Source organism: Mytilus californianus, unplaced genomic scaffold (assembly GCF_021869535.1).
Source record: "Mytilus californianus isolate M0D057914Y unplaced genomic scaffold, xbMytCali1.0.p SCAF_23, whole genome shotgun sequence".
Lineage (NCBI taxonomy): Eukaryota > Metazoa > Mollusca > Bivalvia > Mytilida > Mytilidae > Mytilus > Mytilus californianus.
Genome location: NW_026262672.1, coordinates 2,080,562 through 2,152,650, shown reverse-complemented (window position 1 = coordinate 2,152,650; position 72,089 = coordinate 2,080,562). Strand labels below are relative to the sequence as shown.

Below are 72,089 nucleotides of genomic sequence, written 5' to 3'. Positions count from 1 at the left end.
CAACTTGAATGAGCTTGTAAATATGTTCAAGGGATTAATGGAAAATTGAAAAAATGAACTGCTATGACTTGTCTTATCAATTATATTAAGTTCAGTCTCGTCTTCGAATGCAATTTTTATTACAATTAATTCTTATTCAAATCTTCGCAATTTCCAAAAAATTGATGCATTTATTCCCAAAAAAGGGTAGAGGTAGTTTTGAAAAAAAAGACAACAATATCATTGAGAGCCAAGTGAATTTTATACTTCTGTCATACAAGTGAGAGGTTTAGCTAGCTATAAAACCAGGTTTAAACCACCATTTTCTACATACGAAATTGCCTGTACCAAGTCAGGAATATGGCAGTTATTGTCCATTCGTTTGATTTTGCTATTTTATTAGGGACTCCGTTTTAAATTTTCCACGGAGTGCAGTTTTTTGTGATTTTACTTTTTACATGCCAGAGTCCCGGGAGAAGTACCCCTACTAGTCTTTATAATTCTCAAATTCTTCTAACATGCAGATAACAAACTTTTCAACCTATTCTTTGGAGCTATGGAGCTGAAAATAACACTACATACACGCGTTTGCTCTCGTACTTACAACGACAGAACTATTTTTCCATTTTCGCTGTCATCCCAGGTACAAGAAGAACGTCCATCAGGTACGGTTTAAGATTTGTAAATTATTCATGATGAAATACAAGCAGTCAATGATACACACCTCGCAATCTTTATATCTTAAAGCTTTTAAGAAAACAAAGATTAAAACACACTTGCATCATGGCAATTATTACAAAAGCGGTGACATCCCGTTAGTCCGACAACCATTATTCAGACAGCCCACTACTCCAACATCCCGACAGCTTATTATTCCGACAATTCATCTGTCATAAGTGTATGGATAAATTTTTCTTCACAAAGACCAACTCTGTTCTCAATAACATGTGTGGTTATCCGTTTAGATTCCGATTATTCTTCTCATGCGGGATATTTGTCTCAGTGCCTTGGAGTTGATAAACATGCTCAGTCCTTATCCTTGCCCTCTTTCGTTTTACGGGTCCGGGTATTATAATTGTTTTTATATTTCGGCGTTTGTTTGTACACTGCCATTCTGTGCTGGTTTATTCCCCGGTTGTGTTTTATGTCTTGATTTTCTATTCAGTAGTTCTTCGGTTTTCTCCATTTCGTATCAAGGGTTGGATTATCCTGTCCACCCTCTTTGGTCGTAACACTTCAAATCCCGTGTATGTACAACTGATTTTTATTTAATTATTTCTCGGAAAATAGCGAGTCGGTCAAAAATGAGGAAAGTAAAGAGACAAATACAAACCTAGGGCCCAGAAAATAAGATGACATATTATAGGAAGAATTTTGTGCGCTGAAATAATGAACAACTCCAACTTGTACCAAGAACCCCATCGTGCGATTTGATGAATGTCATGTTCGTGAATATGAATCCACGAAATACGCAGATAGTACCTGGCATTTCCCATAAAGCTCGATCAGACATAGAGATGACACTTTATATATAAGTATGGATACCGAGTTTATATCCCGAGCTTATTTTAAAATGTATTGAAAACATGCTACTTTTAAAATGCAGTTAAGAGGGAGTCGGGACGGGTGAATGATAACAAAACTATTTACGAAAAACAAATATGACAGATATGAACCAACGACAACCACTGAACTACCGGCTACCGACTTGGACTACCATATAAAGAACATTCTGACCGGGCGTGGCTGCAAATTTGTACATCCCGCATAGCCAAACGGACGTCCCACTTTAGCAAGGGTTTTACTGCCGGTCGGAGGAGGACTAATGGTGACCATACTTCTATTCCCCAGTCACCCTTGGGGGTTTCTGTTTTGCTGATTACATAATAGAAAAGACGTTTTGTTTTCATCTGAATAATAGTTTTGACCAAAGATGTCAACACGAATACATTTGCGTACTTCAGACAAATTATTAACATGTACTAAATGCAACATCTCATCTTGTATGTGATCTGCAGACACGGAAAATACTCTCCCAGCTACTCATACGTTTTTTATTCTTCCAACTTCGATTATTCTGGCTCATGCTCAGTAGAAACGAGTTTTGGAATGTGCAGCCATCATACTTTGTTATGTCTTAAGCATTTAATTCCATTTCTTGCTGTTTTGTATGATTGTACTGTTTTGTGATATCACCTGTTCCATGCACAGCCTGCAAAATAGCTGCATTGCAGTCTTCAAATAGAAAGCAGCTCCAAGCCCACAACGGACCCCATTTAGCTACATTGTGAAGATTCAAGGTACAGCACTAGTGTCCATACAAATCTTCAAAGTCACGATAGAAACTGAGATTTTTAGCTCTGTCAATATCAGTGGTTGAAATGTTATCTAAAAGAAGAAAAATGCTTTCTGATAGCTTACAAAGATGCTCTAAGTATAAATCTGGCAAGATTCCTTTCAAGCAAGGAATTAATTAATAAAGCAACCATTGTAGTTCTGTGGCTTTAAAATTAGTACAATGCTTTTCTAAATCTCTAGATAAGCGCTCTATACAGTCTGGTGGTGTCATTTTCTGAACCCTTCTTCATATTTTATCAAGGTGTTTACCAACTAAATACGGGTTTTAGCTATTAGTTGCAGAAAACAATAATTTCATCACATACTTAGTTACTCCCAATAACACCCCATGCATGTAGTCTGGAACCAAGCCTTCTACAATATGAAAGTTGCTGAATGTTGACAATTAAGAAACTCCGCATACACCTTTTATCCTTTTCTGTGGTGTTGTCTGTTGACATGATTCTAGAATATCTATTGCATTCCTGACTGCAGGTCTGTCCTCTGGAGGGTGGTATGGATAGGAACGAACATGATCTTTTCCCTTTTTCACTACTTTCCTATGTTCTTCACATAATGAACAGCCATAATCCCCATTGTGCATGGACATGTTAGCTATGTACGCTTTAGCTTGCAAATCCACTGAAACACATATGATATATAGTTTAATGTTCAGATTATCATATCCTGTAGGAGATATTGAACATCCTTTCTGGTATAAAGTATGTAATGAACTGGCAAATGAGTAAATATATTGGACAACAGGAGGATTACCTTTTCCTTGCCAGATTGCCAGATTATTTCGTGAAAACCTTTGTACTGGTGGCTAAACATATCGGCCAAAACTTCACTTTAGAGGAGTTGTAAAGAGGGATGCCATCTGTATTCATTAGAGCACTAATACTACACTTATCATTTAAAAATCGACCAGCATTACACAGGTTTGTATAACCCATCCTTCATGTCATGGATAGTAATGTTTGTTGTTTTCTGTAGATGATTTTACGGACTTTTTAACTTTTTAGATTAATTCCCAATTATTTGATCTTTCTAGTATATGCTTTAATTGAAAAACAACATCTGCACTTACAAATGAACATCTAGGTTCACGATATTCTTTTTCCATAGCAGCAATATTTCCTTTGTATCTTTTTTCTTGACAATTGAGTGTTTGACATATGCAACTGTTTGGATCATCTGGGAATATGGCTCCACATAAGTCGTAAAAAAGCAGGATTCAAAATAGAAATAAAGACACAAGAAGATATTGTTCATGATTTGTCCACATATAGGGAAACACCTTGTAGGTTGAATTTTCAGGTTAAATTACTTTTGTATTACCTGCTTTCTTTAGCTTTCGGCCAAATGCTTTTAAAAACATAATGATTTCATCCTTCCCGTTTCGTAAAAAGTCAAATTTAACGCATTTCATGTTAGAATTACACAACATTTTTGTAAATATCCATTGAGCCAAAGTCATGTGGTGCAAATCATATGAATAAAGTATTCAATAGTGTATCATGCTTTCGGACGTGATAAAGCAGGTTCAGTTAGCTTATCTCTATATAATGACTTATCAATTGTATCAAAAGATATAGTTGCTCCTGAACCACTTTCTTTAAATTGTATTTTACTTGGTACAAAGTTTTTTTTTTTATATCGTTTACTTGTAAACCGATTTGTCTGAAACTAAATGTTTGAAATCGAATGTGCTTCGTGGAACTTTCTAATTAGCAATCCCTTTATTTATTCGAAGGACATCAGATTGTTTATGATTTCATTGTCTTCTATGGAAGAAAGGACAACCCGTTGCAGTCTTGTCGACGAATATAACCAATTCTCGAGAATTTGGATGAATCATGATTACTTCTCCACTATGACATTCCTCTCTGTCACTAAGTACAGGTATCGGAAACGTTGGCGGAACTGTTGGATCTCCAGCCCTATGCAGCCACAGTTCATGTGCGATATAATCTATGTCCGCTATTAATACAGGAAATTTCCGTCAGGAGTTAAACCAAGAATGTTATTTACTGCACTCCAAACACAGCAATTGTATTATCTTTGCCACTATATAAAGGACCCTGCAACCAAAGTTTCAAACGCCTGACACTACTGACAGTCTTCTCCCCGATGGACATTTTCAAATAACATTTGATTGATTGATTGTTGGTTGCTTAACTTCCAGTGGCAAATATTTCATGCATATTCAGGACGAGAACAAATTAATAATAAATACAAAAGATAGGTTCTGTAATAGGGGCGTCCGGGGTTAAGGTCGGCGAAATTTAGACTACCACGGAAAAATGAGGGTATATTGGATAGGGACAGAAATTTAGCCTTGCAACAGGTCACCTACGGACCCCTCAAAGAGTTGTTGCAAGGGTTCTTAACGTGCAAAGAGCGTGGCACTCTCTTTACACGAGGCATCGAATTTAACGTCCCCATTCTGACCGGACGTGGCTGCAAATTTGTACATCCCGCACAGCCTAACGGACGCCCCACTTTAGCAAGGGTTTTACTGCAGGTCGGAGGAAGACCAATGGTGACCATACTTCTATTCCCCAGTCACCCTTGGGGGTAGATAACATTTGATGCTTAGTCCATGTTAGTACCATAAACTACATATACCTTTTGTAAACCTAGGTCATATCATGCATTAAAACTTGTCCCCATGGGTGACTGGGGAATAGAAGTATGGTCACCATTGGTCTTCCTCCGACCGGCAGTAAAACCCTTGCTAAAGTGGGGCGTCCGTTTGGCTGTGCGGGATGTACAAATTTGCAGCCACGTCCGGTCAGAATGGGGACGTTAAATCCGATGCCTCGTGTAAAGAGAGTGCCACGCTCTTTGCACGTTAAGAACCCTTGCAACAACTCTTTGAGGGGTCCGTAGGTGACCTGTTGCAAGGCTAAATTTCTGTCCCTATCCAATATACCCTCATTTCCTGTGGCAGTCTAAATTTCTCCGACCTTAATACCGGACGCCCCTATTACAGAACCTACCTATTGTATTTATTGTTAATTTGTTCTCGTCCTGAATATGCATGAAATATTTGCCACTGGACGTTAAGCAACCAACAATCAATCAATCAATGCATTAAAACTTCCTAGATGCATCGGTAGATTTTGTGGTGTACATACGGCCATTAATTTATATTTCTTTTGATGAATTTTAATTAAACAATGTTCTAGAAATTGACATAAAAAAGAGATGATTTCAGCTTCCAAATTGTGAACCTTCCATTTCTATGTAACAACATTCAAGCAGCGCCTGGATACGGAGTATATATCTCCCAATTGATACAATTGATAGAGGGTTGCTGCTCACAAGGAAGCTATTAAATCAATAGTTCCAAATGGTGAAGTTGAAATCTTCCCTTCGTTAATTTTACGGACGCCATCACGAGTTGGTTGACTGTTATGGAATATCCGTTTCACAGGTGATATCGGATTTGATTTTGATTTTTGGTCTATTTCGTGGCGGCCAGTTTTTATTGGTGGAAAAAGCCGGAGAAAACCACCGACCTTCGATAGGAAAACTTACAATCCTAGTCAATTAAGATTGGAGTCGAGTGCACCCGCACGAGCGGGGTTCGAACTCACAATCTCAGTGTTGACTGGCTAGTGATTACAGTAGTAACTACTTAGACCACTTGGCCACCGATGCCCCCAGGTGATATCGGATATGTTCCTTATGTCGTAACTACAATCCCGTTCCCTTTTCACGAATGTGACCTACCGAAATAGACTATTCACCGGGTTTGTAATAACATGAGCAACACGACGGGTGCCACATGTGGAGCAGGATCTGCTTACCCTTCCGGAGCACTGGAGATAACCCCTAGTTTTTGTTGGGGTGCGTGTTGTCTAGTTTTTTATGTTGTTTCTTGTGTACTATTATTTGTCTGTTTGTCTCTTTCATTTTTAGCCATGGTGTTGTCAGTTTATTTTCGATCATTATTTGATTAGATCTAAAATCAGTATATGGTATATCACAGTTAAATAATGGGTCATCCAGGGCATTTTTTGCTTTCTGCTTTACAACCAAGTGTCCATGGACATGTATCGGCGAGCGTTATATCCAGTTACGTATGGCAGTAGCTCAGATACCCCTGAAACATGAGAGGTTTTAGACAATGGAGACTACTTACTAATGAAGAGCAGAGAAACAGAGCTTGCGCAAACACCTGAATCACTACCAAAGTCGCATACATCAACATATTAAAAAAAAATATTATAATAATATCTTTGTCCTCTTCCGTCATCATATGTGCCTGCAATAATTTAAATCACAGTTAAGGTAAACAAAATCAGTGAAGCGTTAAGTCATGTAGCACAGATAAAGATCAAGGGACAATTTTATCACCGGTCACACCTGGATCTGTAGAAAATAGTCGGAATTTTTCATTTCCGTCAAACCGTTATCCGGCATATCTATTGTTATGCCCAACTACGTACTGTAGCTTTAACGCATTTCGGTAAAGCATTTGAGCATACAGACTAATTCGAAGGCAACTGACAGAGACAACTTTAGCACTACAATCTTTGAAGTGGCTCAATGTTGCATTGTTCAGATAGCTCTCAATCTCATCTTTTTGAGAAGATTTCAACATGGTTAGATCTTTTCTAATATTTTCCAAAGCTTGGTCATTAGTTTTGTTATACATGTCAATGTCATTCTTAATGTTTTTCAGTTCAATGTTGTATGTTGCGATGGTAACACCTAACAAGGCTATTTCATTCTGGTTCTGAGATTCATTTTGGTTTTCATCAACATCCATGTCCATGTCCTTCTTCTCTATTTCTGTCTTTATTGTGTTAATCTCACTTTGTAATTCTAGTTGATTTCTTTCCAACTCTTTGTTTTTGTACTTCAAGTTCACCATATCCGTTCTTATTTTTTCATTGTCGTTTATTAGCCCTGAAAGGGCGCTTCTGTTTTCCTTGATAATTTCTTCTTTGAATTTGTCAAACTTCCGTTGAACTATCAGTTCTAAGTTTGAAAGTGATATACATTCTAAAAAAAAGAAAGAGGTGACGGATCAATATGAACTATCAGCTGACAAGAGTGTTTTTAATGTTTTGCTTTGTTTTTCTTGAGCATCGAGTATCTGTTCGTAATGGGTGATTAATAACTTTGCAATCATACAATTACTTCGTAAATAGAAAACACGATCTTATCCAAAACCATAGAGTGATCATTTGAGTTTGCCGGATGCGTTTTCTTGAATTATTTGCCTAACCCTGATATCATCACTTAACCTCATCTCTAAACTTATTCTTATCTGCATTTTACCCCCCTGTCCTTATTACCACTTGTCTCTTTATCTTCTCCTTATCCTCAAACGTAACGTTCTCTTAACCTTAAACTAAAATGAAATCTTATCGTATCCTTAGACATGACCTTATATTCAACCTTATCCTTATGGGTTAGGGTTAGGGTTAGATCTAATCTTATTCAAATCTTCACAAACATAACCCTAGCTCTAACCCTTATAATTTACCTCACCCTCATCCTCAGACTTTATAATTAGATTTTAGTTCGCATTTTACAGCTTTACCTTATTAGCACTATAACATTTTATTCAACCTTATCCCTATCATTCTACTTAAACTTAGATATAACCTTCAACCAAACATAATCCCCATCATTACCCTTACCCTAGAAATTAACCTTATATCCTTTGATATATCTTTATACTAACCCGTAATGTAAAACTTATCCTTATTGTTTTCCTTAAACTTAACCTAATCTTTATCCATAGACAACAACTTATACTATTCATTAACCATACCCTTACCCTCGAACTACTTTAACATCAAATTCTATTTCGTACATGTCGTTACTGAACGCCAGTCTAAGCCCAATCTTTTTTGTGATCGTCAATGATCCACCTCAACCTCAAAAGAGGAATGGTCGGTGGCCTATAGATGTTAGAATTGAATCAATAATAATTGAACTGTAGTGAATCACCCGATATGTGCCTTCTTAAGAGACAAATTGAAATAGCGACATAACATCACCCACATTTTTGGTGGGTTTAGTGTTCCTCAATCTTTATGTTGTGTTTGGTGAATTATTTTTTGCTTGTCTTTTTCTTTTTTAGCCATGGCGTTGTCAGTTTATTTTCGACTTATGAGTTTGAATGTCCCTTTGATATCTTTTGCCTCTCTTTTATGAGAACATAAGATTCGTTTTAGTCGTATGAAATTATATGTATCGTTCTCTCTTAGGACGATACAGTACGTCATTTTCCATTATAGGAAAGGAGGAGGAGGTATTCGATATTATGAATGCAATTATTTTTTACAAGACTATTGAAACTCAAACACTTCAGGTTTAGGGTTGAGGTAAAAGCAAAGATTCAACTTTCTGTTCAATATACTTAAAAAGGCAATAAATGTATCTCATGTCTCAATGATATGTTTTGACATTAAAACTTCGATAGCTTACCACTATCTGATTCATCATCAGAACTTTTGTAGTTTTCTGTTGATGGTGTTTCAGTTGGGTTTGCCATGACTCAATCTGAAAAAATAAGAAAAACGTTGGTTTGCCTTGTGATAACTCTTGTTTTGAAAACTCAAACTTTCAATCTACATTGCTTTTAGCCAGCAAGTTACCGCTGTTTAAAACTCTAACTTAAGCGACTAATTCGTCATTTAAAACTAACACGTATCCTTAAACTCTGTCTTCATTCTTAAATTTATCCTGGATCACATCTTGCAGTACAACGTATTCCCAATCATACCATCATTCCTTCCTGTAACATTGCGATGACTCATCTTTACCAATGAAGTTTGTGTTGTTCAATCTCAGTTTTCTATGTAGGCTGTTATTTATTTTTCGGTCGTTCTTCATTTTGCTATTCTGTGATATTATCAGTTCATTTTCGACTAATGAGCTTGACTAGCCAATATTTTCCAATTTTTTATTTACCCCAAGCTCTATTCCTAATTTCAGGATTGACAGTAAGCTCAATGTCCTCACAATAATTATATTAATAAAGGAGATCACTTTTACATGTTTACAAAAAGAAGCTTGTCTCGTCTACTTGAGGCTCATCAGTGACGCTCGTTTCAAAACAGTAAAAACGCAAAATCTACAAACGATACCCTTAACCTAGTGTTTTGTCTGGTGCATAATAATATCCCGGGTTAAGCATTGCTCTTTACGCAATTTTCAGTCAACTTAACTCTACTTCGATTACTCTGACCGGTTTCAACAATTGAGAAAAATGTATTCTCTTAAAAAAAAATGATAGGCACATTTCTATATCTAATCTAGAAAAGGTCTGAACTATGCTCAGTACATAAGTCAATATCCTTAACCTAGTGTTTTGTATTGACTAATCAGTTGATTCTGATAATATAGATATTTAGGCATTTATTAACATTTAGTTAGTCACTACATGTCGATGCTCCGAAAACTAACAATTGAAAACTGAAAGGTTCTATGGTCATATTATACAAATTGACTTAACTGGAGAATATTAATCAAATCAAATCAAACTTTTATTGCCATATAAACCAACTTATACGATTTGTGACAAAAACAACATTAATTTAATGACAAGAAAAAAGCATGTATAATCATATTAAACAAACTAATGAAAATAGTTCAAAATTCAATTATGAGTCCCCTATCCTTAGTGCCAATGACTTTTTGATAAAGGAACCTATGCTTTCTACCTGTTTTTGTGTTGATGGGCAAAGAATATTTATCATTTTTTTTTCATTTTCATTGAGGCTATCAAAATTTTCTATACTTTTAGCCTTTGTTAATTTTTCAATAAAGACTGGTCTAATGGAAGCGTTTTTCCTGCAATACAAAAGAAAATGTTTTTCATCCTCAATTGTATTGCAGGACTGACACAACCTGTTTTCCCTAGGGATTTTTAGGTGTCTCCCTTTCTCTATTAATAAATTATGATCACTTAATCTTAATTTAGTGATATTACGTCTATTTTCAAATATATTAGAGTTCAGATATGTTTCTATTTTATTACTTTGTTTTAATGTTTTATATAATATAAGTTTACTGCTATTATCTATTTTCTCAAATTTATGTTTATATAATTTTTCATAATGATTAAGGAGTTAAACTTTTAATTCAGTTTTAAGTGTTTTTATTTGGTTTAGATTCTTACACTCCTCAATATGTTTAAAATCTACATTTGCTTCCTTTGCAATGTTTTTTATATACGTAAACTATGTGTAACATCCTGCTGAGTCTAGATTCTTTGATAGAGTGAAAGCCTAATATAATAAGGGATTTATACAATTATTTAGAAGTCTTGTTAAATATAGTAAACTTTGGACCTTTATTTTTAATTCTAATGGATAGCGACTTAATTCTTTTCTAACTGCTAAATTTGATGCATTTTTTCGTGTTCCCAAAATATATTTACAAAATGATAAATGAAGTTTTTCAAAACAAGTTTTATCAGTAAAATCAAGAAAGTCAATTTCTTTATGGGATACATTTGCCCTCTGGACAGCTCTATATAATGTTATATATGTATTTATATTCTGAAACATTTATCAAATTTATATCTTTATATTTAACAAAAGATTGTTCTAATTTAATGTTTTTGTTTTGCAAAATCATAGTTTTAGTTTTGTTAACATTTAGTGTAAGTTGCCAGGTGTCACAATATTCTTCTAAATTATTTAAGCTATTTTGCAAACCTTGTTTATTTTCTGAAAGTATACGTAGATCATCTGCAAACATAAGACAATTTACCTCAAAAGAAACTAATTTTAAAGTATAATTATCATTTTTTGAGAGTTCACTTTCAATATCATTTATAAAAAGATTAAACAAAGAGGGGCTTAAAGAATCTCCTGGTTTCACCCCTCTTGATATTTCAAAAAAGTCTGAGTGCTGATTCTGCACTTTGATAGACGATTTAGTGTTAATATATTGTTGTTTAATAATATTATAAATTTTTTTACCAACTCCTAGGTTATAAAGTTTATAAAGGAGGGCTTTTCTCCATACGGAGTCAAAGGCCTTCCTTAGATCTACAAAGCATGCATATATTTTCTTTTTATTTTTATGTAAATATTTATTTATTAATGATTTTAATACAAAGACACTGTCAGAAGTCCTATGATTTTTACGAAAACCAAATTGACTTTTACTGACAGCAGCTTCCATTTTTTTTATAAGTCTTTCATTTAAGATAGCATTAAATAATTTTGGTAGACAATCTATTAAGGAGACACCTCTATAATTATTAGGGTCGCTTTTATCTCCTGCTTTGTGTAACAAAACTACAAATAAGTTTTGCAATGAAGAAGGATAAATACTTTTATTTAATATCAAATTAAAGAGTTTGACAATACTTTTCAGTGTTACATTTTTACTATATTTTATAACTTCATTTATTATATTATCTGGACCTGATGATTTACCCTTTTTTAATCTATGTATTAAATTTTTAACCTCTTTACATGTGATGGGGGCATCAGTTTCTTCTTTAAATTCTATGTTATTCTCAAACTCCTTTAATTTATTAATGATATAAAATCGACTTACCATTTTAGGTCTCATTGTAATCCAGCACAATTCGTACGAAAAAAACAGAAGAAGATTTTGAATACAAAATGTATAAGAAGCATGAAGTTGCGGATACGAATAAAAAAGTAGAATATGAATATCGTTAAAGTATGTGTATTCAAAATGATACCCGAATGTTATGCAAAACGTTTGAACTTGATAATAATGTGAAATTAATTAGTTTTAAATTATTTATATTTAGCCTTTTATGATTTACTGTTAATCTTTAAGTGGTTTTCGGTTTTGCTATGGTTTTGTCAGTTTGTTTAGGACTTATGTGTTTCTGTCTCTTATCTTAACACCAGAAGATATACATATTAACCTTGTTCTTAGTGTGAAGAATATTTCTACTTAGTTGTCGTCGTCAAAAACAAAATAAACAAAATCAAGACTGTGCAATTGGCAGTAAACTATTAAATCATCAAAGCCGACCTCACAAAAAATAGCTATGTATTCTACTCCATTTAACATAAAGTCCAGGGCATCAAGGTCTTCATTTTGACAAAAAAGTGATAGCTTGTGTAAATTTGATATGAGATTCGAATCCAAAGGATAGTTCAAATATTCCATTATTCAGAGCTCCATCATATCCACCTGATCAATTATACATTTTGTGGAAAAAAAAGAAGTTCTGTCTAACCCTTACCCTAACCCTTACCCTCAAATATTCCTACGTCAGCCATATCACAACCATAATATACCCTTCTGTCTAAGTCTACACCCCGATTTTGTCTATAGGCCTAACCCTAACCCTTTGGACTTATCCGATACTATATTATTATCTTACGTTTATCAACAATCATTCCTCAATCATATCTTTATTCTCAATTCTTTTTATGTTTAACCTTACCCTCAGACATAATGTTATACTTAACATTATACCTATCATTACCCTTAACCTTATATCTTTCCTTATCTTCTCCTTTTAGACCTAACATTGTACTTAACCTTATCCTTAAACTAATTATTAAACTTATCCTAATCCTTAGGTGACTTATAATATTGGATTTTATTTCGAACATATCGTTTCTACACTGCAATCTTAACCCACTCAAACGTTTACACAATACAGAAATGCATTGCTTCCATGATAAATGAATATGTATAACAAGTAGAAAGCATCTAATTTTATATGACTTTAATTTAAAAATAATGCAAAGTTTTTGTAAATGGAATACAAGATATTATCCAAAAATGTGGAGTGATCATACATTTCTTTCTGTGATCCTGATCCATTTGTCTGACATACTATTTCAACCGTATACAATGACTTATATTGAACTTTGGACTTCTACTATATTATAATCTTAAGTTTATCAACACTCACTGCTTAATCTTTTCTTTATCCTCAAAAGTAATTTTATACTTCATCTTATCGTCAGACGAGATGTTATAATTATCAATCATTAACCTTAACCTTATAATTATCATAATCTTTGTCCTTAGACGTAATCTTATACTTAACCTTGTCCTCAGACATAATTGTGTACTTAACCTTAAACATCTCATTACCCTTAACTTCATCTTCATCCTTAGACGTAACCTTATCCTTAACCTTATCCTGATCATCAGACTACTTTAATATTGGATTTTGTTATGTACATGATTACATGTTCAACTTGCAGATTTATAATAGATCTGGTGTTCTATTCTCTTTTCACTGAACCCATTAGGATACTTCTATTGATTTGTTTATTCATTCAAACCTTATTTATTCTACCTTCATGGATAATGCCTTTTCAATTATCGTATAATGAAAAACGTTACTTACTAATCTCTCTTGAGGCTACAACCTTGGTACTACTCGCAAAATACTGGAAATTACCTGAAAAAGGGAATAATAAGCGGTATTATATATCAAACAAAGTTTAAATACATTGAGGAGCATGTGTATATAAACAGTACACTAGCCAGAATTTTGGACAAACGTACATTCAGGCACACGAAAAGTGTCAGGCAATTTGTTGAATAGTGTCATCAACAAATCAATAACATAACAACACATGGTTTGCTGTTTAAAATGTTTTGAAAAGGTGGAAATCAAAAGATAGGTCATTGTGTTTAAAACTTGCATAGAATCAAAATTGTTAATCATTGTTTTACGTTTGGAATCGTAAAAAATCACCTTAGGTTAAGGTTAGGGTGAAGGTTAACATAATACTTAACCCTGAATTTAACCGTCGACGTATTTTTTTTTTACTTAACCGTATCGTCATCTTTACCCTTATTTGCATTATTAACCTAATCCGTATTCTGTGACGACTTCTCATATTGTATTTATTTTGTACATATCGTTTCTACACCAAATGCTTAATCCAATCATTTTTTACATCGTTTACACAATACAGAAATGCATTGTTTCCAAGAGAAATGGACTGTATTGCAAGTCAAAACCATTTTATTTTACTTGACTTAAATTTAGCAATAATGCACAGGTTTTGTAAAATGAATACAAGATCTTACCCAAAGGTGAGGAGTAATCAAACTCGTCTCTGAGTGTTCCTTGTCCGTTTGTCTGATCTACTATCTCAACATTACACAATGACTTATAATATATAGACTTATTTGCTATTATATTCTAATCTTAAGTTTATCAACACCCACTGCATAATCCTATTGTTAATCTCAAAAGTAATTTTATTCTTAACCTAACCCTAACCTCGTTTCAACACTGCAATCTAAACCCAATCATGTTTAACCTTATACTTAACCTTATTCTTATCATTACCCTTAACCTTATACGTAACCTAATCCTTAGATGTTACCTTGTACTTAACCTCATCCTTACCGTTAAACTTATCATTAACCTTGACCTTATCATCAGACGACTGTATTATTGTATTTTACTTCGTACATATCGTGTCTACATAGTTATCTCAACCCAATCATTTTTGTCTTCGTTACACAATACAGATATGCATTGCTTCCCAACAAATTGAATATGTTTGGCAAGTAGAAAGCGTCTTATTTTACACGACTATATTTTAAAATAATGCAATGGTTTTGTAAATGGAATATTAAAGAGTTATCATACTCGTCCTTGTGTATTTATGATTTGTTTGTCTGAAATACTATCTTAACCTCATACAATGACTTATACTAATCTATAGACTTATCCGCTACTATATTAATATCTATAATCTAAAGTTTATCAACACTCACTCTTTACACATCTCTTACTCTTCAAAACTAATTTTATACTTATCCTTGTCCTCAGACTAACTTATACTTAACCTTATCTTCATCCTCAGACGCAATCTTATACTTAACCTTATCCTTATCAATTCCCTTAGCCTTATACTAGTACTTAACCTAATCCTTATCGTTACCCTTAATCTTATACTTAACCTTATCCTTATCATTACCCTCAACCTTATACCTAACCTTATCCTTATCATTACCCTTCACCTTATACTTAAACTTATCCTTATCATTACCCTCAACCTTATACTTAACCTTATCCTTATCATTACCCTTAACCTTATACGTAACCTTATCCTTAGACGTTACCTTGTACCTTACCTAATCCTTATCATTACCCTCAACCTTATACCTAACCTTATCCTTATCCTTAACCTTATACTTAAACTTATCCTTATTATTACCCTCAATCTTATACTTAATCTTATACTTAAACTTATCCTTATCATTACCCTTAACCTTATACTTAAACTTATCCTTATCATTACCCTCAACCTTAAACTTATAGTAAGTCTTGTTAAGAGAGCGTTCTGTAACTTTATGAATTTCGAGACTTTCTCGTAGAGTAATGCATTTGTGAAATACTTACGAATTAAAAAAAGAAAATTATTCAAACAAATGCAAATAATGTATCAATAATACTAACCCCAAGATAACCGCTATAATATCAAATTTGACGGTGTCAGAAGTTCAACCTCATGTTTCTTACGGTTATATCACCGAATACAACTTTTAGTAATAATTTAGAATAAATCTGCGCTCGGTTGATAATTACTATTTATACGATTTTAAGCTTGTTTCACAATACATGTAGGAACCGATGATCCTTAAAGAGAACGTGTGTTTGTTTGCTTGTAAGTTGTCATTGATAACGACGTTGTCTGTATTTTTCCCTCAATTGTTTGGCATTAACCGCTTTAGATCATTCTCTTCTTCTTTCTCTGAATAACTAAAAGATATCCAGGTAGATTGATGACATTTTCATATATCAATTTACAGCTCCTTGAAAATTTGACATACTGAAATGCACTGATTGTTCAACAACCATTGAATGGTTTATTGATGTCAAAGACGAGTACCTATCGTATGAGTCTAATCATCGACCTCCAGGTGCAGAAAACCTGCCTGTCAGGACATTCTCTTCTAAAGACGTAGTGGAAGGAGAACATGGACGACGCATGTACACAATTCAAAATCTGCTACCTGAAACATATTATGAATTTAAACTGCGTTCTGTTTATAAAGATGCCAAAAGCCATTATTCGGAGTCTAAAACCAAGCAGACACTGAAACTAGGTACTGAAAGCTTTTATTTTTATTTCCATTTAATTGATCGTTTAACGTAACACAAATTTATATGTATTGACACCATACGGATTATTTTGTTTTTTTACCAGTCTCAAATTTAGATATGTCAGTCGTTCAGCGTACACAATGGTACATGTATATCGGCTTGTAAATTAGGAGATTTTACATTGTACCGTTTAAGGTTTTAATTATTTGTGTTTTCTATGCTCTCAAACGTTTCATATTTTGTACCCACAGATGTAGCATCGAAGAACAACGTTTTTCTTTTTTTTACATTTAAATCACACTACAATAACTGATTGATAACGGAATTAGTAATTGAAAATTCGCTGGAATACAGAAATAGCAATAGAGATTCATGAAATACCTGCATCAAATGAAAACAAACGGCATTTGATTTTGCATATTTTATTAAGCTTCATTCCCGGGGAGCGCTTGGGCATTGCCGGTTCTTGAGAATGTTTTGGGGATAGGTACAAATTGAAAGGAAAGATAATTTGATGAAGAGCACTCATCAACTAACAAAACTGACAGAGATAAAAACTTTTATTAGCAAATGCACTTATCCCAACAAATCTTTAGAAATAAACAACCTTAAAAAGATAAGCATTATAATCTTTTACTATTCTTTCGATGCTGGTGATGCATAACGAGACACACAAGTCAGGTATAAAAGAATCGTATGCAGAATTGGAAGCATTCTCTTTTTAAAGAAAAGTACTGTTTTTCTACCATTTGGGATAGGTTGATACACCGAATCAATTGCTGGATAACATTAAAATTGTATCGAGTCATAGAAACATTAACGTACACGTAAAATCGGTGAAATCGCTCAAAAACACAGTTATTCATTGTCGTGTATGGAGACCAAGATGTTAACAAATGGGTCGATCTACTTACCAGTGCAGCTTAAATTCAGACGCCAAGTCGACTAAATACCACAGACCATTTGTGAAGTTGCCTCCATTTGACCCAAATATAATGGTTAATGAGAAACTTTTAAACTTGTAGGATTCCTTGTACAAAAAGTGATGTAAAATTTTACAATAACTAACCGTGTGGTCTTTTAAATATTTTTACTCAAAATGATTGCAAATAATGTCTTGGCATTTCGAAATCCACATCATGTCGTAAATCTTGCTGAGAGAGCGTTCTGTAACTTTATTAATTTCGAGACGTTTACGTAGAGTAATGCATTTGTCAAGTAGCTACGAATTAAAACAAGAAAATTATTCAAACAAGTGCAACTAATGTATCAATGTTACTAACCCCAAGATAACCGCTATAATATCAAAGTTGACGGTGTCAGAAGTTCGACCTCATGTTTTTACGGTAGTATCACCGAATACAACTTTTAGTAATATTTTAGAATAAACCTGATCAATTCACCAATCTGCGCTCGGTTGATGGTTTATCTCTATTTATACGATGTTAAGCTTGTTTCACGATACATGTAGGAACCGATGATCCTTAAAGAAAATTTGTGTTTGATTGTAATTTGTCATTGATAACGACGTTGTCTGTATTATTCGCTTAATTGTATGGCATTAGCCGCCTTAGATCATTCTCTTCTTTCTCTGAATAACTAAAAGATATCCAGGTAGATTGGTGACATTTTCATTTATTCATTTACAGCTCCTAGAAAATTTGACATAGTTGAATGCACTGATTGTTCAATAACCATTGAATGGTTTATTGATGTCCAAGACGAGTGCCTATCGTATGAGCTTGATGATCGACCTCCAGGTACAGAAAACCTGCCTGTCAGGACATTTTCTTCTAAAGATGTAGTGGAAGGGGAAAATGGACGATGCATGTACACACTTCAAAATCTGCTACCTGACACATATTATGAATTCAAACTGCGTTCTGTTTATAAAGATACCAAAAGCCATTATTCGGAGTCTAAAACCAAGTAGACACTGATACTAGGTAGTGAAAGCTTTATTTTTTTATTTTCAATTAATTGATCGTTTAACGTAACGCAGATCTATCTGTATTGACACTATCCGGATTATTTGGTTTTTTTACCAGTCTCAAATTTAGATATGTCAGTTGTTCACCGTACACAATGGTACATGTATATCGGCTTGTAAATTAAGAGATTTTACATTGTACCGTTTAAAGTTTTAACTAATTTTGTTTTCTATGCTCTCAAACGTTTCATATCTTGTACCCACAGATGTAGCATCGAACAACAGTGTTTTTTTTTTTTATTTAAATCACACTACAATAACTAATTGATAACGGAATTATCAATTGAAAATTCGCTCGAATACAGATATAGAAATTGTGGTAGTAATTAGATAATTAATTGTATTATCTAGCTATGTCGGTGTTTCTTCTGAAGTGATGTAAAATTTTACAATAACTAACCGTGTAGTCTTTTAAATATTTTTACTCAAAATGATTGCAAATAATGTCTTGCTTTTCGAAATCCACATCATGTCGTAAATCTTGCTGAGAGAGCGTTCTGTAACTTTATTAATTTCGAAACGTACATGTAAAGTAATGCATCTGTAAAGAAGCTACGAATTAAAAAAAGAAAATTATTCAAACAAGTGCAACTAATGTATCAATGTTACTAACCCCAAGATAACCGCTATTATATCAAAGTTGACCGTGTCAGAAGTTCGACCTCATGTTTCTTCCGGTAATATCACAGAATACAACTTTTAGTAATATTTTAGAATAAACCTGATAAATTTACCAATCTGCGCTCGGTTGATGATTTATCACTATTTATACGATTTTAAGCTTGTTTCACGATACATGTAGGAACCGATGATCCTCAAGAAGAATGTGTGTTTGTTTGATTGTAATGTGTCATTGAACATGACGTTGTCTGTTTTATTCGCTTAATTGTATGGCATTAACCGCCTTATATCAATTTCCTCTTTCTCTGAATAACTAAAAGATATCCAGGTAGATTGATGACATTTTCATTTATCCATTAACACCTCCTAGAAAATTTGACATAGTTGAATGCACTGATTGTTCAAAAACCATTGAATGGTTTATCGATGTCCCACTAGTTTAGCATGAACCGTTTACCTCCATTAAAAAAACAACGAGTGCCACTAGTTGAACAGGAACCGCTTACCTCCCCTCAGCAAACAACGAGTGTCATTAGTGGAAAAGGAACCGCTTACCTCCCCTCAGCAAACAATGAGTGCAACAAGTGGAGCAGGAACCGCTAACCTCCCCTCATCAAACAAGGAGTGCCACTAGTGCAACATGATCCGCTTACCTCTCCTCAACAAACAACGAGTGCCACTAATGGAGCAGGAACCGCTTACCTTAACTCAGCAAACAACGAGAGCCACTAGTGCAATAGGAACCACTAACCTCCTCTCAGCAAACGAAGAGTGGCATTAGTGGAACAGGAACTGATTACCTCTCGTCAGCAAACCAGGAGTACCACTAGTAAAGCAGGAACCGCTTACCTCCCTTCAGCAAACAACCAGTACCACTAGTAGACCAGGAACCGCTTACCTCCCCTCAGCAAACAATGAGTGCCACTAGTGGAGCAGGAACCGCTAACCTCCCCTCATCAAACAAGGAGATCCACTAGTGGAGCAGGAATCGCTTACCTCCCATCAGCAAGCAGCAACAAGTGGAGCAGAAACCGCTTCCTTTTTTTCAGCTATTAACGAGTGTCACTAGTCGAAGAGGAACCGCTTACCTCCCCTCAGCAAACAAAGAGTGTCACTAGTGGACCAGGAACCGCTTACTTCACTTCAGCAAACAACGAGTGTCAGTAGTGGAGAAGGAACTGATTACCTCTCGTCAGCAAACCAGGAGTACCACTAGTGAATCAGCAACCGCTTATCTCCCCTCGGAAAACAGGAGAGCCACTGGTGGAGCAGGAACCGCTTACCTCCCTTCAGCAAACAAGGAGTGGCACTAGTGGAGCAGGAACCGCTTTCCTCACCTCAAAAAAGAGGGAGTGCCACTAGTGCAACAGGATCCGCTTACCTCTCATCAACAAACAACGAGTGCCACTAGTCATGCAGGAACTGATTACCTCTCGTCAGCAAACCAGGAGTACCACTAGTGAAGCCGCAACCGCTTATCTCCCCTCGGAAAACAGGATAGCCACTAGTGGAGCAGGAACCGCTTACCTCCCCTCAGCAAACAAGGAGTGCCACTAGTGGAGCAGGAACCGCTTACCTCCCCTCAGCAACATACGAGTGCAACTAGTACAACAGAAACTGCTAACATCCTCTAAGCAAACAACGAGTACCACTTGTGCAACAGGAACCACTTACCTCCCGTCAGCAAACGAGGAGTTCCACTAGTGAAACAGCAACCGCTTATCTCCCCTCAGCAAACAGGAGAGCCATAGTGGAGCAGGAACCGCTTACCTCCCTTCAGCAAACAACGAGTACCACTAGTAGATCAGGAACCGCCTACCTCCCCTCAGCAAAAAACGAGTCCCACTAGTTTAGCAGGAACCGTTTACCTCCATTAAAAAAACAACGAGTGCCATTAGTGGAACAGGAACCGCTTACCTCCCCTCAGCAAACAACGAGTGTCAATAGTGGAAAAGGAACCGCTTACCTCCCCTCAGCAAACAATGAGTGCAACTAGTGGAGCAGGAACCGCTAACTTCCCCTCATCAAACTAGGAGTGCCACTAGTGGAGCAGGAACCGCTTCCATTTTTTTCAGCAAACAACGAGTGCCACTAGTAGAACAGGAACCGCTTACCTCCCCTCAGCAAACAAGGAGTGTCACTAGTGGACCAGGAACCGCTTTCTTCACTTCAGCAAACAACGAGTGTCAGTAGTGAAGAAGGAACCGCTTATCTCCCCTCAGCAAACGAGAAGTTCCACTAGTGAAGCAGGAACCGCATATCTCCCATGAGCAAACAGGAAAGCCACAAGTGGAGCAGGAACCACTTACCTCCTTTCAGCAGACAACGAGTACCACTAGTAGACCAGGAACTGCTAATCTCCGCTCAGCAAACAACGACTCCCACTAGTTTAGCAGGAACCGCTTACCTCTCATTAGCAAAGAAGTGTCACTAATGGAGCAGGAACCGTCACCTTCCCTCAGCATACAAGGAGTGCCACTAGTGGAGAAAGAACCGCTTACCTCCCCTCAGAAAACAACAAGTGGCACTAGTGGAGCAGGAACCGCTTACCTCCCCTCAAAAAAGAGGGAGTGCCACTAGTGCAACAGGATCCGCTTACCTCTCCTCATCAAACAACGAGTGCCTCTAATGGAGCAGGAACCGCTTACCTTCACTCAGCAAACAACGAGAGCCACTAGTGCAATAGGAACCACTTACCTCCTCTCAGCAAACGAAGAGTGCCACTAGTGGAACAGGAACTGATTACCTCTCGTCAGCAAACCAGGAGTACCACTAGTGGAGCAGGAACCGCTTACCTCCCTTCAGCAAACAACCAGTACCACTAGTAGACCAGGAACCGCTTACCTCCCCTCAGCAAAAAACGAGTCCCACTAGTTTAGCAGGAACCGTTTACCTCCCTTAAAAAAACAACGAGTGCCACTAGTGGAACAGACCGCTTACCTCCCCTCAGCAAACAACGAGTGTCATTAGTGGAACAGGAACCGCTTACCTCCCCTCAGCAAACAATGAGTGCCACTAATGGAACAGGAACCGCTAACCTCCCCTAATCAAACAAGGAGATCCACTAGTGGAGCAGGAATCGCTTACCTCCCATCAGCAAGCAGCAACAAGTGGAGTAGAAACCGCTTCCTTTTTTCAGCAATTAACGAGTGTCACTAGTGGAAGAGGAACCGCTTACCTCCCCTCAGCAAACAAGGAGTGTCACTAGTGGACCAGGAACCGCTTACTTCACTTCAGCAAACAACGAGTGTCAGTAGTGGAGAAGGAACTGATTACCTCTCGTCAGCAAACCAGGAGTACCACTAGTGAATCAGCAACCGCTTATCTCCCCTCGGAAAACAGGAGAGCCACTGGTGGAGCAGGAACCGCTTACCTCCCTTCAGCAAACAAGGAGTGGCACTAGTGGAGCAGGAACCGCTTACCTCCCCTCAAAAAAGAGGGAGTGCCACTAGTGCAACAGGAACTGCTAACATCCTCTAAGCAAACATCGAGTGCCACTAGTGGAGCAGGAACCGCTTACCTTCACTCAGCAAACAACGAGTACCACTTGTGCAACAGGAACCACTTACCTCCCCTCAGCAAAAGAGGAGTTCCACTAGTGAAACAGCAACCGCTTGTCTCCCCTCAGCAAACAGGAGAGCCATAGTGGAGCAGGAACCCCTTACCTCCCTTCAGCAAACAACGAGTACCACTAGTAGACCAGGAACCGCTTACCTCCCCTCAGCAAAAAACGAGTCCCACTAGTTTAGCAGGAACCGTTTACCTCCATTAAAAAAACGAGTGCCATTAGTGGAACAGGAATCGCTTACCTCCCCTCAGCAATCAACGAGTGTCATTAGTGGAAAAGGAATCGCTTATTTCCCCTCAGCAAACAAGGAGTGCCACTAGTGGAGCAGGAACCGCTTACCTTCCCTCATCAAACAAGGAGTGCCACTAGTGGAGCAGGAACCGCTTACCTCCCATCAGCAAGCAACAAGTGGAGCAGGAACCGCTTCCTTTTTTTCAGCAAACAACGAGTGCCACTAGTGGAACAGGAACCGCTTACCTCCCCTCAGCAAACAAGGAGTGTCACTAGTGGACCAGGAACCGCTTTCTTCACTTCAGCAAACAACGAGTGTCAGTAGTGGAGAAGGAACCGCTTATCTCCCCTCAGCAAACGAGAAGTTCCACTAGTGAAGCAGGAACCGCATATCTCCCCTGAGCAAACAGGAAAGCCACTAGTGGAGCATAAACCACTTACCTCCTTTCAGCAAACAACGAGTACCACTAGTAGACCAGGAACTGCTAATCTCCGCTCAGCAAACAACGACTCCCACTAGTTTAGCAGGAACCGCTTACCTCTCATTAGCAAAGAAGAAGTGTCACTAATGGAGTAGGAACCGTCACCTTCCCTCAGCATACAAGGAGTGCCACTAGTGGAACAGGAACTGCTTATCACCCCTCAGCAAACAACGAGTGTCACTAGTTGAGAAGGAACCGTTTACCTCCCTTAAAAAAACAACGAGTGCCACTTGTGGAACAGGAACCGCTTACCTCCCCTCAGCAAACAACGAGTGTCATTAGTGGAACAGGAACCGCTTACCTCCCCTCAGCAAACAATGAGTGCCACTAGTGGAGCAGGAACCGCTAACCACCCCTCATCAAACAAGGAGATCCACTAGTGGAGCAGGAACCGCTTACCTCCCATCAGCAAGCAGCAACAAGTGGAGCAGAAACCGCTTCCTTTTTTTCAGCAATTAACGAGTGTCACTAGTGGAAGAGGAACCGCTTACCTCCCCTCAGCAAACAAGGAGTGTCACTAGTGGACCAGGAACCGCTTACTTCACTTCAGCAAACAACGAGTGTCAGTAGTGGAGAAGGAACCGCTTATCTCCCCTCAGCAAACGAGAAGTTCCACTAGTGAAGCAGGAAGCGCATATCTCCCCTGAGCAAACAGGAAAGCCACTAGTGGAGCATGAACCACTTACCTCCTTTCAGCAGACAACGAGTACCACTAGTAGACCAGGAATTGCTAATCTCCGCTCAGCAAACAACGACTCCCACTAGTTTAGCAGGAACCGCTTACCTCTCATTAGCAAAGAAGAAGTGTCACTAATGGAGCAGGAACCGTCACCTTCCCTCAGCATACAAGGAGTGCCACTAGTGGAAAAGGAACTGCTTATCACCCCTCAGCAAACAACGAGTGTCACTAGTGGAGAAGGAACCGTTTACCTCCCTTAAAAAAACAACGAGTGCCACTTGTGGAACAGGAACCGCTTACCTCCCCTCAGCAAACAACGAGTGTCATTAGTGGAACAGGAACCGCTTACCTCCCCTCAGCAAACAATGAGTGCCACTAGTGGAGCAGGAACCGCTAACCTCCCTTCATCAAACAAGGAGATTCACTAGTAGAGCAGGAACCGCTTACCTCCCATCAGCAAGCAGCAACAAGTGGAGCAGAAACCGCTTCCTTTTTTTCAGCAATTAACGAGTTTCACTAGTGGAAGAGGAACCGCTTACCTCCCCTCAGCAAACAAGGAGTGTCACTAGTGGACCAGGAACCGCTTACTTCACTTCAGCAAACAACGAGTGTCAGTAGTGGAGAAGGAACCGCTTATCTCCCCTCAGCAAACGAGAAGTTCCACTAGTGAAGCAGGAACCGCATATCTCCCCTGAGCAAACAGGAAAGCCACTAGTAGAGCAGGAACCACTTACCTCCTTTCAGCAGACAACGAGTACAACTAGTAGACCAGGAACTGCTTATGTCCGCTCAGCAAACAACGACTCCCACTAGTTTAGCAGGAACCGCTTACCTCTCATTAGCAAAGAAGAAGTGTCACTAATGGAGCAGGAACCGTCACCTTCTCTCAGCATACAAGGAGTGCCACTAGTGGAACAGGAACTGCTTATCACCCCTCAGCAAACAACGAGTGTCACTAGTGGAGAAGGAACCGCTTACCTCCCCTCAGAAAACAACAAGTGGCACTAGTAGAGCAGGAACCGCTTACCTCCCCTCAAAAAAGAGGGAGTGCCACTAGTGCAACAGGATCCGCTTAACTCTCCTCAACAAACAACGAGTGCCACTAGTGGAGCAGAAACTGATTACCTCTCGTCAGCAAACCAGGAGTACCACTAGTGGAGCAGGAACCGCTTATCTCCCGTCAGTAAACAGCAAGTGCCACTAGTGGAGGAGGAAGCGCTTACATCCACTCAGCAAACAAGGAGTGCAACTATTTGAGCAAGAACGGCTTACCTCCACTCAGCAAACAACGAGTGCCACTAGTGCATCAGAAACCGCTTACCTCCCCTCAGCAAACCACGAGTGTCATAGTCGACCAAAAGGTAAGTTTTTTTTCCTTCTTGGGCATGGTTGAAGAGTAGTACCTACTGTCTTTAATGTTAATTTGTTCTCGTCTGAACTTGAAATAGTGTGCCACTGGACGTTAAGCAACAAGCAATCAATGATTTACGTATGTGCCACATTGTATTATTGTTTATTTGTGTGTCGATGAGTTATCATGTACATGACACATCTGTTTTTATTATATTTTTCGCTAAAATACTGTGCCATTGATTTATATGATACATCCTATGTTAGGATATGTCTCGTTAACCTATTCCACATTTGTTTATATTCTTTGGAGTTATGTTTGATTGAAGTATATGCCGCATCTGTCTTTAGTGATTGTGTTGTAAAGGTTGTATTTCATATGCCATAACTTTTTTTATTATCTGTGTCGTAAGGGAATAGTCTCATTGACGTTTATGCCACATCTTTCTTTAGTGATTTTTTCGATAAGGTTGTATCACATATGCCGAACCTGTTTACTATCTGCGTCGTTAGGGTATAGTCTCATTGACGTTTATGCCACAGCTTTTTTTTCCATTTGAGTACTGTGTCCTTGGCGAATATGACACACCTTTTTTGTTTCTTTGTGTCGTTTGGTTACTGTCTCATCTTTTCTATGTTTAATGTCCTTGGGAGTACTGCATCATTAACTTAAATTATTTGCGCCGTTTTTTCGTTTTCGTTTGTGTATGGTGTCATTGACCTTTACCACTTGAGCTTTCTTTCCTTTGCCGTCATTTTCGTTAGGACGTGAAATATTAATGGTTGGTTCCATAACGTACAGTGACAAAATTTAATTGTGCTGTTGCAAAAATCTCCCTCATATTGAGGACAAGACGAATAAAAAATTAATGTAATACGTACATTGAAGTTTACAGGAATAAACTGGAGGTGGGGTGGGGTGGGGTTGTTGTTGATGTTACTTTGGGGGATATAAACTGAAGAATAAAAGTGACACATTACAATTTAAAAGCTATTATATTTTTCTAAACATCAGCATAGAATCGTTTTATTTAGAGAACAGATTCAGATAAAGGATAAAACATATAATTCAAATCTAAATAATAATCTTTATTGCAAAAACTCAAATTTCTTGCATTATATGTTCATAAGAAGCATACAACACATAAAAAAACTTCTAAACGAGTCAAGTTAACAATATGTACATACAACTACTTTTGTGGGTTTACAAAAATGGTCTGAAACATATTTTGAGTGTTCACCAACCATCACAGCACAACCGGCAAATAGAATAAACCAAGATCATGTCTTTGGCCTTAGCAAAATTTGCCGCAAAATTTAATATAAAGCTGTTTTGTTGTCACACATAAATGTTGCGGTGACATTATACTAGTCAAAAAAAGTAACGATACACAAGTTTGAACTCAAATTTATCATAAAATATAATAAATAGGAAAAACTGCTAAATAATCCACTAAAAAACATTCATTTTCCAATATGATTAAAAGAATCTGACCAATATGGAAAGTGAGAAAATACCGTGTAATTGAACAACGGGGTCAAATTTTTAGCGGAAAATGATAACAAAAGTCGGCACTTACTTTCGAAGAGGAGAATTAAGTATTCAAATATCTGCAAAGGCATTCGAAATTTTAAGTAGACCTTGTTTAAGTGCAAAGTTTTAAGTTCTAATATCGATTTTAGAATTTTTGGGTGAAAATACGATTTCTGAAATAACAAAAATTTCAAAAAAAACATTTCGAGTTTTTGCCTAAAATTAATGGTTTTGATAAGAAAATAAGACTCTGTAAATATTAGACCAATTGGGCAATTATTTACCTTGGTACAGTGTATCAAATATTATTATATATGGAAAATACTTTGGCTTGTATCGTTTCTTTTGTTGACTAGGGGATATAATACATACACATAAAAATGTATCTAATTAAAATCGGAATACAGAATATCTTATATAGAACTTATAAGAAAGCAAGGTAGTAATTATGTAAAATAAATCACAATTAATTAATGTTGAATATGTATTCGGTAGATAACACACATACAAATAAAATCCATTTAGAATGACTGAATGCAAAAACAAATCTAAATTCAAATACACTAATTTAAGTTCATTTATGCAAGTTTCTTTATCACGTAAAAAAAAAGACTTTCCGTTATCTTTTATTTAGATGAGAACGCCTGATAATATTTTCCTGGATAACATCTTTCTCATAAGAGTATGAATTATATATAAAAGATAAGAACATGTACATTGATTCTTACTCAGAAAGTTTTTGATTTTCCATATTGAAATATATAGGACAAATGATGTTCAAATGTTTTTAAAATGCCGAAAAATTAATATTCAAACGACAATCACCAAATACAACTGCCGAAGAAGATTCAAGTTACATTTTCAAAACAATTATAATCTTTCCGTTATTTTGTTTTCAACGACATTTTATCAAGACGTTGGACAGAAAGTTATTGGAACACAGTCATATCAGTCTGTATGGTGTTAGACCATGTGTTATTTGTACTGTATCAACATCAAATTTGTAAAACCTTTCATCAAATGAGGAAATAAACACACGGATAAACTGAAGATATGTCATATAGTTTGGTATGAATAGAAGAATTAATTGGTTGATCTGTTGGTTGTGTATCGTCCAGTGGCAAATATATCAGGCATATTCAGGATGAGAACAAATTAAAAATGCATATATCAGAATTATTTGTATATAAAATGTACATGCAAGTCTACCGGGATGAAAGAAATTATTTGGCAAATGAAGGGAAAAAGAAGTACCAGTCAATGAGACAGCAACCCAACGACACAAAACAATGTATAATGTGTTCCGATTTTATTTACCAATTTTATTTACAAACAACACATCCGTAAAGAATGCCTTTATTTTGAGACAAAAATGTATTGAGGACATACATATGACTTAAATTAAAATTTCCTCTTAAACAATTTATATATGGTTTAAAAAGATATAATGAAATATAACTTGAATTTGTTTTTTTTCTCCAACTATCAAACATTAAGTGGACGTGAATCAAAGAAAAGCACGTCTTTGTAATATTTCTCTAAATTTCCACCCCCCAAGGGTGACTGGGGAATAGAAGTATGGTCACCATTGGTCTTCCTCCGACCGGCAGTAAAACCCGTGCTAAAGTGGGGCGTCCGTTTGGCTGTGCGGGATGTACAAATTTGCAGCCACGTCCGGTCAGAATGGGGACGTTAAATCCGATGCCTCGTGTAAAGAGAGTGCCACGCTCTTTGCACGTTAAGAACCCTTGCAACAACTCTTTGAGGGGTCCGTAGGTGACCTGTTGCAAGGCTAAATTTCTGTCCCTATCCAATATACCCTCATTTCCCGTGGCAGTCTAAATTTCTCCGACCTTAATCCCTTAATCTATTACAGAACCTACCTATTGTATTTATTGTGAACTTGTTCTCGTCCTGAATATGCATGAAATATTTGCCACTGGACGTTAAGCAACCAACAATCAATCAATCTAAATTTCCATATAAAGTTGATTTGTTGTCGCACATGAAATTTAAGCGTTTATCACACAATTGTTAATATTGTCTTTAGTCTGAATACGGAATACAACTGATACAGATCATGACAATTAATTAAGTTAGATTGATAATCAGTAATTGATAGTAAAGAAAACAAAAATAAATATAAGTTATTGTGAATGACTATATACACAAACAGATCCGAGTCCGAATAAACTCATTGTCTGAAAGATTTATTCATGTTTATTTTCGTTCTATTTTACGTCAAAAAGAAAAGTATCATGATCATTACATACAAGCAGAATTTTATCTTTTTTGTCAAAATAAATTCCCCACGGCTTGTTCAATCCATCTGATTCAGTAAAAAGTTCTCTTTGATGTTGACCATCATCAGATACAATTACTACAGTGTCGGTCTTACATCTAGTCACATAAACATTCCCCTCGTCATCTGTTGTCACAGCACGTAAATCTTGAAATTTATCCTTTTTAAAATTCCAAATTAGTTTCCCATCTAACGAGCAGCAGTATATTGATGAATCGTCTATACAGACCAACCTGTCTCTGTCTACTGTAATGTCCCAGATATCGTATGAAGGTGCCGGTATAGTACGTATTACTTTACCTGTCAGGTCCATCACATGTATTATACTCCTATCAATAACAACGTACAGGTTATTATCATTATATGATATTCCGTAGCAGTTATCACTGGTGTTGATTGTACTGGTGACAGAACCTGTAGATATATTTATTATCAGTATGGTTCTGGCATGTCCACAGGATACTGCTACAGTATTAATATTTACCACTGTCATATAAAATGGTTGATAGGACAGATGAATGTGATGGATATAAGTACCGTCTGAATTACAAATAATAAGTCGGTTATTCCTGTAGTCGGTAAAGACTAATGTATTGTCTATTTTGGTACAGCTAAATATGGTCGGATTTTTATTCTTAGACTTTTTAATATTAAACTGTTGACGTAAAGTGACAGAAACAGGAAGGTTGGTTTTGACAGATGTTTGATCCTGAGTGAATGCTTCTTCTTTGTTTGGTTCATTTTCTGAAAATAAATAATGAAGTATCGAGTTGGTTATTACAACAATTGATTTTTTAATCTATAATGCAATTTACTGCTAAAAGTGATTGAATGTTGTAATATTTCTTATGTTTTGCAAACTATATAATTATGTAATATTGAATTTTTCACAACCTAAAATTTTCTCTCAGATGTTAACGATTTATTTGAGTTTTTTTTCACCTTGAACAAATCGAGCTCAGCATGATCCTACAACAGCATATAATCCAAGAAAGATAGAAAAAGTGTATAAATGACATTGAAAAACTTTTATGTGTAGAGCATACATGTAGTATTGTACTGGACATACCAATGCAGTGGGAGCAGATATTTGTTAGACCTACCGATTTAAAATCATGTGCAAGATGGAAAAAAATGTATGTTTATGCGTCCGTTGTCCCTATCCCGGGGGAAGGGATCTCTTTCTATATGAAGTTATACACATACGTGTCAAATATATCAGCGAGTTGCCATTTCACTTAGGTAAAATGTCAATAGGTCAATATTTTTTATCTTTCGATTGAATATCTGTATAAATGTTTTTACCGCTATTAAATAAAGTTAAGATATAAAAAAATCCACTGATAACTAAGAAATATATGAAGGGGTTATAAATTTGTCCTGAAATATTTTCATTGGCCGTGTTTTTCACGAAACTACAATATATGAGTGGGTTTTTTTGAAACACCAGCTGCGCTGTACGTCTGTACCCCAGTGCCATGTTGATTCATCTCCCCCCAGTGGTCCTTACTATCTTGAACTTTATTGATTATATGGTGTATTTGTAAAGAAAACAAGCATCCAAATTTAATGAATAAAGTAAAACCACATCGGCGATGTTGGCTAGTAGAGCGGTGTTTTACAATAGGAATTTTATATTATATCACTGTACAGAACTTGTTGTTTAAATGTGTTCTTAATTTGTTCTCTTTGAAAATGATTGAAATATTTGCTACTGAACGTAAACCATACCACAATTAATCAATTGATCTTTTATTACCTAAATAGTCTTAAAACATGTCTCGACGGATTGTGGTGGCCCATGTTTAGTTTCATTAAAATTATTCTTCATGGATTAAACTGATTTTTTTATGATAGGGTGACAAATTAATATTATAATTTTAAGTACTTGATGTCTTTTCGTTACAAAATTTCCTGGTATTGAGAAAGTTTTCCAAGGGACCCCCTACTACCCAGGATAGAGAAATGAGTAAAAAAGGGACTTCACGTAGTTCCGAGGGATGTATTAATACGCATCCACGTCAGATCAGAATAGGGCGTTGAATAAGAATTAGGGTAATAACTCGCTTTCTACAGTTTTACATTACAACTTTTATGGGGTTTCTTATTCCTTAAGCAGAATGTTTAACCCCATGTAACATGTCTTCGAAGTTTTAAGCTGTCAAAATCCCCAATACCCCGTCCTTCATACCAGTCCTAGACTATTTAATTGGTTCCTAAATTGTGTTTTTTGTGGTCTTTTTATTCAAAACACTCTGTCGTTATCGCTGATTGTAATGTTATTTGGTAACTTAGAGATGAAATGCAATATAACAAGATTTAGATGAGCATGTTTTCTATTGGTTTATATGCAATTTTTTGTTAAACCATGAAATCATATATACCAAGTCCACGATAATTGGTACCCACGAAAGTAAATAATCCACAGTACTCATTATTACTCCCCCCAAAAGGGTGACTGGGCAATAGAAATACGGTCACCATTGGTCTTCCTCCAGAGGTGGCCTGTTGAAAGGCTAAATTTCTGTCCCTATCCAATATACACTTATTTTCCGTGGCCGTCCAAATTTACCCAACCTTCATCCCGGACGACCTCTTTTACAGGACCTACCTTTTGTATTTATTGTTCATTTGTTTTCGTCAAGAACATGTATGAAATTTTTGCAACTGGGCGTTAAGAAACCATTAATCAACAATCATTTATTATAACTCAATTTTAAATGTTCAAATTTCATTTTTTTTTTAAAGGAATAACCGGACTTTCACTGTTTTTGTCAGTTTTATTTGTGACCATTCCAACAAACAATAAGCTTTCCTGATTGGTTGCTTAACGTCCAGTGGCAAATATTTCATGCATATTCAGGACAAGAACAAATTTACAATAAATACAATAGTTAGGTTCTGTAATTAAAACGTCCAGGATTAAGGTCGGAGGAATTTAGACTGCCACGGGAAATGAGAGTATATTGGATAGGGGCAGAAGTTTAGCCGTGCAACAGGTCACCTATGGACCCCAAGCTTTTCTGAAAAATGGTACTAGTATGTTTTATAGGTCTTACGCAAATATGTTTAATCTGAACAAGTCTTCTTGCCTGTATGAGGTCATAAAACTTTGATTATTAAAATTTAAAGACTATTCAGTCAAGTTTTAGGCTTCTGAAAATTTTATTTGATGAAAGCCGTACGCGTATTATTACCAAGTAATATTTGTTTGTCATTGGGTTCCTATTTTGTTGACAATTGTTTAGAGATAATCAGAAAGTTATCCACTGTACCAAATTTATCATGTAAGTCTTAACAAGAACCCCAAAGGTGACTTGGGAATAGAAGGAATTGTACCGGCAGTACAACCCTTACCACAGTTAGGCGTGATGGCTTTGCGGGATGTACAAGGACGCAGCAACGTCCAGTCAGGAAGAGGACGTTTAATCCGATGCCTAATGTAGAGACTGCCATGCTCTCTGCACGGTAAGACATCTTGCTAAAAATCTCTAAAGGGTCCGAATGTGGCCTATTGTAAGACAACATGTCTGTCCGTATTTAATATACACTCTTCCCCCAGTGGCAGTCAATTTCCCACGACTTTCATCTAAATCGTCCTCTATTACAGATCTACCTATTGTATTTATTGTTTAAATGTTCTCGTTCTGAACATGCATGACATATTTGACATTGGACATTTGGCAAACAACAATCAATCAACTTTGTCCGAAGGAGTTGGAACCTTTAAAATTTTAAGAAAAAATGTTGTGAATGATCTCTACAGTAAAACACTGCCCACTGAGCTTGGGGGAATACTCAGTATTCTCTGCAACATTGGTGTCAACCCAGTGCCGGTAAATAAAAATACCACTTAACTAGTGCTTTTCTTGATTGCCATTTATCTGGTTTTGATCTTACTTTTGATTCCCATTGTCCTTTTTTGTCAACTCATCATCGTTTTTATTAGGTTTCGCCAGAAACATCACACAGAAGAAACCTTAATTACCGAAATGCGCAAGTAAACATGATAGATAAATGTCCATAAATATACATCTGTATTTTTTAAAACCGATTCACTGTTCTATATCAGAACGGAATATGTATGATAAGACCACTTCCCCACCTTCAATTCAAAAACTAAAAAGGTAATATAATTCTAACAAACAACCTTGGGAGATTCATAAGACATTAGTCTGTTTGACATCAGTATTTATTTGTCTGATTGATTGTAGGTTGGATAGGGACAACAATGTTTGCCATACAACAGGCCACCTTTGGACCCCTCAAAGAGTTGTTGCAAGGGTTCTTCACGTACAGAGAGCTTGGCACACGAGGCATCGGATTGAACGTGCCCATTCTGACCAGATGTGGCTGCGTACTTGTAAATCCCGCACAGCCAAACGGACGCCCAACTTTGGCAAGGGTTTTTTGACGGTCGGAAAAAGACCTGAAGTGACGTTATTTCTATTCTCCAGTCATCCTTGGGGTTTTTTTTTATCTGAAGTTTGTCTCCTCTATTGACATAACATTTAGTGAAAAACTGCAAAAATTTTGGATTTTGTCATAAATATTTTAATATTAGCAACAGCAGAAAAATATTTTGCTACTAAATGTATTTAACAAATAAGCTCTGTGTGTAAAACTTCTTTTTTTGTAAAGCTGTTGTTCATATATATATTGACTAAAAACTATGTGTTACATGGGCAGATTAAGTCCAAAAGGTAATTTTCGACAAGTTTATAATGTCATAGTGACATCACAAGTGACCTTGCTGCAGTTAAATTTCCAGATAATATTAGCATGTTCATTTATAAATAAAAATGACATAATTCCGAGAAGTTTTACTATTTGGGCATATGCATGGTTCTTATGATGACTTAACAAACCTCTTAATGCCTGGATTAATCTTAAGTAAATTGTCTCCTTACTTTACGTCATGGTGAACCATTAACTTGAGAGAGGACGTAACATAACCCTGCATGTAATCAAAGTAATGCTGTATTTGTGAAATAATTATTAATTTGTAGAACTTTAAAAGTCTGTTGAATTGAGGTTTTCTACTTCTGAATATAGAGTGGTAGATATTGAAAACACGACTAGGAAGTTATTCCGCCAATATATATCTGTTCTTAAAAATGAAACCGGTTAACAGATAAAGAAAGATGCGAATGGAAAATATAAAGACAGTGCTATTACTTGGAATAAGTTCATCCTCCCTCGTGCTTATTTCAGCTCTGTCATCAGAAATCTTTTCAACCTGAAGACGAAAAAGAAAAACCTTTAACGGAATACAAACCATCACAATTATAATGTAGCTAAATAGTACAATGTGTTCTACTGTACATAAAACACGTATGATAATTGAAGAACGAGAACAATAAGGAAGGTACACAAAATATAGCTTGTATTATTTAAAATATCTACATTTGAATTCTCGTCTTTCAGTTTTGCTTATGTATTTTCTACATGCAGTTTTGTGTTAAATAGTTTGTTTTTATTGTGATTAAGATTATACTACAATGTTGACTGCTGTACCCTGTTTTTAACATTTTTAACCATTATGTCTGTTTGTTTTGCTCACACATTGTTGTCAATATAATGGAATTTAATATGACTGTCATACAAGTGGGAGGTTTTGCTACCTTTAAAACCAGGTTTATCCCACGATTTTCTACAAAAGGAAATGCATGTACCAAGTCAAAAATATGACAGTTGTTTCCATTCGTTAGATGTGTATGAGCTTTTGATTTTGCCATTTTACGGAGGAATTTCCTATGGAGTTCGGTATTTTTGTTATTTTACTTTTTATACATACTTTTTACAAATATCTACATTAAACCATCAAACTTAAAATGAAGATCTTCGACTGATAGGTCAAATCAATATATGTCTAAATAATTGATTGATTGGTGTTTCAAGACTATTGTTTTTTTAGGTGGTCACTGTATATTGAAGGAGGAAGACCGGATGCCCGGAGAGAACAACCGACCTTCGGTCAGAAAACTGATATTCCTAGTCAATTAAGGAATAAATAATAGCATGAGAGTATGCATAATAATGTTATATTTATTCATATAAGCATATTTTTGTCCCTTGAAATAAAGTATCAGAATGTAAAAGATGTTCCGAAAGATTGCTAAGGTAAGCTGTACAACATACTTTTTTTTAATAAACGCTTGAACGATTGTACGCGCGCGATGTTGACAGCGGTTACGTTTAGTTACCAATCTTGGGTACTGTATATGTCTTTGATATTAAAGAATCTATTTTTTGTCCCCCGCGTAACAAGTTCTAAAATGGTGGCCGATCGACTTTTTTTAAAAGAGGTTTGCCCCTTGAAAATATTAAATTTATGGAAAATGGCCTCGTTAGCGCTTCCAAGTGTATATTTCTTGCCAGATTTTTATAAAACTTTTACTATAGGTTAATATCAGCAATATCTCGGATAAGTTCTATAATGGAGGGAGATCGACTATTCTTGAAAATATAAAATATGTGCAACACGGGGGAAACTGAAACTCTGTTCTTTTATTTATTTAAGATTGCTTCCCGTGTAAAGAACTTCTTCAATCTCATAGCAAAAATATGTTCGTAAAACTGAAATTTTGTCTAATGATTTGGAATATCTTAAATTAAAAGGGAGTTCTTTTGATAAACCAATTTTTAAAAAAATCGATATCGCGATCGCAAAAAAATTACTGAAGCACTGTAAAAAGGTATTCAAGTATAACAGAAATAAAATTCAACAATATAAAAAATGAAATGATTAAATTAATAATCCATGTTAAGCTTACTAACACAGATACAAAATGGAAGATAGCTCGGTCTGTCAATAAAAAGTGATGTAATAAACAAGAAAAATCTTGTAGAATAAAACAAATCAAACAGTAATAATGACTCAACATGTTAATATTCTCCATATTTTCATTCTTTGTACCCCTTTGTTTTTCTATTTTCCTTTAAGAATATACAATGATGAGGAACGGACATATAATTTACATTTAGCATCCTGTATTTATATCAAACTACAGTTAATGAGTTCCATTGAAATTAGTGATTAATTCGTTCTTCGTTAAGACAAACAAAGAAGGTGTATGTTTATAAAAAAAAATCATGACTGATTGCAGTTTACAGTGGATGATTTTAAATAGAAGAGGAAATAAGGTCACTCTTTAACAAATGAAGAAAATGAATGAATCATTTCGTACAAAAATCACCAATACACAGTGGCAGTATATCATTTCTGTGCATAGACGATCTAATTGAAATTCTTAACCATGTTAACATTATGTTAACATTGATAAGAACTTTTTTCCTGTATCACATTTGGTGAAAAACAAACTCCTACTAAGGTAAAAACAATTCAAATGCAAACATAATGATTTTCATTAGAAAGAAGAAATACTGTTACTCTTTAACAATGGAAAAAACCAAGAGGCTTTCAGATTGACAGCTAACCTGATTTTCCTGCATGAACATGATATTTGCGAATCAGCATCCCCAAACAAGATCCAGTAAAAAAAATGATCAGAAATGAAAAGGCCAAATCAATCTTGACCTATTTAATTTAAGAGAGTTTTTCGCTACTTAAAGGTCTACAACTCAACAAAGATACAAAAAAAAATCATGTTTTATTTAAAGTTAAGAACAAACTATTGCACTTTTAATCAACAAAATAAAATAAAATGTCAATTAAATATACTCTGATATTTATTCAGTTTATGACTGACAGCCAATCCTGAGATACAAACTATACTCGTATAAACTTAAGGTGATACATAACAAAACAGGGAGATACCTCTATAACAACAGCTGATCAAATTATATTGTTAAGGAAATATTAGGCTTCTCAGTTATCAAAATTAGTGTTTGTCAAACTGCTATATATCCATTGAATTTTTCCCGATAATGTTTGTGGTTCAAATGTTTTGAAATTTCTATATTTTTGTCAAAGGCTTAAAGTAAATATTTTGTCATAATTTTATGAAAATTAAACGAGCCAAATTAATTTTAGTCAAGGTGGGTGAATTAAGATTAGTTTAAAACAATGACCTGTAACAAGTTTGAATGTGTCATTAAACATATTTAAGACATGCTATGTTAGTTTACATGTTTACCAATATTGAGAATGAGAAAGAGAGGATATGATCAAAACCTATTATATTTATTCATATTCCATATACTATAACTTGATTATACAGATAATGGTCTTTATTTGTTATTAATACATGTAATACTTAAATCCACTCTCTATTAATTCAAGCCAACAAAAAGCAACCTCAATTTACGAAAATACAAGCAAATCAATAAAATACCAGAACAACAAACCCTACTTACTATGTCAGCATGTTGTAACCAGGTTTTCTCTACGTCGTCCTTACTATGTATATCATTATGTTCAGGACACAAGTAGTGTCCATTTTCACACTTTTCATCTAGTTCTTTAAAGGTCATTCTGCCTTCTTTGTTAGAGTAGTCACCATTGCTGCATTTTGCTTTTATGTCGTAAGATATGCTCTGTCTTAATTTTTTCTTTAACTCTTCAATCTTTTTACATAGCTCTTCTAAAATAGTGCTATATATGTTATCCTCTACATCAGCTAATTTCCATACCTGGAAGGCTATGGCATTCTTTGAGAAACAGATACATAACTTTCTGAGACCAGTTTTATCTAAATTGACCAATGTCTTTCCTCTAAATAAAATTTTCCGCCCCGCTTTCTCACAGACTGTATATCTTGTAATATAATAAAATAGAATGTGATTGAAATAACCAAGGGGGAGAAATTTAAATTATCAACCATGGTGAAAAACTAAATTTACACTTTTCACCTTCGAACATTTTCTGAATAATATCGAGAGAAGTCGATTGCTGTGTAATCATGCATGGCATATAGTATGAATTTGGTATTAGACTCGAATCGTCGTTGGTATCTATAAACTTGGGTTTTACTAAAATATCAAATTTTTCCATCACATTAAGTATGTGAGTTTTGTATTTTCCAAACTCTAAGTCGGGTTCTTTTTCAAAAAGCCTATCAATAATGTTATCTGATAACTGTCCTGTCTTTATCAGATTTTTCCAGTCAGCCAATTTTACTATTTCAATATTTCGTTTGAGTGGATGGTTATCACATACTAGGCACCTGAAACACTTAACTAACCAATCTGGCTGTAAAATGATATATTCCTTTATTTCTGGGAAAAAAATTATGTTCCCGATTTTATGCTGGTAAGATAGGAAAGAAAGAAGTTCTTTTTCTTCGGTGAAAGTGGTTTGGGCTAATTCCACAATATTCTGCCATGCCAATATATTCTGTTTCGAGTCCTTCATCACGTTTAATGCATTTTCTAGTTGAATCCACTGCGTCGGAAGATTCTCGGCAAAAAACCTCATTTCTTTTGCAACTTCTGAAATTTTGTTTTTCAATTTTGTAATCATGTCGTTTTTAAGAAAATCTGTGTTAGAAATAAAGAAGATGCCTCTATTGTGATTAGCTTTATCTTGATCTCCAAAAATTTCTTTAAATCTTTCGATATATTCTTGTTTCCTATCTTCAACCTGAAATAAAAAACGAAACAGGAATTAAAATACTTTTGTCAAACTATAAAACCTTTATACATGTTATAACAATGTTACAAATAGTACTGTAATATGTTCGTGATCTAAACATCTTATAACCAGTACAATTCGAATTAACAGACATTAGTTTCTTTGACAAATATTTACTTTGAACTCTTTAAATCCTTTTACATGTACAATCTTGCAAACATACATAACGCCTAATACCAACATGCAAAACACATCCAGGAAGACGCAGGAATCTACATGCTCATGCAAATTATATTGCAATATTTTAATTGTATCGTTAATGGTTATGTTTTAAAATTTTGCTTTGTATCTCTGTATTCTGAATCTCCAAATACTAGTGTTCATGTATAGTACAACAGACTGGCCAAGCAGACATAAATGAAACATACTGGTTTTCATACCACATCTTATCTTGATATGCGTGATGGCATACAAGTTGTAATTTTAAAATGTCTTCCTTTATTTCTTGTCGTTCATGGTTGGTGTTGATTTTTCCTCTTTTTAAAAATGTTTACCACAAAAAAAAATAATGTTGGTAAGTAAAATCTATCTATTCAACCTATATAAAGGCAACAGTAGTATACCGCTGTTCAAAAGTCATAAATCGATTGAGAGAAAACAAATCCGGGTTACAAACTTAAAACCGAGGGAAACACATCAACTATAAGAGGAAAGCAACGAAACAACAGAAACACTAAAGTCAAACAAAAACAATCGCCAACATACATAAAAACGGATTCATTGAAAGTCATAAACGATGAAGAAAAAATGATTATTTCAAATTGTTTTCATTTAAAAAGTTCAATCATTCATATTTGCGTCGGTGTTTGATTAACATGATAAAGACTTTAACCTTGAATATTTCTGGAACATTGCTCAGGTTAGGCACAGTTTAATGGTGACTTTAAGACGCAATAAACTCATTTTTTTTTTGGCAAATTATATTATGTATTTTCTGATGTTTATGTTGTAATTAAAAATTGGTAGCAATTTAAAACAAAATGAAAATACCATTTTATAACTTTTATGCGTCAAGCGCTTTTCTTGATTAACCTTTATTAGGAACGCTCAAAGCAAATATTTGAATGCCAAGGGTGTATTAGAACCGAAATATTATGAACAAAAAAAGGATCTTAAAGAAAATCTAAATCTATCTTAGGTCATCTTTGTATGAGGGACTTGAAACCATCTATGTCAGTCTATATCTAAATAAATTTGATATTTAAGTTGTATATCTAAATAAATTTGATATTTAAGTTGAACATCTAACAATTCATGACTTTATAATATTTCATCGGTCCTTTACACAATTTAAACAGTATTTATGACATTCGGTTTGATTTCGTCCTAACGTGATCTGGTCAGGTCTGAGTTGTAGGTTACAACATTTGTAGGATAATCGGTCTTGTTTATCTTGACATTACTGGATAGACTGAAGTGTCCGCAGTCACTTTTGGTCGGAACAGTGTTTAAATGTGACGGAAATTCAGTCGATTAAGACTTAATCAGACCAAAATGACTGTTTCAGACTGAAATCTGGCTACTAGTGCCATTACGAACTGGGAGTGAAGTCAGATGCTCTGAAAAGGGTAGACGGTACCAGCTGGACGCGTCGTGTTCTTCATCAGAATATAAAATAAAATCTTAAATCTCAAAAGATAATGTCAATCAAATAAAAGAGGACGGGATTGTGGTTACGACAAGTTGAAGACATCTGGACATCTTTTATTCAATGACAGTCAACCAAGTCATGATTGCGTCTTTCACACTCTTGAAAGAATGATAATATATACAACAATATATATGCTACTTTTCCAAATTTGCTGCAACTGCATGTTATTCTTCTCTGATTCTACTCACAAAGTACCAACTCACTTCCACTTTATTTATTAAACACTTTATATTTCTCTAATTTTTGTCCTATTTTCACATTTCTTGATCGCTGTGAAAAAAATATTTCTCCTCACTAGTGAAAAATCTGTTCTCGGCAAATGATTGGTCTAAATTTAATTATGACGTCAAACTTTCTTGGTTTCTTCTGAGTTTTCTATTGTGACGTCATGAAAAAGGTGACCATGCCTGATGACGTCACATATAAAGAACACACCTTCCTGCAAATCTTTGAAAAGGAAGGATAAACATCATTAGAGAAACATATTCCACCACTAACTGGTGTATTACGATATTTCTCTACTCTCCACAGTTAAGTTTTAATTATTAAAAAGCTGGGCAAGCCTCGCGCTTTAAATATTAACATTTAACTGTTGAAATTTGAGAAATATCGTAACATACTTGTTGCAGTGATGGAATCTATATATAAAGTGAAATTTATTCTGCTCCTTTTAGAAAATATCACTGATTTAAACAAACAAAAAATGTCTCGTTCAAAAGCACGACATTATTCCATCAACTTAACTCAAAATAATAAGTTAAACTTCACTAAGTTCATGATGTGATTTGGTAACAAGACAGTGGCAGACATTGGGAAAAGGATAAAATTAATAATTTACAGATCAGACGACTACTTTGGTAATAAAAGATCGAAGACCCCTAAAATATATTACTAACGCCTCAAAGGATGTAAAAGACGATTCTCATATTAAATACATAAACGGGCGTCTTTGATAATACTATTTTGGATAATTCTAAATCTTCTGTTGAAAATGTCACAATTACATATATGATAATGATAATTTAAATCTTTCAAACATGGCTGCCACTGTTATTAAAAAATAGAACGTTTAACCCCAAAAAATCAGTCAATAATCCTTCGACGGAACAATTGCTATGAAACGGTGCTTAAAAAATACATTAATGGTTTTTGTTTTAAATTATAATTAAATACCCAACCAAGCTTCAAATCTGGTTGTTTATCATATTTATGTCACTAAATTGAGTTTTCTCCGAATCACAAGAAAAGTACAATTAATCAAACAAAGATTAAAAAAAAAACATGTGGAAACAAGTTTCAATCAAATTTGTCCCGTGGTCCATTTAAAGCTCATATCGCATTCCAGTTAAATGGAAGCCAAGACATTTTAACACCTGCAGGAAGTTTCTCTTATTCTAATGACTGTTGAATATGAAAAAAAAAATTGTATGATAATCGATTATAACGCCAATTGTTTGCTTTGGAACCCAACAATATTTATGAATGGAGAGTGACCAACTGTTACAGGTGCAGATTTCGTTGAGCGATATGGTCTCTTTTGAGCTTTAATTTGTTTGTTTGTTATTTATAAAGAGAGTGACCAACTGTTACAGGTGCAGATTTCGTTGAGCGATATGGTCTCTTTTGAGCTTTAATTTGTTTGTTTGTTATTTATAAAGATTATTCCAAATGGGATGTACTTATTCCTTGAAATAGACGCCAATAAGTTGTATATTTATTTCGTTAATTACAATGTACCTCTGAATTCATGGAATTATTTTCTACTGGATGGATTATCTTCTACCTCGTTTTTTTTGTGTGTCACTAAAGTAAAACAAACTAAAAGAGGTCATGACACCTTTATACGTATTTAAGTTATCAACAAAGGATAAATTGTAAACATGTGAATTGTAGCAAACGCGCAAGAAGCAAAATGAAACATTATTTATTGGAAAAAACTAGAAAATTTCTTTAACAAAAATAACGCGAATAGAAAAAAAGAAGATATTTCCATTATACTATGAAAACTCGTGTCATTTAGGTACATATGGTCTCTCACAATAATTGCTAAACATAATACCGTGAGGTGAATAAGAAGGTCTTGATTGCACGCCTTGGAATTATGACAGATAGTGAAAATATCAAATACCAAAAAAAAGGTTAAAACAAATTAGTCAATCTTACTCATTTTGATGTTGAAAGTATTAATTCATATTTCTGTTCTTGATAAATTGTAATTGTATTATGTTTTCTCGTATATTTACTTTTTATGTTTGTTTTTATATTTTGTATTCGCTATTATTTGATACTCAATTGTAACACAAATTTAAAAAAGAACAGAAAGTTTTCATTGTTTACATTATTTAAATCGATGCATCTTATCTTTTAGGTTAAAAAAATGCATACACAATTATCGACAATTACACAGTATATATATAAACAGTTTTATTATTAAATCAAAATATTGATTGTGAAAATGTTGAAACTGTTGAAATCACTCCGTTAAATGTTAAGAAATGTTGAAAGTTATAAATAAATAAACAAATTAAATTACTTTCAAATCTCTGTTAAAGTTTTTCACTGGTGCAGAGTACGAAAGGCTGAAAATATCAATATGGAACTTTCCCAAAAACTCCAGCGTGGTAATACTGTTGTGTTTGGGAAATATCTTGAAATTAAGTCCTCAACAACTCTTTAACATGTAACATGCTGTATTAAGCAAGTATCTCCATCACCGGGACCTAATATAGCAGTGTTTCGTTGACTACTACATGTTTGTTTCATCAATAAAAAAAACCCGTGTTATTACGAACAAACAATAAAGAGGAGAACGTTTCAGTAGTCTAAACATCGCTAATAATGCGCTCCAGATACTCCAGACACACTATAACCATGGTGTATGCAAATTGGTCAAATATGTTAAATCACTGGATACTTTCACTTTTCCGCAAGTTTATATAACATATCCGGATGAAGGGTTAAATATCTTACAGAATGCACCTGGACAGCTTACCTATCAGTTTTGTTAAGGACAGATAATTGTACATTTTATGAATAAATCTTATCCGTCGAACAATAAAGACAGCATATAAATAAGATGATGTACACAAAAAATGTATCGTGAAATGACTTTTATGTTTTAATTACGAATATTTTTTTGAATAAAACTCATACCTGAAAGCGAACCGCCCACTCCCCTCCGCTTTAAAAGGCTCTGCAAGTATGCATAGTCAATGCATATGACTAGTAAAAGATATAGAGGAGTATAATACTTTCAATGCATGTTTCATTTTATTATATAGTAGTATGGTTCATCAGAAGGACGATGGCTGTATAGAGTAAATATGTTTTGCGATGAGGAAAGTTTTGTTGTGTTGTACGAATTATTGGACATTTATCTTAGTTTTGATAATGTTGGACGAAATTCTATTATGTTAAAGCGGACGTCATAGATATTCTCGGATTGAAAACTTGTACAATTGTATATCCAATTCATAAACATGATTTCACTTCACTATGCAGACTTCAATGAAAGCACCTGGATTGAAAGTGATGCAATTGTTCCGGCTTATGAAATTCATTGTGATATTTTACGCGGATTGCGACGAGAACACCTGGATTAGAATAATTAATCTATATCAGCCAATCATTTCATTTTAGAACATTAAGGTTACACAATTTCCAAATATTAAAAAACTTTTATTCATTTTGATGTTGATACACATGCATTACTAAAAAAATAAAGAAAAACTTTTTGAACAAACTTATGGACTTGAATACACTTTTGTAAAACATTCGATTCATTCTATCTATATAAATTTTAAGTTTGCCTATACCATGTGTAACGACCAGTGTTCGAATATGATCACTATATAAAGATAAAGAACACACGATGACTCATATAATGAATTGAATTTCTAGTTTACATATGACAGTTGTTTGCTTAAAAAACACTTTAGGTGAAGTAAGATATTGTATGAGTGATGATATTAATAAAAACTCGTACCATTACCTGTAAATAAGGAGAGGTCATCTAATTTTGTATTCGAATTATCGGTTTTAATCATTACTGTTGTGCTTTGACAATAAAATGTCTTCATGATCCGCTTCAAGAATAAATTGAAATGATATGATTTGGCTTTATTATTTTGAACATCAATTCGAAATTATCAGTTTATATTTGGTACTAGGTTTAGTAGTATTTAAGTTCAACAGAATTTTAATTTTCCGGAAAAAATAGATAGACGTAACAAACCAGGTTTATTCCACCATGCCTGAACCAAGTCAGGAATATCACAGTTGCATTCGTTTGATATGTCTGAGCTTTTGATTTTGCCATTCCCCATTGACTTTCCGTTTAGAATTTTCAGTGTTCAGTGTTTTCTGTTATTTTACTTTTTAATATGAATTTTTAAAAGTTAGAGACTGAATTATTTACCAATTGGTTCATTTCAATTACATAGTAGATCTGGTCTTTTGGTAAGGTGATTCCTTTCAATTGATTTGCAATTATGAATCATTCAGTTCGTCTTAAAATCAAATGTGACATTTGATTCATAATTCAATTAAGTTAGGTTTATGGTCGACAGTGATGATGGGTTAAACATTTAACTGACACTTAAAAAAAGGTTTGTGGACCTGTTTGGAAAGTACTGAAAATGTGTCCTGCAACTAGAAACGTATATATGCTCAGATTTTATGTGTACTTATATTTAGTTTTTTTGCATGCAACCTTCACGACCTTAATATTCGTATAACAATGCTCCATTATTTTGAAGTTATGAATTAATATTATTTTTAGCTTTTCCGATGTAAACGCACTTTTGCACCATTGACAAATATAACAACTAAAACGGTATGGGTTTTAGTCTTTGTCGCAAGCCTTAGAGTGACCTTTAGTTGTAAACCGCTATGTCATTTGGTATTTGGTGGAGAGTTGACACCTTCTTTATTTTCATATTTAACAGATTTAAAAGAAATTTGATTTGTAAATTTATGCATGACTCCTTTTCAATTGATTGTTGCTTTCGTAAAGTCCAGTTGCAAATATCAAGCATCTTCATTTCGCTTTTTAAATTTTCGGTAATTGGAAAACTATATTTTAACCTAAAAGATAAGATTCATCGTTTTAAATGATGTAAACAATGAATAATATCAGTCCATTTTACGTTTGTTCTATTGGTTATTAAATAACGAATTCAAATTAAGAAAACAGACAAAGAGAAAAAGTAAATAAACGAGAATAAATATATTTGACACGGAAAAAATTACAAATTGAGCAAGAACAAAAATTAAAATGATAATTTTACCGTAAAAAAGAGTAGCTTATTGACAAATGAGTTTTTATCCATTTATTTCCTTTCGATTTTTTCACTATCTTTCACCATCCCGAAGCGTGCAATTAAGACCTTTCACTTTCTCGTTTTATTTTTAACAATTATTGTGAAAGACCACAATTACTTAGATAAGTTTTCATATCATTTATCAACAATTTTTCTGATCATGAGTTACTGCATCTTACCAAATTAATTATTATTTATCTTTAAATTTTGTTTTCAATTGGTTCACATTTTTGCTGCATTTTAAAATCTGGCAGCAATATCTATAATTTACTTAATTGATTTCATTCATTCATTTTAATTGTGGATATTTGTTGGAGGTTTGTTATTAAACTAAAATCGATAACGTTTAGAACAGATTGACGATAGATACACGGGGTTGCCTTTTTGCTTTAATAATTTACCTTACAAAGAGGTGGACACTTTAAAGTTTAAAAAGACTAAATACCTGCTTGATTGTGTTTAACGGGGGCGTTGCTAATTAGTTTGACGGAGCTTAATTATATCTTGTATTTACTTAAATGACCCCAAGGGAATCTATTTGACTGGTATACAAATGATTTGAAAAGGATTAAATTACATTGAAAAACGTTTTCAATTTTTGTCAATCTTATTAAATATTCAGTAATCTTTTTTAAATAGGGTGTATGCCTATTTAGCCGATCAATTTAAATTCTGGTTACCATTGTCACTTTTGTAAATTCAGATGCAGAACTTTATGTAGTTATCATATACTTTTAATTATGAACATCAATTTGGAATTTGTGAAAAGTTACTTAATAGCACTGAATTAACTACAAGCAAAATATCCGAACAGTGCTGTGTCTGCCGCAATGGATCAGTCTAAAAGTTGACCGAAAGACTGAAAATGGCTGTATAATCTATTTAGACTTTTCAAATGATGTTGAGATCAAAATGACCGTTAAAGACTTAAATTGATTTACTTATTATGGTACCATTATGGACTTTATAAATAAAAAAAAAAGTAGCAATGGAAATATATGTGCAAAAAACCACTATACCAACGCATGTAATGTCCTGTAAAGAGGGACTGGGCAATGCACGATTTGGTCCTAATTGGCACTTAAATCAATATAAATTTAATGTTATATTGAATTTACATGAATATACATGTAGTTAAATTTAATATTGTGGTTTTTGTTAAAGATATGTGCCATTCATTGGAAGTACAACCATGAACAAACAGTAAATTCAAAATTATTGCAGATTGCATAAAATTTTGACAATTTGTTTCACATATACTTATTAAAATATAAAAAGCACACGTCCATGCCCAAAATTATATTTACACACAAATTATACTTCGTGTTTATCTACTATCTGAAAAAAATAGTTTTGGACGACACTTATTCTGTACATGCTAAGAATCAGTTGTCGTATGTTACCAGTTAGGATTATCTGTCTGTGTATGCAATAACGGACGAGTTGCGTTAATACGGTAATCTGCTATTATCTGCAGACTGATACTTTATCAATTTTTAAAAACCTACACACTACTAAGACCCGGAAATGGCGAGTTTATATTTACGGGTCAAATTCATATAATTCGGTAGCTGGTCATCGCACTTGTACAATTTCACACTAAATTCAATACACAAATAATTCAATTGACTTTGTTGATGATTAAGAAGCCGACTCAATGGTGATAAACATAGTTTATATTCAATAATGATAAACATAATTTATATTAAACCTTTATCTGTTGCAAGAACATTTCCAATCGTAGCTCCCGTTTAACAATTGTTCTTCAATTTTGCTTATGTTTGCTTAAATTTGGTAAATAGCCGTTATGGTGTCATTTCAATGACATCTAAGTCAAATTGCGTCTGCATTTTCATTTCTATAATGCTACATTTAACAGGTTATAAAGTAACATTAATTATATTATCCAATTATTTTCATTTTCGATCAATTTACATTATCTAATTAGCACCAACATAATACCTTCTTCTGTATGTTTATATTCAGAAATATACAAATATTTGAAAAAAGCAACACAATGCATGTATCGTTATATTGTACCTCTTTATTTGTTTTGTACTCGTCAATATGAGTGCACACTACATTGACAACTGGGTATAAACCATGTCCTGGAGAACTTGTACGTAGACAGTGAATACTGTACCTCTTTATATGTCTTATACTCGTCAATATGAGTACACACTACAATGACTGGATGATATAAACCATGCCCCGGAGAACTTGTACGTAGACAGTGAATACTGTACCTCTTTATCTGTCTTATACTCGTCAATATGAGTAAACACTACAATGACAGGTGGATATAAACCATGTCCCGGAGAACTCGTATGTAGACAGTGAATACTGTAACTCTTTATCTGTCGTATCCTCGTCAATATGAGTGCACACTACAATGACAGGTGAATATAAACCATGTCCCGGAGAACTCGTATGTAGACAGTGAATACTGTACCTCTTCATTTGTCTTATATTCGTCAATATGAGTACACACTAAAATGACGGGTGGATATAAACCATGCCCCGGAGAACTTGTACGTAGACAGTGAACACTGTACCTGTTGTTCTGTCTTATACTGGTCAATATGAGTACACATATTAATGACAGGTGGGTATAAACCATGTCCCGGAAAACTTGTACGTAGACAGTGAATACTGTACCTCTTGTTCTGTCTTATACTGGTCAATATGAGTACACACTACAATGACCGGTGGGTATAAACCATGTCCCGGAGAACTCGTGCGTAGACATTGAATACTGTACCTCTGTTTCTGTCTTATACTGGTCAATATGAGAACACACTACAATGACAAATGGGTATAAACCATGTCCCGGAGAACTCGTACGTAGACAGTGAATACTGTACCTCTTTATCTGTCTTATACTCGTCAATATGAGTACACACTACAATGACAGGTGGGTATAAACCATGTCTCGGAGAACTCGTACGTAGACAGTGAATACTGTCAAACCAAAAGTCAATGTATTCTAAAAAGAAAAGAAAAAAAAGTGACTTTTTTTTTAGCGTCTTTCCTCTATTAACATGATAAAATGAGTATACAATTATAATAAACTATAAACTCTCTACAAAACGGTCAGAATAATTTGTGATCGAAATGCTGTTAATTCTTGAATATCTTTTCTATGGTAGAAATCTCAGAATTAGTTTTAGAGTAAAACTGATCTTAGATAGAACAGTCAACATCTGGTCTAGGATAGAAGTGTAAGAATCTGTTCTCGGGTAGGGCAGTTCTACATAACCTTGATTTAGAACAGCTGGATTTTCCTTGTAAATCATATTAAATCGTAAAAATAATTAGTCTTTGATGTATATTGTATTTTTATTTTCCTCTCAATGTTTATTACAAACTTTTAATCAAATATATATATTTATTTGTATGTATTTTGCAGTGAGGAAATATACTTCTTATATTTACCTTACTATTTTAAAAAATACAAGTAGAGCAATATCTTTAGAAAGACAATTATACATGTCGAGGATCACTCATTACAGGCATAATGTGTGAGGTGTTTATTATGATAAATTATGATTACACAGTGAGGTTTTTAATTCCCTTGGCATTTAACAATCGTGTGTTATTATATTCTAGTTTCGTAATGTTAGTGTGACACGCGCTAATAATTTATAGTTCATAATGCTATAAAAGAATAGAAAAAAAAACGTCCTGACCAATAGTGAAACTCTCGCCAAACTAGGGCGTCTCGTTAGCTTAGCAGGATGTACAAGTGTGCAGCCACAACCCGTCAGACTGGGAACGTGTATTTAATACGCTGCCTCGTATAAAGAGATTGCCACTCTTTTTGAACGTTAAGAACCCTTGTGATGGCCTGTTGCAAAGAACAAATCTCGTGTCACAATCCAATATACCCTCATGTTCGAGTAGCAGTCCACATTTCCACGACCTTCATCTCGGACGGCCTGCATTACATGTACTATCTACTGAGTTTATTTGTTAATTGGTTCTTGTCCTGAACATGTATAAAATAATTTGAACTGGACGTTAAGCAACAAACAATCAATCAACAACGACTCTTCAAAGGATAACACATGAAACAAAACCATGACTTAAGAATACAGAGGAACCTAGCACTAAATGTTTTCAGAATTTACGTCTAATTATCACAACTGTTTATTTTATAATAACAGTTATATATAAAATATGATTATTGTTATTTTAGTTATTTTTTTTAATTCCAACATTAAATTACAAGGAAAACAATCAATCGTTTGAATGTGTTAATGAAAATTGTTTTTTACTGGTACAGTTTTTTGTCAACATGCCTTAACAGATATCGTTTATTTATAATACATTTCCCCTACTTGTATGTGTATGTGAACAGGTTGACCCAATGATAAATATACTTATAAAAGTATTAAGATTTATGCAACGCTAATGATAAAAGATTAACAGTATACGAACAAGATGGAACAGAATCGTGTTGACTACTATTCAGTCACAGTTACTTTAAACATATTAACAATATGCTGTTACCATGCATTCGGATTATCTAACATACAATTGTGATTCCTGAATTTATATCATTACTGAATATCTAGTTTACAGAAATTAGTAGAATTATGATAGACTTCTTTCGTTCTACTAAAGTTTGAGATGATTGCGAACAAACAAAGGGTTGTATAAATCACTACTTGCTACAATATTTAAGTTGGATAATCGGAATATATTTCCTCAGATATAATTTTCTAATAATTTGCCAAAATGAAAAGGTAACTATGCTTTTTAGAAAAAATAATAAAAATTATAGGTAATAGTGCTATTTTTTAAGCTACAACTTTGCATAGATTGCTCATGAAAAAAAAAACCCCACATTTTTGTGAATAAAAAGAAATCTATAAGATAGAATTTTGAAATAATATATGAGAAGATAGGTTCTAAATATGCTTTTAGAAAATAAAAAGAAAAAAGGTGTCACCGAAATTGTTTTTTTCTACAAGACAAAAATAGAAAATTTCAATATCATTCCAGTATGAAACTTTTACAAAAAGAGTTATTTCCCCTTAAATGGGTATGTTGAAAAATGTATTCTAAACACACAAATACTTGGTATTTCTTAAAACTTTTGGATAATGCAATAAATCGTGTATTTTTCTTTATATAAATACGGTATATGTACTTTTTTTCGCGGTGTACTTATTTTCACGAATTTCGCGGTAGGTATATTTCCGCGAAAATAAATACACGCGAATACAAATGCAGCTTAAATGTAAAACCTTAAAAACCTTTAATCTTCTCGGGAATTTACAACGTTCACCTGGTTTCCCTTAACATGACCTCGTTTGAACTGTGAAACTGTTAAAACAACACCAGGCAGTCTTCCATACAGAAAATCAATTAAGGATAAAAGGTAACAAATAATGACTCAAACCGATCTGACAGTTTTATTGTGTAACTACAATTTAATCGGAGAATAATCTCTTTCCTACTGTTTTGTTGATTGAATAGTAGTTATCTTTGTTTATTTTGTAAACAATTACACTAACCTTTTTTTCATAAGTTTATATTTTGTTTAACAAATTAAGACTTAATTAATGAAAATTTAAATATTTAATAAACATATTTACAAATACAAAACTTTTTTGAACAAGTATGTATTGACTGATAATAAGGTTTCAAATGTCATTGTTTATTTATGCACACATACATCGGTAATCCCACCTTTAACCCATCCTCTTTTCAAAGTTTCTTCTTTTACGTTTTTTAACTTTGCCTGAGTTAACCAACGTTTTAACATTTTGATTGACATATTGTGAATGAACTATTACCGAAGGTATAAAATAAATTCTACTCACTTTTAACTTTAATGCCTCAAGGCTATTTACCTTGTTAAATCGAAACTCTTGTTCACTTTATTGACTTAATAAAGAAAATCCGTTATTTATGTTTTGATATTTACGGCACATCCGCGAAATTAAATACACGCGGATTCATCGGCAATACCGATTGCGCGAAAATAATTACACGCGAAAAAAAGTACATATACAGTAAACAGTCTTACACTTAAACTGCAAATTTGTTTCAAAATTTGCAGATTTATACTAAAAAATAGACCGAATATGTACTGCTATTGTTCAATCCAAGATGGCGGTATAACAGTGAATCTACCTCAAATGGTCAAGAACCTCATCATAAATCCCAGGAATAAAATTCTAAAGAACCGTTGTCTGTAAAGACTATATTTGTTTTGTCTTGTTATTGACGGAGATCTTAATATCTTACCTTCAATTGAATCAAAGTTGTTGTCACCTTCTGTAGCTGCTATGTCTTCAGATATATTTGTAACAAGAAGATAGATAGCATGTGGATTTAAAAAAGTCTGATGTGTGGCATAATAGTCTTTCTGGCCCGCGAAATCCCACAAACCACATTCTACCAAACTCTCAGATGTCATTCTGTCTTGATCTTTTTTTACTTTAACAAGAATTGCATTCATTTGTTCGGTTATCTTTTTCCTCATATCGTCAGCTTTTACTAAATTTTCGGCTTTTTTGATATCTTTCGACAGAACACCATAATTTTCGTTAGGTATATCAATTTCAGACTTTCCTGCAAGGAAGGTTACAGTGTCTCCTATGGTCACTTTGTTTTCACCTGGCAATGATGTGTCCACTGCATTTGAACCTGGTGACGCTATTCTTATTTTATCTTTAGTTAGGGGTTTGTTTTCTGGTTTTCTTTCAAGTTCCGACAACGGTTCATTTGATAAAATTGCTTCTTTTTCGTTGTTCTCCCTTTCACGTGGAATTACTTGATCAGGAACTGATTGGCTTTGTTTTTGTTCTTTATAAACAGCCTCTTGTATCCTTTTTATTATTTTCTTCCTCTCTGTTTCACCTGTAATAATTGACAATATACATGTACCATGCTTATGGATAGATTAAACTGTTTCTAATGTTTTTAAGAAGACTAGTTAAAGAAAAGTTTATAAATTAGAAATGATCACGCCTCATTTCCCATATTGAAAACAAGCGTGTATGATTAATTAAATGACAAAAAATAAGAAATGTTGCATAATACTACAGTCATATTTATAGAAATTGCACTGGATCTTTCGTATTATTTTGTGCTATGATTCGTCACATAATCTGTGTTATATTATGTCATCGCAATCTTTTAATTATCAAATTTGAATCCTGCCTGGGCTATTATAAGTGCAATCACAAAAATTATTACCAATATATGAATCATTCAAGAAGTGTAACTCTCTCAACACATTGTTGAACTTTCTTGATAGAGTACAGTTTAAGAAATCCACACATTTGGTTACAGACATAATGTCTCAACAAAATAAATATGCCAGCGATACAAAAAGGGAGAGAGTTGCCTTACATTGTACTTTATATCATTTTGTTTAAACAAAGTAATAACAGAAAAGTTTCCAACACAGTTATTGTTTTAAAAACATTATTTGTTCAATAATCTTGTATTTGGTAAGTATTATACATTAAGTGATTATGTGTGTAGAGTTAAACAAAATGATGCAATTTAAGAATAAAATATGCGATGATTTTTCATACTTTATTCTGGATAACCTTCATTTATGTAAAAAATTAAATACAAACAAAATGTAGTTTTTTCACCCATATTGATAAAAATAAATACTGAACAATCGACAGTGAAACTGGACGCTTATCAGTAATCTTTCTTTTGTTTTAACATTTAGATGATTTGGAAGAAATCAAGAACTTTTGTTTTAAATAACTGTTTTTTTATCCAAACGTAAAGTGTCTATTAAAAATATAAGTATCATAATCAAATTGAGATTTCTGAATTTATGAAAGAACAAAACAATCATTTGCGACCCATTACAAAGGACTGATCCAGTATTTTCCTACTTAAAATTTCAAATGCGAATGCATGTGGGTGTCACTGAATAGCTTCCGTCGAATAATGATCGATACCAACATTTAGAAAAAGACGATTCTTGTTTAGTCGCCTTCTTCTTACACACACGAAGACAAAAACTATAAACATGTTGCAAAGATTAACTAATGACAAAATTCAAATTAAGATGAATTAATGAGTGTAATTGGCATCTCCTTTTAGGATCCCTAAATACAAAACTTAAGGCAACAAGTAGCACAGGCTCAAAATATTGACGTGACATTGTCATCAAAATAAAAATACTTGACTAGAGTAGTTGGCAATATATATATATATGAATAACTTTCCGGTGTTATCAGCTTGTTGGTTATGTATATCCAGAAATTAATGTTCAGAATCCACAAGCTACCATTACTTTACTTTTCACAGGAAAGATTGGTGTCTAGTCTGCCTGAGTAATATTTAGCGGTAAAGCGGTATAATTGATGTAAGCTAATTTTTGCGCCTACGTAAATGTCAACTGAGCTTGCGAAATGTCTAAAAAATTGGCAAGAAATTCGAAAAAGCTATACCCAGATAGTAAACTAACGATGGACCATCGTCGGTCGAACACATCCAACTTGTTCTAACCTCGGATAACAATAACTCAACGTTATATGTGCAATGTTGGCCAACGCTGTCCCAACGTTATGGTATTACGTTGGGCCAACTTTAAATATTGTTTAAAAAACTATTGGTCTATCGTTGGACCAACTTTAAATATTTTTTACGATAGCGTTGACCCAGCGTATGGCTAAATTTGTAATATTGTTCAAAATGCCACTGTCCGTTGAACCAACGTAATATATTGTTTTGGATAACTATGACTAAACGTTGGGCCAACGTGACATATTGTTTAAAATAACGAGACGTAACACCACTACTAACCGTGTATTGAAATAAGCCCCGTCTACTAACCTAATTTGAAATATACACGGTCTTCACGCGGTTGGGTTTAACCAATCATATTTATAGAAATGTAAAGGAGGTAAGACTAATTGTTTAGGTAACTATGACCTAACGTGACATATTGCTTAAATTAAGATTAGCGTTGAACCAATTTAATATATTGTTTAAGGTAACATTGACCCAACGAAAAACTATTGTTGAAATTAACATTGGGCTGACGTTAGGTATAGTTGAAAAGAGCATAGGCACAATTTTGGGCCAATATTGCACATTATGTTGAATCATATCTGAACTCTGCATTTCATTTACAATCAGGTATTTGGTTTGCAATGTAACATCTTTAATTAAATGTCCTTATCCGATTTGAATTGTTCTCTGTAGGTCCATCTAGGTTTGATTTTTGCAATAATTTAAATCATTGGTTTTCTAAAATTTTCCTATCAAGTGTACTGGATAAAGTTTATTCCAGAAATACGTTTTATACGCACGGAAAGTAGAATATTGTATTGGATGACAAAGTTAAACTGAAAATGTTTCAGTAATAACAACTTCATCAATAGTTTTATTTCTTAAATCTTTATTTAATCTGTTCCTAAACGTCCTCTCTGTTAATACAATGTGCATCACAAATAAGACAATACTAGCTTATTTAATATATATGATATATGAAATATAACACTTTAATATAAAGCAGAATATAACTGATTTTAAGCGAAGATAGAAAAGTACTTCTGACACATCGATATGATAATATTACGAATGTTGAAGTATTGCTGCAAAGAAATTAGTATTTAAAACTAAACATACTAGTTACCAATATAGATGTCAAATGGATAAAAATCGTATTTACTGAATTACTGGTACTTGTTGAAAAAAATGTGAATATGAGGATGTTATAAGATAATTTCTAAGCACTGTATGTCTTAAATAAGTAACAATAGGTCATCTTTCAAAAATTATACTTTTGATTATCAATCGTTATAATAATCAAGACTTTTTGACTTCACAATGCACTACACGACTGATATAGAAAAGCAATTTCACACAAAATTATTACTTGTGTATGATATCAAGTGTAACATTTACGTGTTTCCTTCAAATTACAATGAATTAATATACTAATTAAAAACTTGAGATACATTTGTAACTCATTATTTCTTCTTTTGTGCGAACAAAATGTTGACCTCACATGTGTATTTGACCAGTAATATAGTGAATGACCTGTTACTGGCTGTGAATAATCTAAACACTAGGATATAATTATTTCCAGATGTGTTGTCGACATTTTCGGCCACATCTCTATTTCAATACAGAAAAATGACATGGTTTTATTTATACATTTAACATTATCTTGATATTGTGTTGGGAAATGGTTCAACAAAGTGGATTTACACAATGTGTAAAAGTGTGTAGGTCTTCAAATTATAAACAAGATAAACAAAAATTAAAATGAAAAATAACAAAAAAACATAAACATATTTAAACCAACTACAAAAAAACAAAAAACAAAAAAACAATCAATACAAAATTAAAAGAAGAAAACAGGTATCACCTAACTTACTCAAAAATACCAAATTTATCATTATTGTTACAATTTTTCGAAAAATCAATATTAGATACCAACGGCCAACGATAAAGCAACATTATACAGTCAACTATAAAGCAACATTATACAGTCAACGATAAAACAAGTACTCATAAGGACAATATTTTTAATCATCAGAACTTAACGAATACGTCTTTTTGAACCAACTTATTTTCAACTTTGTTTGAAATTCCATTAATAACCAACATAACACCAATAGCTAACTATCAACCAATATAAAAGGTTTGTACATAATATGCCACCAAATCATCTGTAAACACCCAAAGGTGGCCTAACGTAGGACCGATGCTGAAAAAACCAACCCAATGTTGCAGCTGTTAAAAATATGCTGTAGTTTACCCAACGTTTTGTCAACGTAAATATGTCTACATCAACAAAGAATCTGCAAGTTCCTTACAAATACTATTTATTGGAAAACAAGACTTGTCAACATTTTTTTCGAAATCAAATTATGATTCAATAAAACTTAACATATTTTCTTCCTAAATGATATAACTAGCAACTAGCTTACACATTAGAATAAAGTGTTTGTTATCACATAGCCAACACTGTATGTAGATCCAAAATTAAAACAACATAATCCCAGACACCAACTATAAAACAAATAAAAACAAAATTCAATGTTTTCCAAAAATTATGTCAACAAATCAAATGCACTGTTGGAACAGCATTGGAATGCAAACGCCTACATTCATTCAGCAATAACTTTTTTATCCATTGTTGGCCTAAAAGTAGTAATATGTGAACGTCTATATCCAACCAACGGGTAACCCAATGTAAGGGAAATATCAATATGCCAATGTGTACAGTCATTCAACGATACAACCTTTATCTAAGTTTGCCCAATGGTGTACCAACGTTAGTATGCAAACGTCTTCGTCTAACCAACGGTGCTATCTTAAACCAACGCTGGCCAAATGTTGAAGAAACGTTGGTATGCCAACGTCTACTTAAAACCAACGATACAACCTTAATCAAATGTTGGCTCAACGTAGAATTTCTGTATAAGTAATGCCTGACCGGAAGCAATGTTCGATGATAAAGATATTTTTTGTCTAAATTTATTCATAATGTTGCTACATTTGTTAAAAAATATAAATATTGATTAACTAGTTACTATGCTTACCTTTAATAACATATTTTAGGACACATTTATAGATCTCGAACGGATTTTAACAGACGGGTAGGAATGCACAGATAGTGTCGGGAAAGTTCGGTATATGTGCGCAAGTGTTATTTCTCTGGTCATGCTTATGAGCACGAGGCATCGTAGACTAATCATCTTATTATTTTCTTAATAACGTGTTATACTTTACTTTTATTTATTACTTTTACTGTTGTCTGTTTTTATTGATATCCATTTGACGAGGCTCGGTACTTGTACATCCCGTCATTGTGTTATTGTTCTATTATAATTCTCGTTTTCATGTTTGCTAATGTGCTTTGTCTATATGCCTTTTGGTGTTTCTTTGATACATATATGACGTGGCTCTGTACTGATACATCCCGTCATTGTGTTATTGTACTATGGTAAATTTGTGTATTCTTGTCTTTATTTTTTGCTAATATGCTTGGTCTATATGCCATTTTGTGATTCTTTTTTACATATTTGTTTGTTTTTATAGTGATTAAGATTATAACACAATGTTGACTGCTATACCCCTATTTTGACATTTTTACCTATTATGTCCGTTTGTTTTGTTCACACATCGTTGTCAATATAATGGAATTTGATGCGACTGTCATACAAGTGAGAGGTTTAGCTAGCTTTAAAACCAGGTTTAATCCACCATTTTCTACAGAAGAAAATGACTGTACAAAGTCAGGAATATGACAGTTGTTATCCATTCGTTTGATGTGTTTGAGTTTTTTTTTGTCCATTTGATTAGGGACTTTCCTTTTTGAATTTTCCTTGGAGTTCAGTATTTTTGTGATTTTACTTTTCACAGATGGTTCAGGTTTTAATCACTCTTACCTTATTAGAAAAGTACACAATGCGCTAAATAGTTTTGCCTAGAGCATAATTCATATGCTTTTTGTAAGCCTTTACGATTCCGATAAGGTGTTTAAATCTGAGACAAATGCAAAATACATGAGTCATAATACAAAAATAAAATTCTGCTCTATGGTCGGGTTGTTGTCTCTTTGACACATTCCCCATTTCCATTCTCAATTTTATCGTATTAAAAATACGTAATAACAGGTCTATAAAAAGCTATCACATCTGTATAAAAATGGAGAGGAGGGAGCTTTGTAGATAGATAGATAGATACTTTATTCTCAAAACTGAATACAAGTTAACAGAGAAACATATAATATAAATACAAATGCAATATTTGAGGTAAACACATGCAGTACGATATTGTTAAATGAAGTACAAAATTATGATGACATACATGTTCAGTAACATGTATAGAAAAAAGGTTAAATTAACTAGAAAAAAATCTGTACGATGATTATGCGTTTACATTTACATGGAGGGACTAACGTTTTTATAACAATTAATAAATAAGCACAGTTTTACTTAAAACTGACTGCTTTTTAGTATTAAACAGTGAGCAAATTGACATTATTTTTTGGGCTATATGAAAATTTAGTGTGTAGAAATAATTTTCGTTCGTTCTTCAATTGCGAACATCAAAACAAATAATGAAATCCGTAGCCTATATTACCGGAACTACACCACGCACATGTCCGTTCATTGCACAAATGCTAGCTAGCACAGAGGTTATCTGAAGTAATATAGAGCATTCCTGTGGTTTTAATTTTCTTTCTTCGCTTCAGTGTATTTTTAGATTTTGACCTGAAGTAATGTATTGCTAAACAATGAGTTATAGTCAATTTCGAAAAAAAAATATGTTTTCTTAATTAAATCCGCAGTTTCACATCATTTATGTATTTATAATTTATTCTATAAATAATCCAGGGCATGGATCGAAAAAGATACAGACGCAAGAATATATAACATAACATACCGGATTTTATAAAGTATTGGAAGACAAAAACATTTACCTCGATACTCAACCGACCAGAGATATATATATATATAAAATGGAATATTAAGTAAAAGTAGAAACATTTACAGATTGTAATTTTATAAATTTCGCTGATAAAAAAATAAAAGTAATGTATGTGTATTTATTAGAGTCCCCAATAAAATCAATAACATTAGTAAATAAGCAACAGATGACTTTCATATACATCTGCAAGTAACCTGGATAACGAAAAATATTTATATAATATATATCAATGTATATGCCAGTCAGAAACGTGACCAACCCCCTCTAGCGTGTCAAATCCCCCCTTTAAAAAAGGTGTTCATATGACGTGACTGTACGCCCAAACGTGTCCACCCTTATGAAAATGTGATTCGCTATCACAAATTATTTATCGAAACAAATCAAGTCGAAACTATGACAGCGACCTTATGGTCTTAAGGTGCACAATACAACATATTCCATGCATATTCGAGAGCAAAACAGTCCATATCAAATGAAGGTTTTTATAATATGGGCTATTATTTACTCTGTTGTCAAACATTTTCTGTAATTGACATCAAGATTTTCACTGCGTTCAGTTTACTAATAAAAGCATACAAATGTATGTATTTTTTATTCTTTCTGTGATTTTTCTGATAATATCCACAGTATGACGAGGTCTTCACCTTGAATTGTATTCATGAAACTCAGTTGTTATTTACAGTGTCCTGATAAAAAGCAGTTTTGATTTTGGACTGCAGAAACAACCCGATAGTTTCAATCGATACCCTTACATTATTAACGTTACGTATAACATATAAGTTCTAAAAGTTTAAGACGTGTTCTGGAGTCACAACGTGTACACGCTACGAACCCCAAGGGTGACTGGGGAATAGAAGTATGGTCACCATTGGTCTTCCTCCGACCGGCAGTAAAACCCGTGCTAAAGTGGGGCGTCCGTTTGGCTGTGCGGGATGTACAAATTTGCAGCCACGTCCGGTCAGAATGGGGACGTTAAATCCGATGCCTCGTGTAAAGAGAGTACCACGCTCTTTGCACGTTAAGAACCCTCGCAACAACTCTTTGAGGGGTCCGTAGGTGACCTGTTGCAAGGCTAAATTTCTGTCCCTGTCCAATATACCCTCATTTCCCGTGGCAGTCTAAATTTCTCCGACCTTAATCCCTTAATCTATTACAGAACCTACCTATTGTATTTATTGTGAACTTGTTCTCGTCCTGAATATGCATGAAATATTTGCCACTGGACGTTAAGCAACCAACAATCAATCAATCAATGTACACGCTACGACGATTAGAAATAGAAATTCACATTGAGTGGAGAAAATAAACGGAAATATGTAAGGGGAGTGACTTTTGACACCTTTGGGCGATTTGTGATTTAAAACCCCGTTTGAATGAATTTAATACGTTTCGGCATTGAGGACATGTTTGGGATTAGGCACACGTTTTGGAGTGCTATATGTTTTTATTAATAAAAAATTTCTTTAAAACCTTAGTGTTGTAAATCCTAGTATGGTACGGTCATACTGAACACAACCGAAGACGATCTGACAAATCTTAACGTTACTTTTATCCTTTGAATGATTTTAACCGCCAGTGCCAGATCAAGTCCGAATCGAATAGAAAAACAATCCGTCTTGTTTACCATTGCATGTCTACACAGGTTGTAAATGTCTGCAGTGATTATTGATCTGAACGGCGACCGGAAACAGAAACGAGTCTCAAGGTACTTCTGTTGCAAAAAATCAGTCAATTACGACTGAGTGAGACCAACATTACGGTTTCAGACTTAAATCCGACAGCAATTGCGAGTAAAAAAAAATTGCCAGTTCAACATGATATGTAAGAAAATATTATGTATAACTGCTTATAAGATATAAAAACAAGTCTACGTTTAAAATATTTTGAAAGTCGTATCTAAGCATACTAAAACCTGATATTAAATTGTATGACTTTATATCAAATTGGCAAAAACTCACATATAACACTAATATATAAATATATAATTCATTGTCACAAAAATAGGACATTTATTCAACTATCTAATCCAAATATTGTCTACGTTGAGTAATATGGTGCGTTTTCTTGTTGTTTTTTTTTATCACTTTCAGTAAGATTACTGGACAAAATAGATCCACTAACTCTTTATAACTTACAAAATGCTATGGGCAAAATGAAATGTAGATGCAGACCATTGTCATTTTGTCAATCGATTTTATTAATCGGGAGTAAAAATTGTAACTCACCTTCACCAATAACCCATTTACCATCAGTTGTTCTTATTTGGCATTTTTTAACAATATCGATTCCATCTGTGCTTCTTAGTTTTGTATCATCATCTCCAACTAATCTGCGTACAAGGCTTGACTTGCCAACTCCATCTTTACCAATAACCTGAATTCTTACGTAACGTCTTATTTCTGTTCCGTCCTTGATTGCTGCTAAATGTTCATTTCTGTTAGTAACGTCCAAACGTTTCGTATTTTGTATGTGGGTTTCTACCAATGCTAAATAACAAGAAAAGCATAAGAGATGTGATTTGAAACTGGACGCCAAAACGGTTTTGTGTTCACATATTACAGAAATAATGTCATAAAATCTAATTTACGATTCAAAGAAACAAGATAGAATTCATTACGACAGTTATGCTCTTCAGGTTTGTGCATGTATTACGTAATATTATAGTTTTTGAAATATAGTAGTTAAGAACTAATTTGATAACTTGTACATGAAATATGAAGAGAACTTTTAAAAGCTGTGCCTGTTGCTCAATCCTTTTAAAATCAAATAAAAATAGATCAAGAGGTACTATATAAGAAAGTGTTGTGTTAAAACGCTTAAATGTGTTAAATAAGCCTTAAATATTCCCTAGAGGGGACAACAACCGAAATTTATTTTTGTTTTAATTTAAAGGAACGGACCTAACTTTAATGTTCTTGTTTAATGTTCATTGTACCCCCATGATTGAGGGTACATCATTCATTCTTCCGAAGATGGTGACGACAACAAACCAACCTCAAGTAAGCCTTGCCCCGTATGTGTTTCGACTGATGTATATAGCCGCTACTTCCATCCTGACATCATTGTAGTCGCAATGGATAAGATAATGTGAGTGACGGAACTACTTGTAATGGAGGTCAAATCCTCGAAACTGTCAAATCAGGATAGGAATCAGCTTAGATACCAAATTATGCCATTGTTGGTCAATCAATCAATCAATCAGATATACATATGAATGAACACTTAACCGGACTACATAATCTTGAACTCAATACAATTTAATTTAATATTGCTCATCACAAAAAGTCGTTCATAGATGTAGTTATATTAACCTGACAAATATACATTTGAGTACGATCAAATGTGTCAGATGTGATAAACTTAATAGATATGTCATGTGTAGAGAGACGGAATCGTATCCTACTTGAAGAGAATGCGAGCATAGAATAACGTTAAAGTTTATATCTCTTCTTCCTCTGCTTTTCATAACCGACACAACACTACGGATATTGAACAGAATTACGTTGACTTCAACTGTTAGCTTAACAATTCATTCAGACAGTCAAGGAAAGCTCAAATTGATACTAAAGTGTCTATATAAGGAGATACGATAAAAACGATTTCATCGAATTCTGACTTATGCTGATTTTGAATTGAATAATTTACTGTTGCCTGCAGTTTAATTTGTTAAGTGTACATCAGAAATCCAATTGTTCATTCCTGCTGCTTTCATTACAGCCCGCGAACAAAGAGCTTATGATCAAAAAATATTTATAATGTGATCTGAACAGTAACAATTTCAAAATTATTTAATATTTTTCTTATCTCATATATATTACATCCCAGATAATTTAAAAAGGAGAGGCAATCATTATCTTAAAAATTCGAATCCTTTTATACTGAATTTATGTCGTTATTAAAGGTTAGAGAACTTGGTGGTAGTTACAATGGTTCTAATTTTACTGCATCAAAAGAAATATAATTTTACCAATTCCGTTCGTTGAGTGTAATGTATATAATATACATAAGATAACACAAATATTATATAGTTTTGAAATTGCTACATGTACTGTACAGATTACATTAAAAACATTTTTTTTGATTTTAAGTTCTTTGTTACAGGACTGCAATGAAAGCAGCAGAAATGAAGAAAAAAAAAATGTAGTATCGTTCTATAAGTATCTAGAGTTATCTAGCTTTACATTGATATGATGCTGTGCATCTAAAGGCTTATCTGTAATATAATATGTATAAGACCGGATGTGTTGTTGATTAAAAGATGGTACCTTCAATGGTGTTCTGTATAATTACATGCCTTTGGTTTAATCCAGAATAATCGTCTAGTAGAGACATTACAACTGGCAACGAGGATATGGCAGAAGCTAGGCCGGTATTGACAGATGTTGGAGGGATTCCAAAATTTGATGCAAATGGGGAAATAAATTCAATTGGACCAAGATGGAACAGATGGAAGCGTGGTTTTGAACTTTTTGCTGTTGGAAAAGGTGTGGTCGAGGCGGAACAAAAGAAAGCCTTACTTTTACATACTGCCGGAATTTCTGTGCAAGATATTTATTTTACTCTTGTTATTGCTGATCCAGGAGAGGGAGAAACTGTTTATGATGCAACAGTCACAGCATTAGACGCGCATTTTACACCGCAAGTAAATTCAGCATTTGAACGTTCACAATTCCGAGCAATGATGCAAACTTCAAGTGAAACAGTAGAACAATATATAACACGTTTGAGACAGAAAGCTGTGTTTTGTGACTTTCATAACATTGACGAAAACATTCGGGATCAAGTTATAGAAAAAGGTTATTCTCAACGTTTAAGAAGAAAATTGTTGGAGCGTAACAATGTGACTTTAGCGCAACTAAGGGAAATTGCTCAATCATTAGAAGCGTCCGAACAGAGAGCCGTCTCAATGGAACAAAAGGAACAAATAAACAAAGTAAGTCAACATAGACATGATAGATTTGATAAACATTCGAAATTTAAGACACAAAGCCAAGTAGATTTCAAACAAAGACGTTGTTTTTCATGCGGTCACGAGGGACACATTAAAACAGACGCAAAATGTCCAGCGAGGGGAAAGAAATGTAGAAAATGTAAGAAAGAGGGACATTTCGAAAAGTGTTGCAAAACAAAACAGAACAGAAATTTCAACCCGAGACGTGAAACTGTAAGAAATGTAGAAACAGAGAGTGACTATCAAGATCCGTATGTATTTACAGTAAACAGCGGAACTGCCAATGATACAGATTTCAAGATAAAAGTGTGAGGAGTTATAATGCCAATAATTATAGATTCAGGAGCGTCGGTCAATGTTATTGACAGGCACATGTGGGAATTTTTGAAGAAGTCTAATATTAAGTGTGAGTCAAGATTAAGTGATAAGAAGATTTATGCCTATGGGAATACACAACCGTTAAATGTTGCAGGAAGTTTTATCACTAGTGTATCTGTTGGAGATAAAAATGTTGATGCAGAATTCTTTGTAGTTGAAGAAAAAGGTCAAGCGTTGTTAGGTAAAACAACTGCAATATCTTTGGGAATATTAAAAATTCAGAGTCCGCCGGAAAGTGTTAATTCAGTTAATTCCGATAGGAAAGCAATCATACAGCAGAAGTTTCCGAAATGTTTTGAAGGCATCGGAAAGTTAAAGAAATTTCAACTGAAAATACCGATTGATGAATCCGTGAAACCAGTTATTCAGCCGATTCGTAGAGTACCGTTTCATCTAAGGGAGAAACTTGATCAAAAGCTTGAAGAATTACAAAGATTCGACATTATTGAGAAAGTTGATGGACCGAGTACATGGGTGTCGCCTGTCGTAGTTATACCCAAGAAAAACTCCGAAATACGCCTATGTATCGATATGCGCAGAGCAAACGAGGCCGTAGTCCGTGAAAGGTATCCAATACCTACCGTTGAGGAAATATTACAAGATCTCAATCAAAGCAAAGTGTACAGTAAATTGGATATTAAGTGGGCATTTCATCAAATCGAGCTGTCACAAGATTCAAGGGACATTACAGCGTTTATGACACACCAAGGTCTATTCAGGTATAAACGTTTGATGTTCGGCATCAGTTGTGCACCAGAAATGTATAACAAGATTATTCATCAGGCTTTAGGTGGATTATCAGGTGTAAATAGCATTTACGATGACATAATTGTACATGGAAAATCCGACGAAGAACATGATCATAATTTGGAGCAGTTATTGTGCCGTTTGGAAGAAAAAGGACTAACTTTAAACATCGAAAAGTGTCAGTTTAACATGGAACGTATAGAATTCATGGGACACATTCTTTCGGAACACGGAATTGGTGTTTCTGAAAGTAAAGTACAGGCAGTTAAGGAAGCCAGAAAACCAAAAACAGTTACGGAAGTAAAAAGTTTTATGGGACTTGTAAATTTTACCGGGAGATTTATTCCAAACTTAGCCACTATAGCTGAGCCGCTAAACCGTCTTATGAAGAAAAATAAGCCATTTAATTGGGGACCGGAACAGGATGATGCATTTGAAAATCTAAAACAGTGTTTAGCGAACAATACGAATTTGGCATACTTCGACATAAATGCAGATACGCAAGTTATAGCTGATGCAAGTCCAGTAGGGTTAGGCGCCGTATTAGTTCAGAAACAAGGAGATTCTCATAAGATTATATGCTACGCGAGCCGTTCGCTGTCCGAAATTGAAAGGAAATATTCGCAAACGGAGAAGGAGGCTCTTGGTTTAGTGTGGGCTTGTGAACGTTTTCACGTATATCTATTTGGGAAAGAATTTCAGCTATTAACTGACCACAAGCCGCTCGAATTCATTTTTTCGCCGAAATCGAAGCCTTGTGCTAGAGTGGAACGTTGGGTTTTACGTATGCAAACATATCATTATGTTGTTAAACATATACCAGGAGCGAAAAACATTGCAGATTCGCTGTCTCGTTTATTATCTACAAACGAGCAGAAACCCGAATACATTGATTGATTGATTGTTGGTTGCTTAACGTCCAGTGGCAAATATTTCATGCATATTCAGGACGAGAACAAGTTCACAATAAATACAATAGGTAGGTTCTGTAAAAGATTAAGGGATTAAGGTCGGAGAAATTTAGACTGCCACGGAAAATGAGGGTATATTGGATAGGGACAGAAATTTAGCCTTGCAACAGGTCACATACGGACCCCTCAATGAGTTGTTGCAAGGGTTCTTAACGTGCAAAGAGCGTGGCACTCTCTTTACACGAGGCATCGGATTTAACGTCCCCATTCTGAACGGACGTGGCTGCAAATTTGTACATCCCGCACAGCCAAACGGACGCCCCACTTTAGCACGGGTTTTACTGCCGGTCGGAGGAAGACCAATGGTGACCATACTTCTATTCCCCAGTCACCCTTGGGGGTAAACCCGAATACAATAAAACGGAGGAATATTTACGTATGATAGTGGACGAAGCCACTCCCGTAGCTATGAACATTCGCGAAATCGAAGAGAGTTCCGAAAATGACGACGAATTTAACGAAATAAGGACATGTTTACGAACTGGTCGATGGTATGAGTTAAAATACAAACAGTATTTGACAGTTAAATCGGAGCTTTGTGCTTTAGGAAATTTGATAATCCGAGGAACAAGAATTGTTGTACCCAGCAAACTTCGCGAACGAATCTTACAACTTGCTCATGAAGGTCATCCCGGCATTGTAATTATGAAACAGAGACTCAGAACAAAAGTATGGTGGCCTAACATAGACCGTGACATTGAACAGTGGTGTAGACAATGTTATGGATGTCAATTAGTATCTAAACCAGAAAGGCCTGAACCTATGCAAAGGTCTGCGTTACCGTCGCGACCGTGGGAACACTTAGCAGCAGATTTTCTTGGACCACTTCCATCAGGAGATTTATTGTTTTGCGTTGTGGATTATTATTCACGGTGGACAGAAATTGCTGTTATGAAGTCAACAAATGCCGAGAAAACTGTTGAAGCATTGGATAAAATGTTTATAACTCACGGATTGCCAATATCCATTAAGACTGACAATGGACCACAATTTATTAGCCAATATTTTAAACAGTATTGTGAACAGAATGGCATAACACACCGTCGAATTACACCGTTATGGCCGCAAGCCAATGGGGAAATCGAGCGACAAAATAGATCTTTTCTGAAACGACTTCAGATTGCACACGCGGAAAATAAGAACTGGAAAGAAGAACTTCAGAAGTATTTGTTTATGTATCGTGCAACGACACATTCAACAACTGGAGCCAGTCCAGCCGAATTATTATTTGGGCGTCAAATAAAAACAAAACTACCCGAACTTGGACATTCTAAAGAAGATATAGAAGTCAGAGATAAGGACCGTGAACGAAAGGAAAAGGGGAAAATGTACGCTGATGAAAAGCGAAAAGCAGTTAAAAGTGAGTTACAACCGGGAGATAAAGTTCTCGTTAAACAGAACAAAGAAAATAAATTATCCACTACATTTCATCATAAGCCGTTACTTTTATTAGAGAAAATTGGTAATAGTGTATTAGTTCAATCAGATCAAGGAGTTAAATACCGCCGCAATGTCACACATGTGAAAAAATTTGAGCAACAAAATATGCCAAACGAAAATATGTTAGATAATAATCTAAGTGAGAATGTCAATACAAGTAATCAAAATCAATGTGAAAATGTAATTATCTCAAACGAAATAGTGTCCGAGGAAACACCAGATGTATGTCATGCTGATAACGATAACAAGATTGATGATGTAGAAACCGCAATTAGCCGCGTGCGACCGAAGAGAAATCGCCAATTACCAGCAAGACTGAAAGATTACATTATGAACTGATTAAAATAGACTTGTAAAGAATTTTCAATTTGATTTTATTGGACATTAGTATTTGAAAGAAACAAATATACATTTTGATTTATAATTTTTTTATAAGTAAATTAATAAGTAAAGTTTTACAGGGATCATAAGTATTTAGATTTTTTTAAGTATTTAGAATTTTTTAATTTGATTAATAGCTAATAGAATCTTATTTCAGTTTAGTTTAGTTTAAAAAGATTAATTCACTTTAATATAAAAAAAATAGAAAAAAGGAAGGGATTGTAGTATCGTTCTATAAGTATCTAGAGTTATCTAGCTTTACATTGATATGATGCTGTGCATCTAAAGGCTTATCTGTAATATAATATGTATAAGACCGGATGTGTTGTTGATTAAAAGATGGTACCTTCAATGGTGTTCTGTATATTTACATGCCTTTGGTTTAATCCAGAATAATCGTCTAGTAGAGACATTACAAAAAACATTTTAAGTACACGAATAAAATGAGAACAATTGTCTCTAAACATCTTCTTATGTTTTTGGGGTAAAGACGTGTTGCTCAATCATCACGTTACATATGTTGATTTCCATTTTCTACATTTACAAGTGGTCATTTTCAAGGCGCATTTTGATTGGATGCAACCAGTTGCAACTGTGACCAATGAAAATCATTACCTCGTGTCTCTGAGAGGAGGTGACAGGATCGTAACCCTGGCTTGAGAAGATGCTTACAACTCTTGTGTACTATGAACGATATTATTATTTTTCATTACCTGTATGTTGTATCTAGGTATTAATCGTATTCAAATGAAACAGAAGTGTCTCATCAAAATTTTTGGTATTCACGAATATTCATAGCAACAATGTAAGCCAATATACAAGTAGTAAAATATAAAATATTTAACATTAAAAAGGTTCAAGATTCCATCTATTGAAAACGGATCTACCTCTTCTTGTCCGTTGCCAACTGTCTTTTCAATTCTCGATTCTCCGATTCTTATTTTCGTCTCAACACTTTTCTTTCTTTTTGTAAATAAGGTCCTTCCTTCCTCCGAACTTCCAATTGAATCAACTTTATCCTGTATTTCCCAGAGTTTCTCAGCATTTATAATATCCAATTCTAACCATACTTTGATCATCATTTAAGCTGTACCGAGATTCAAATTGTGCATGGGATCTGGTTGACATTCGTTTTGGGTCAAATTAATCGATATCGCACAATGGAGAGTAACGTATTCCATTTAAGCTTTAAAGTCTTTCCCTCTCGGTCTTGGATCTTGCCTCCTGAATTTGTAACATATTCCTTCTATGTTAGTGTACGTCCCTTGCTATCCAGTTTTCTGTATCAAATCCAGAGTAGTTTCTTGCTCCAAAATCCCCCGAAAAAAATCTTTGTGCACTCAGAGCAGCCAAGTTTTTCAGTATGTCAGAGGAAGACGCAACGTTTAATGTTGGAACATCGCAACATACACACATGGGTGCAAATTTGTAGGTTAATTTGATTTCTGAATTTAAAGCGATAAACGAGGAAATAGAAAGCACTCTCTGGAAAGGGTGTTTGCTTGGGATTACCAATGCTATAATGAATACAATATTCCTCCTTAACTCAGATTAAATGATCAACGCCCAGTTTTAATACCTGTTACTTGCAAAAACTGATAATTGCTTGAAAACTGAAAGTCAAGTAACTGATAATTCTGTGAAGTGATTTTGAAGCAAGTGAAAAGAAAACTAACACTTGTGGTCTTCTCATATATTTAATGATGGTATGATACTTAACCCCTAACGGGAGGGATTGTGCGCGATATTCATATGATGAAGACATAATCTTTCAATCAGTTTAATTGAGTTCGGAAGCTGGCATGTCAGAAACTGCTAGTAGTCCTTTTTTAATTTATGTATCATTGTCATTTTGTCTAGTTTCTTTTGTTACCTATTCTGACATTGGACTCGGACTTCTTTTAAACTGAGTTCTATTGTGGGTACCCCCCAAGGACGACTGGGGAATAGAAGTATGGTCACCATTGGTCTTCCTCCGACCGGCAGTAAAACCCTTGCTAAAGTGGGGCGTCCTTTTGGCTGTGCGGGATGTACAAAATTGCAGCCACGTCCGGTCAGAATGGGGACGTTAAATCCGATGCCTCGTGTGAAGAGAGTGCCACGCTCTTTGCACGTTAAGAACCCTTGCAACAACTCTTTGAGGGGTCCGTAGGTGACCTGTTGCAAGGCTAAATTTCTGTCCCTATCCAATATACCCTCATTTCCCGTGGCAGTCTAAATTTCTCCGACCTTAATCCCGGACGCCCCTATTACAGAACCTACCTATTGTATTTATTGTTAATTTGTTCTCGTCCTGAATATGCATGAAATATTTGCCACTGGACGTTAAGCAACCAACAATCAATGAATCTATTGTGCGTATTGCTGTGTGTTTGTTTTTCCTATATTGGCTAGAGGTATATAGGGAGGGTTGAGATCTCTCAAAACATGTTTAACCCCGCCGCATTTTTGCGCCTGTCCCAAGTCTGGAGCATCTGGCTTTGTTAGTCTTGTATGATTTTTAAATTTAGTTTATTTATATATTTCAGAGTTAAGTACGACGTCCATTATCACTGAACAAGTACATATTTTTGGTTAGTGGCCAGCTGAAGCACGCCTGTGGGTGTGGGATTTTCTCGCTGTATTGAAGACCCAATGGTGGTCTTCGGCTGTTTTCTGCTGTTTGGTCGGGTTGTTGTCTCTTTGACACATTCCCCATTTCCATTCTCAATTTTATCATTAATTTTACTGAGCTTGTTGAGTCGTCTCTGACCTTTCACTATTCTATAATACGTGATAATTTATCTTGATAACTCTCGATACTAAGGACATATTCTTTTAATTCTTGAAAAACTACTGTGAGAATGTTTTTATCTATGAATATATTAGTTGGAGTCTTTAATATTAACTTAATATCAAAAAATTATTAACATGTCATTTAATTGCATGCGTTTCAGCTTTGCTATCAATAATGTAAGGAAATGGGAACCAAATATTTATTTATATTGATATTTACGTTCTTCAGTCATTGGAAATGGCTCAGAATTTCTTCTCCTGCTGGATGATGCTGACACTATTTGCAGTAAGATCTCTGACTAGTTTCATCTGATGATTTTAACCTATCCCTGAACAACTCAGACCTCTGGTATGAAGGTTGGATAGGTGGTAGTCTGGAGCCTCATGGCTGATTGCTTTGATATGGAAGGTTGATGGGTGGAAATCTAGATGATTGAAGGCTCTGATAGTGAGGTTGGACTGGTGGTAGTCTGGAGCTGGATGGCTGTTTTGCTCTGATATGGAAGGTTGATAGGTGGAAATCTAGATGATTGAGGGCTCTGATAGTGAGGTTGGACTGGTGGTAGTCTGGAGCTGGATGGCTGATTGCTCTGATATGGAAGGTTAATGGGTGGAAATCTAGATGATTGAGGGCTCTGATAGTGGGGTTGGACTGGTGGTAGTCCGGAGCTGAATGGCTGGTTGATGGGTGGTTATCTAGGCGATTCAGGTTGAAGAAATGGTAGTCTTAGTGCTTGATGATGGAGTGCTCTGGTATCGACGAAAGATAAGTGGTTATTTAGAGCTGGAGCTTTCAACAGATGGTGTACCAAATGGGATCTGTGAATTCTGATTCAAACAATCATACAGTATTGAGGGAGATCCAGATATATGTGCTGGGGAGCTGCGATGGTGTTGATTATATCCATGGGATGACTGAAAGGTTTGTTGTTGGACCTCAATTAAAGGTGATATCGACCTAGATTTGTTGGATATTTGAGAAGTGTGATTTAGGTAACCACTCACTGGAGACACAGATGAGGAGGGCGATTAGGAGCCATGTCCTATAGCATCCATACATGTAAGAGGTGAACTTGATCTGGGATATTTGTACTTTTTTGATTTACTATTCCTGCTAGGTGGTGACCGAGACCTCTTTTCTTTGCCTTTTTCAGATTCTTTGGAAACCAAAGAAACTTAAATTCTTGACTGAACAAAATAGTTTTGTACAATTTTTAGCTCACCGGGGCCCCATGTGAGCTTATGCCATCACTTGGCGTCCGTCGTCTGTCGTCGTCGTAAACTATTTCAAAAATCTTCTCCTCTGA

The 72,089-nt window shown here is 34.5% G+C and overlaps 2 protein-coding genes across 2 annotated transcripts; both read right to left on the bottom strand.

The window, feature by feature from the left end:
- Window positions 1-28,808: 28,808 nt before the first annotated feature.
- LOC127732313 (uncharacterized) lies at window positions 28,809-37,907 on the bottom strand. The gene is made up of 3 exons (XM_052241377.1): window positions 37,455-37,907; window positions 34,314-34,374; window positions 28,809-29,879 (listed from the first exon to the last, which is right to left on the bottom strand). The coding sequence occupies exons 1-3, from the start codon at window positions 37,569-37,571 to the stop codon at window positions 29,065-29,067; spliced, it is 993 nt and encodes a 330-aa protein (XP_052097337.1). The 5' UTR covers window positions 37,572-37,907; the 3' UTR covers window positions 28,809-29,064.
- A 642-nt stretch (window positions 37,908-38,549) lies between these two features.
- On the bottom strand, window positions 38,550-63,471 carry LOC127732256 (uncharacterized). The gene is made up of 4 exons (XM_052241336.1): window positions 63,405-63,471; window positions 61,365-61,625; window positions 51,961-52,575; window positions 38,550-38,679 (listed from the first exon to the last, which is right to left on the bottom strand). Exons 1-4 carry the CDS (start codon window positions 63,469-63,471, stop codon window positions 38,675-38,677), a joined length of 948 nt encoding a protein of 315 aa, XP_052097296.1. The 3' UTR covers window positions 38,550-38,674.
- Window positions 63,472-72,089: the final 8,618 nt, after the last annotated feature.

What these genes read in the sequence shown, in the direction of transcription:
- LOC127732313 (XM_052241377.1), bottom strand. Translation starts at nt 37,571, where the DNA reads ATGACCTTTAAAGAACTAGATGAAAAGTGTGAAAATGGACACTACTTG. An exon ending in GGTTACAACATGCTGACATA is followed by an intron (nt 34,375 to 37,454) that starts GTAAGTAGGGTT and finishes TTTCGTCTTCAG; the next exon opens with GTTGAAAAGATTTCTGATGA. An exon ending in GGAGGATGAACTTATTCCAA is followed by an intron (nt 29,880 to 34,313) that starts GTAATAGCACTG and finishes ATTTATTTTCAG; the next exon opens with AAAATGAACCAAACAAAGAA.
- LOC127732256 (XM_052241336.1), bottom strand. Translation starts at nt 63,471, where the DNA reads ATGTCTCTACTAGACGATTATTCTGGATTAAACCAAAGGCATGTAATT. An exon ending in TATACAGAACACCATTGAAG is followed by an intron (nt 61,626 to 63,404) that starts GTACCATCTTTT and finishes CTTGTTATTTAG; the next exon opens with CATTGGTAGAAACCCACATA. An exon ending in TAAATGGGTTATTGGTGAAG is followed by an intron (nt 52,576 to 61,364) that starts GTGAGTTACAAT and finishes CAATTATTACAG; the next exon opens with GTGAAACAGAGAGGAAGAAA.